This window comes from Malus sylvestris, chromosome 13 (genome assembly GCF_916048215.2).
Source record: "Malus sylvestris chromosome 13, drMalSylv7.2, whole genome shotgun sequence".
NCBI classification, from domain to species: domain Eukaryota; kingdom Viridiplantae; phylum Streptophyta; class Magnoliopsida; order Rosales; family Rosaceae; genus Malus; species Malus sylvestris.
In genome coordinates this window covers 23398391-23470479 of record NC_062272.1, presented here as the reverse complement: position 1 = coordinate 23470479, position 72089 = coordinate 23398391, and the positions used below count along the sequence as shown (strand labels likewise).

General features: G+C 38.2%; 3 protein-coding genes and 2 pseudogenes across 3 annotated transcripts; 3 read left to right on the top strand and 2 right to left on the bottom strand.

Annotated features, from left to right (window-relative positions):
• The first annotated feature begins 11340 nt into the window (after positions 1 to 11340).
• LOC126595379 (sugar transport protein 10-like) lies at positions 11341 to 13542 on the top strand (annotated as a pseudogene).
• Positions 13543 to 13919: 377 nt separating this feature from the next.
• On the bottom strand, positions 13920 to 15703 carry LOC126597522 (thioredoxin X, chloroplastic-like). The gene is made up of 2 exons (XM_050264320.1): positions 15208 to 15703; positions 13920 to 14315 (listed from the first exon to the last, which is right to left on the bottom strand). Exons 1-2 carry the CDS (start codon positions 15565 to 15567, stop codon positions 14109 to 14111), a joined length of 567 nt encoding a protein of 188 aa, XP_050120277.1. The 5' UTR covers positions 15568 to 15703; the 3' UTR covers positions 13920 to 14108.
• A 22209-nt stretch (positions 15704 to 37912) lies between these two features.
• Positions 37913 to 40273, top strand: LOC126596765 (transcription factor TCP7-like). The gene is made up of 2 exons (XM_050263430.1): positions 37913 to 39056; positions 39994 to 40273. The coding sequence occupies exon 1, from the start codon at positions 38116 to 38118 to the stop codon at positions 38980 to 38982; it is 867 nt and encodes a 288-aa protein (XP_050119387.1). The 5' UTR covers positions 37913 to 38115; the 3' UTR covers positions 38983 to 39056; positions 39994 to 40273.
• Positions 40274 to 53481: 13208 nt separating this feature from the next.
• LOC126597223 (probable RNA helicase SDE3) lies at positions 53482 to 56282 on the bottom strand (annotated as a pseudogene).
• Positions 56283 to 58473: 2191 nt separating this feature from the next.
• On the top strand, positions 58474 to 58854 carry LOC126595378 (uncharacterized). The gene has a single exon (XM_050261696.1). It carries the CDS (start codon positions 58474 to 58476, stop codon positions 58852 to 58854), a length of 381 nt encoding a protein of 126 aa, XP_050117653.1.
• The last annotated feature ends 13235 nt before the right edge of the window (positions 58855 to 72089 follow it).

The window sequence follows — 72089 nt, the reverse complement described above, 5'->3', positions numbered from 1 at the left end:
TGCCCCCTTTCCCATTGGTGAACTTGTGGAAGATATGGTTGCTGCCTGGAGAGGCGTTCTTCGCAATCTTTATAGCAAGGAGCCTTGACCGAGTAGCTGAATAATTTTCTGAGGAAGAAGAGATCGCGCGTGGTCGATCTTTGTGTCGAAATTTCCTCATCTTCAACATTTTCACATCGCTTTGGAGGTTGGCGAAAGCTACTTTGCCCTATTTCCGATTGGTGCACTTGTGGAGAAGACATATGCTTCTTATGCAGTTTCTTTGGAGTGACATGAGTCCATCCTTCAACTTCACTTGGCTTGACTGGCATGGTTTTGGAGCATGCCCCCCAGCGATTGAGATGAAGATTTTAAGTTGACAAAGCCGGAAGTGACGTCTTCTTCCGGGATTTCGTCTTCTTTGTCTTCTTGGGCCTCCTCTTCAGTGCGGTCCTATTGGGTTTGTTGCCGTGAAGATTGGCCGGTGTAGATGATGGTGCGCCTCCTTACCTTCAGTGGTCATTTTGTGTCAACTTCCAAAGTTGCTTGGCGCTTCATCCTTGAAGGAATCAAGCTTTGAACATCGTCTTTTCCTGCTAGACTGTCGAGCTTTTCTTCCTTTGGCGTTGTCTTCCTGTTTCTAGAAGGCTTCTTAGTTTCTTCAAGTATGTCCAAAGCCGACCGCTGCGGATGAGATCTAGTTGTGCCGCTTTGTTTCTTGGGTTTTGATAACCTTTCAAAGACAAATCTTTGCGGTGTTGGCGTCTTAAGCCTTTTGAATACGGAAGTTCGGTCTTGACCACTGATGCGATCAAGTGCCGAAATTCTAGGTTTTGAATGATTCAGCTTGTCGAAGACTGAAGTTCGAAGGGCGAGTTTAGGCTCATCTTTTGGCCTTGTGGCTTATGGTTTTGGCTTCCTCATTTTTTTGTAGGTCGTCGATGTCCACCCTTCCTTATTACCGGTAGATGCATCTTGGTTGCTTGCCCCCGGTGATGGTTGTGTAGAAGGTGCTGTGTGACTTAAACATTGACGGGAATGGTCACGCATGCTTCGGAGAGGCACATGATCGAGTAATCCAAACACGATAGTAGTAGTGTGTGCCGCAACCGTGTCTTCGAGGTCAAGCTCGATTTTCCCTTGTTGTGCTAGCTTCAAGATGAGATCTTTCAGTACAAAGCATTTTTCCGTTGGATGACTGATGAAATGGTGGAATTTACAGTACCTTGGACTGTCAGTACGATTCATCTCTTCCGGCCATCTGCACTCAGGTAAGTCGATCACCTTTTTGTCCAACAAGTCTTCTAACATGGCAGCCACATCAGAGTCGGAGAATGGATAAGTTTTCTCTTCAAGCTCCTTCAAAGTGCGTCTACGCATCTCTTGATCACGAAAAGCTTCGGTTTGAATCACCTTGCCTCGTGTAGAGACTTTAACGGGAGCTGTGTTGACCGTCATTGCTTCCTTGGTGGATTTCCACGCAGCCTTCTCCACCTTTGTCCCAAGAACTTTGTCGTTCTTGTAGTCGGCTATCGGTTCTTTCTTCCCATGATGGGCGATGCTCAACTCCATGTCATGGGCGCGGGTGGCTAACTCCTCAAAGGTCCATGGTTTGATGCCTTGAAGGATGTAGTGTAATCCCCACTACATGCCTTGAACACACATCTCGATCGAGGAGGTCTCCGAAAGTCTATCTTTGCAGTCAAGACTTAGAGTGCGCCATCGGTTGATGTAGTCCACGACTAGCTCATCTTTCCATTGCTTCGTACTTGTCTGCTCTAGCATGCTTCCAATGCGGCGGGTGCTGTAGAAGCGGTTAAGGAATTCTCTTTCCAATTGCTCCCAGTTGTTGATAAACTTAGGCTCTAGGTCTGTGTACTACTCAAAGGCGTTTCCTTTCAGCGAGCGCACAAACTGCTTGGCAAGGTAGTTTCCCTCCGTCCCCGCGTTGTTGCAAGTTTCGACGAAATGTGCAACATGCTGCTTTGGGTTTCCTTTTCCATCAAACTGCATGAACTTTGGTGGTTGATAACCTCTTAGCATCTTCAGGGCATCAATCTTCTTTGAATAAGGCTTCGAGTACAACCCGAAGGTATTTGAGCTCCCTTCGTACTGCGCCTTGATGGTGTTGGTGATCATCTCTTGCAGCTGCTGGATAGAAAGAGATCCCATGAGTGCCGCTACTTGGTCTGGCTCCGGCTTCACATCGACTTTATCCACCGGAGGCTCCTCTTCTTCGCCAGCTCCTCTCTTTAGTGGATCATCCTCTGGGTCAGGGTTCTCGCCGTCCTATGGCTCTAGTCGGCTGACGAGTGCAGCGATTTGCAAGTCTTTTTCTTCCACAATCTGTGTTAGCCTTGCGATAGCTTCATTCATTTGAGCCAGTTGTTCTTCAACAGAGGTAACGCCGATGGTCATGACTTGTGCAACCAATATACGTGACTTTCCTTTAGACATCCAGGATGCTGACGAAGAACATCGTTGGCTACTTTGGGATGTCATCTTGTGTGCCTCAGCAGCATGCTTCGGTGCACCCAGCGAGGTCAAGTTGATGACGGACTCACGCCTTTGATGCTCCTCTTGCTCATTTAGCAGCACCAACTTTGAAGTGGCATGTTAATGAGCAATTATGGCGCCAATGGATTGTCCGTTTGCGGCAGAAGTGCTCAGGATCCTTCCCTTGGTGGTTGCGAGAACAACTTGTCCCTTGCTTGATGCCATTGACTTTGAGGTGTGTTTGGATTCCTTGAACGGACAAAGAGATGAGAGGTAGAGATTGTCCCACCAGGCGTGCCAAATTTGTAAACACGAAATTTTCCTGAAACAAACGAGACAAGAACAATGTGTACAAAATAATATTTGTATTTGATGATTTTGGGTTACAATCTCTCTCAAATTTGATCCTCTGATTCGATCTCCATAAGGTGTGTATTTTTGGATGTGCAATTGATCCAAGGGTCGTCGAGGCTTGATCTTGGATGAACAGTTAAAAGTTTCTTCAAGGGCCGTTGAGGCTTGATCTTGAATGACGGTGATGAATGGATCTTCAAGGGCTTTTGGGCTTGATCTTGAAAGGTGATAAACAGATCTTCAAGGGCTTTTGGGCTTGATCTTGAAGAACTGTTGATGAACGGATCTTCAAGGGCCTTTGGGGCTTGATCTTGATGAACAGTTGATGAATGGATCTTCAAGGGCTTTTGGGCTTTATCTTGAAGAACGGTTGGATGTGTGGATTTGTTGATGTTGTTGATCCAAAGGGTCGTTGGGGCTTGATCTTATGATGAACGGATGATGAATGATGAACGCTTTCTTCAAGGGTTGTCGGGGCTTGATCTTGAATTGGTGGAAGTTCCTTCAAAGGGTCGTTGGGGCTTGATCTTGAAGGTGTATAATTGTTGATCCAAGGGCCGTCGGGGCTTGATCTTGGAGGTTGAGTTGACGAAGAACGAATAGAGCTTTCTTGATCCTTCGGAATTTGCTTGAGAGCTTTAGAGTTTCAAAGCGTTAAGGTTTTGGTGTAATATCAATTGGTTATGAATTTTTTTGTCCCATCAAAATGAATGAAATGGCTTCTATTTATAGAATTTTCCAAGGCCTAATTTTGAATATGATATTCAGATGAAATAAATCGTTTCTGCCAGGTGTTGACACGTGTCCTGCTTGATGACTTTTCCGTTTTATTTTGATTTTTCATTTAGTCACACGCTACGTGTAAATTTTATATGACACGTGAGCGTTGAAATTGTAACTATTGGTCAACATTTATTTCACCCAAATTTCGATGTCTACAATTACACAAAATGACATTTGAGGTTCTTATAATTACAATTGAACATTAATTATATTTAACACTGCCCCTTAATGTGAAGTTGTTGAACTCCCAATAGTGTCCTTAAGCATTGAAACATGATCTTTGGCAATGCTTTGGTGAAGATATCAACAACTTGCTCCTCTGTTCTGCAATAGACTAGGTTAACTTCTTTTTCTTCAACAACATCTATGATGTGCCTAGTAGCATCATGATTGACAAGATTCTTAGACATTGATATTGCAGAGTTGTTGTCACAAAGGAGAGGAGTTGACTCTTCTTGCTTCTCACCAATATCATTCATGATCTTCCTTAGCCACATAGCTTGAGTGCTTGCCAAAGTAGTTGATACATATTCAATTTTCGCAGTCGATAGAGCAACATTGTCTTGCTTCTTTGAAGTCCATGAGAACACACCAGTCCCTAATAAAAAAGCATATCCCGATGTACTCTTTATGTCATCCATGCTACCTACCCAATCACTATCACAAAATCCAACTACTTTTGGCTCAACATTTCTCATACAGAATGCCAAAATCCAGTGAACCTTAAATGCTGAACAGTCCCAAGATGAATCTGAGTTTGTTTACTATGAAACCTAGACAACAATGAACTTACATACATAATATCTAGTCTTGTAACAATTAAATACATCAAGTTTCCAACAATGCTCCTAAAATATAAGACATCTACCTCCCCACTTCTATCTTCTTTTTGTAGCTTCTCATTAGCAACAAGAGGTGTAGATATAAACTTACACCCACTCATTCAACTTTCAAGGATAAAGATGCTATCATAGGTTTGGCACACACTAATTCCTAAAAAATGATGCAACAAGCCTAAATCACTCATTTCATACTTGTTCATCATATCTCTGTTGAAATCAGAAATCATTTTTGCACAACTTCCAGTAAACACCAAATCATCAACGTAGATGGAGATAATAAGGATGTTTTATTTACCTTCATTTTTTGTGTGTACAAAGTAGTCTCTCTTGCTTTTTTCAAAGTTATTCTTGATGAAGTAAGCATCAATCTCCCAGTACCATGCACGAGGTGCTTGCTTCAACCCATAGAGAGCTTTCCTTAACTTGTACACTTTCATTTCTTCATTTTTCACAACAAAACCATTTGGTTGATCAACATAGACTACTTGTTTCAGAACATATTCAAGAATGCTAACTTGACATCTAGTTGGTGCAAATACCAACTCTTCTGAGCCGTCAATGCAATTAGGATCCAAATAGTCTCTCACGTCTTGCGACCGGTGCAAAAGTATCATGGAAATCTACTCCAAGTTTTTGTGAGTAGCCCTTTGCAACTAGCCTTACCTTATTCTTTTGGATTGAACCATCCAAATTCAACTTTATCTTGTGAATCCACTTGACATCTATGACATTTTTGTCACAAAGCCTATCCACCAATTCCCATGTAGAATTCTTCTCAATCACTAAGATTTCTTCCTCCATAGCTTTTTGCCAAGCTATATCTTGCATAGCCTCTTCAAAACCTTCTAGCTCAATGACACATAAATTACAACTTGCATACATGTCACTGAGCCATTTCATCCTAGTATGAGTTGAGCTAGGTGTAAACGCTTGTGATTGTGATGATGAAGAGCTTGCTTGTGATTGTGGTGATGAAAAGCTTGCTTCTTGAGGATGAGATTGTGGTGGATCTTCATTTTCAATTTCAACTTCATTCTCTTCATTTTTCGTTGCTATCATTAACTTGAGTCAAGAATTTTGGGTGGATTTGTTCTTCCAATCCCAAAATACTTTTTTATTGAAAACATCTCTTGAAATGATAATTTTCTTTTTTCTCCAAATCACATAGCATATAACCCTTTGTATGACCACTGTACCCCAAAAATATACACTTCTCATTGTTTTCTTCAAGTTTGTACTTGAGGTTCTTAAGAACGTGAACATAGCAAATCCACTTAAACACTCTCAAATGATTTACATATGGTTTTCGGCCATGTATGCTTTAAATGGTGTCTTGTCCTTCAAAGCTTTATTTGGAGACTTGTTAATTTGGTAAACAACAGTATATACGACTTCCCCCCAAAGTTCATAAGGCATCCCCTTCTCATGTAACATAGACTTTGTCATTTTGTTGTGGTGAATAAGTTGCAGTAAGTTGTCTTTCAAGTCTCATATCATAACAGAATCTTCCAAACTCATTTGAGGTATACTCACCACCTTTATCACTTCTAAGAACTTTAATTGTCAAACCCTTTTGATTTTCCATCATCGATTTGAACTTATTAAACACAAAGAATACTTATGATTTATTACTCAATAAATAAAGCCATGTCATTCTTGAAGAATCATCTACAAAAATCAAAAAGTATTTGTTACCTTCATTAGTGACGGTTTTCATTGGTCTGCAAACATCCGACTGAATGAGCTTCAAAGGTTTTGATGCTTTCCATGATCCATCTCTTGAAAATGAGTCTCGATGTTGTTTTCCCATAGCACAACCCTCACATGCTTCTTGTGCTTCATGTATTGTAGGGAGCCCATATACCATGACAAGTTAAAAATGTTTCAAAATTTGGAAATTGAGATGTCTCAACCTCCTATACCATAACCTTGACGAATCAACTATATCCACCTTCATTGCCACCTAGTTAGAATACTTCAATGTCAATGAAAAAATTGCATTCTCAATCATTCTAACCCTTGTAATAACTTTTCGTTTGTTTTCCTTATTAAATATCTCACAAAAGTCATCACCAAAGTGAACATGGTAACCACTCTTCATCAGTTGCCCCACACTAAGCAAATTCTAATCAAGCTTAGGTACAAGCATCACATCCTGGATAAATCATGTACTCTTCTTTGTTTTGATTGCCACAATGCCCTCTGAGTACAGCTGCACAATAAGAAACACTCACCTTGACCTTTGTCTTCTTTATATCATTAAACTCAACAAAGAGATTCTTGCTGCTAATCATGTGATTACTACATCCATTGTCAACAAACCAAATATCATTTCCTTTGTCTTCAGTCATAGCTGGATGACACTCATAAAAAAGACTAGCATCTTTGTCTTCTTTTTCTACATAGTTTGCAACTTGGTTGAGTTTCACATTATAATCTTTTTTGTATATAGCCAAAAGGACCACATCTAGGACACTTTGGTTTCCTTTTAAACAAATAAGTATCATCAGAATGATTAAAATGCTTGAAATGCACTGTTCTATTCCTTTCACATCCATTGTAAGTGCTTGAAATGAACTCTTTGGTTTCCTTTTAATCTACTATCTTCCTTTCACATCCACTGTAAGTGCTTGAAATGCACTCTCAACTAAGTATTTAGCATGCCTATCTAATCTATGATCAAGGGATTGAAGTGAACTCTTTAACTCTCGAATAGACAAGGAACTCAAATCTTTAGTTTCCTCAATGACATTCACAATAGAATTATATTATTGAGGTAAAATAATCAATATTTTCTCAACAATTCGTCTATCACTTAACTTCTCACCATATGATTTCATTTTATTTATAACATCAGTGAGTTTAGTCAAGTAATCTTTCAACAATTCATTTTCCTTCATCCTAGCATGTTCAAAGTCTCTTCTAAGACTGTGCAATTTTACAGACCTTACCTTTTCTGCACCTCTTTTTTTTTTTTCTCCAAGACATCCCACGCATCCTTCAATTTCATCTCGTTCGAGACCCTCGGAAAGATTTCATCTGAGAAGCATTTCTAAATGAAGTAGAGAGCTTTAGCATCCTTCTTGAGATTTTCTTCTAAAAGTGCATTCTCTGCTGTAGATAGCTCCACACCTTCCTTCGGTTCAACAACCCTAACACTGACAAATGACCATAGCCCAAAAGTTGTGAATAAGGTCCTCATCTTTACTCTCCAATATCATAATTTTCACCATCAAAGATTGGAGATGAGAGATTGTTATCTTTGTTGCTGCTATTTTCCATTGATTCCTTCGAATTTGAAAGTTAGGGTTTCTAAGAAATAGAACCCCAAATTGAAGAACACAAGGTAACTCCCATAACTTAGTTAATCCAACAAAGCTCTGATACCATGTTGGATCTTTTGTATCAAGCTAGAATATTTGCTCATGTAACAACCCGTCTCCAATTATTACAAGTTTTTTAATTTTAAAATGTGAATTTATGAAAATGCCCTTCGAGGCAAAAATGTTTACTTTTGTTGACCGCATCGTCGTGTCAAGTAAGATTTATTCCCTTGGCGTAGCCCCGTAGTACTTGTCGTTATGAACACATAGGCGCAAGCGAAATTGAATTTGAAACTGAAACGAAGATTTTAAGGGATTCCAAATGTAAGGGCATTTTGGTAATTTTTCAAGTAGAGATATTTTCCACCTTAGACCACCTCTGAGCTAACACGTGGAAGTTCCTTCCCCAATCTTCTGGAACTTTCTCCCTCTCATTTCTCTCCCAGACTTCTCTCCCTATCTCTGGAGCTCCCTCTCTTTCTCTCTCATCCTTTATCTTGGCAACCCTCTCCCCAAGTCACCTACTCTGGCCACTATCACAGCTTTGCTCGGTGACACCCTATCATTTCTCTCAACTTTTGCTCTCTAATACACCCATATCTCCTTTCTCCTTTCTCCTCTCTCTCTGCAATCACTGGCGCCAAACCACGCTTATGTCACCACGCAACTTCGATGACGGCGTCAAGATTCCCTCTTCCCCATGAACTAACACCATATATGTTTCCTCTCCCTTTCTCGTCACGGTCAACTCTATAGCAATGCTAACGTGGCAGAGTCGCCACTTTCTCCGTCGAGTTAACTTAGAACCCAAAAACCAAGGTGAGCTTGACTAAATAAGAATTTCCTCAGCTTTTGGTGATATTCTCTTGCTATATGGGTGGATTTTGGGTTGAAGATCAAGGGTTTTAACCTTGTTAGTATATGTCCTTCGTTTTCTAGTTTTTCGGCGAGGGTCCGTTGACTTTCGAGCAATTTTACCATTAAGTCCAGCCACAACGTGAGACCAAGAGGTATAATCTCATTCCTTATCTCCCTACCTTCATTTTGGCTTTTAAATTGTTGAAAATAATGTAGATTTAACCCCAATCGAAGCAGAGGAAGTTTCCCGACCACCTTCCTTATGTTTCCTAACCAAAAGTCCAGTTTTCTTCTTCGATGGGTCTGGTGACCCGCGAGCTAATTCGGGTCAACCAGACCCGCAACTTTAAATCAGGCCCAAATCTAATTTGTATCCGGCCTAATCCACAAACTCATTTACCCAGGCCCAATTCGTTAACCTTTAGCTTAACCTGGTCCATTCCTTTATGCCCATATCCAAACTGGATCCAACTCAGCCCAAACCAGCATCTTGGCCCAACCCGACGACCCTAACCGGATCCTACCCGTTGACCTGACCCGTTGACCGTTGATCATCAACGTTGACTTTTGGGTTAACTTTTTCGAATTTCGACTAGGACCCCTCCTAGGCTACTTTTGACGTTCTGATTCCAAATTCGCCGTCTGTTTTCCCAAATTCTAATGTTTTTGTAAAATTTTACTAAATGGTCCCTAATTGTGGTTAGGTGCATCGGTGGAAAGTGACTTCATCCTCGCTAGCTTGAGCGGTTCCTGGGCAACAAAATATCATGAGTGGACCCCTTCTAAACTTACATATTTTTATAAAAATATTAGCCTAGCATGCATTTCACACTTCATGGTTTGAATATGTTTTATATATTGTTTTCCAAATTTCTATATTTACAATTTACGAGATAGATATGATTTATCTCACTTACGTTTTGCAAAAGGTTATGAATTTTGGAATTTTCATATATGGAATTCTATGGATTTACAAATCTGAATTATCATGGATATATGTGTTGAGGTTTTGAGCTCCGGATTTGATGTGAGATTTTGAGATATGTTTTCGGTGCTATCTAGTGGGCTATCATACAACACATCCACCCAACACAGGTATTATGACGTTTATGGCCATAGGACACAGTTGATGAGGAATGAGATGAGATATTATGATATACCCCCAGCTTCACTGCCGAAAGCAGTGTCGAACAGCTTCACTAGCCACAGCTAGTGTCGATGTGTGATGTATATATTTTCTTCTCCAACGTTACCCGGAGTCGTATAGTTTCACCTTCGAGTGATGAGGCCTACCATGTTTCTTCACTGGTGTAACCCAGTGTCGTACAGCTTCACCTTTGGTGATGGACAGGTACTGCCTTCGAGCGACTATGATACCCCTAGAGAGTACAGTATTGACAAGATTTATGGATTTTCCTTCGGGTGATGATAGCACAATTATTGAGCATGGTTTTACTCATACTTGTTTTACGAATGGTTTCATAGCATGCTAGGGTTTTCAGAAAAAAAGACCCGTATGTAGTATATATATACGTTTTCAAAATAGGGGGTTAGTATGTTCATAAAGAAAATGATTTTCCTATTATTAGTATTATTATAAACTTAGGCATCTTCGAGTCTCCTCTGGGTAGGATCCATTCATCGGTTCGTACCTTTCTCTTATAATTCCTTCACATTATTTTTAAGTAGTTAAATGCTCTGAACACGGTTCTGCATTAGTGTATCTCTTTCTAAATACCTATTTTTAGTGGTATGCATGTTTTAAATGGCTTCGTCATCCTCAAGTGTCGGCAAGCACGTGTCTACCCTGATATTTAAGGATATCGGGATTGAGGCGTGTCAGCTCAAGATTTCATAAGAGATGTGTAAGGTTTGGATAAAAATGGAGAAGAGAATAACAAACTAAGTTTATGTGGAAAATAGTCCTTGAGCCAACGAGCCAACAAAACCAGAAGGTTGGCCTTTGTCTTCTTTGTTGATTTCAATGGAGAGATTTTTTTAGAGAGAGATTTTCTCTTCTATCAATACATTACCACATTCCTTAGCACACTTTCACCTACTTGTCTCCAACCGTGTTAGCTTTTCAAGACAAAGGAAAACACCAACGTGGGCCTTCACGAAGCCACACAAGTCATAATGTAATATCACACAAAATGACATTTGATGTTCTTATAATTACAACTGAATATTAATTACATTTAACAGGACTCTCATGCGCACAAGAAAATTGTACTGATATGTGTACACAATAACATAAGACGAGTTGAAGCAAAAAATTAAATCAAATAATTTTTATAACAAATATCATAGTTTAATAACTTGTTTGGGATACAAACTATCTGAAAACAACATGATATCCCACTCCACTTTATACAAGTATAAACATGAGAAGTAACACTGGGAAGAAATTAAGAGGCGAGCAGGAGCACACACCAGGACTCGACATCACGGAACATCAGAATTATGAGTAATTATATCGTCAAGATATATTATTATGGCGTTTCATAAACTACATGCCTGTTAAACGGTTTGAGTTTTGACCATATCCGTTCATATATATCAATCATCACACTTTGCCAAATTTAGAGCTCCTGACAGCAAGATTAATGGTGTAATATCAACAACTACATATCATAATCTAGTCGAAACAAGAACTTCGGTACTATCCTCATATCCTAACATGTCCAACTATTTATACATAAATATGGCAAAATTAACAAGGAGGTATAGAGTTTCAGAAACTAGAAAAATGAAGATTAGGTCAAGTTGTTGAAACTGCAGCCTGGCTTTGTTGCAGCTTGGAGCCTTTATAAACTTGGGACATTTTCGGATTTGAGATAACAAAGATATTCAAGGGATTTAAATCTTTCTGTAGTCATTCTTTTTGTTGTAGTGGATTTATAAAAGATTTGTGAGAATTGGTTTAATATTCTCTAACTACAAAGAGCTTTAAGCCGTCAAAACTTTGTAGAGTGATGGCTGGAGGAGCGTATGTTTGCGGCGGAGGAGGGTGCAGCTATGAAGGAGGTGTCACCATCTTTGTGATATTCACTTGTGTGGTGGCTGCCATGGGTGGTCTCCTCTTCGGATATGATCCCGGAATCTCAGGTAATTAGTTCTGTAATTTTCTCTTTGTTTAAGAGAATTGAGAGCATTAAGAGAAACAACTACTAATCGGGTTTTGAATATCATGCATATATGCAGGTGGAGTGACTTCAATGGAGTCGTTCTTGAGCAAGTTCTTCCCATTTGTGTTCCATAAAATGAAGAATGAGACTGCTAATCAAAACCAGTACTGCAAATTTGACAGCCAACTCCTCACATTGTTCACGTCTTGCCTCTACATTGCAGCCTTGGTTGCTTCCTTCTTTGCTTCATTAGTGACTAGGAAATTTGGCCGGAAAATCTCCATGTTTGTGGCAGGCCTTGTGTTTCTTCTTGGCTCTATCCTAAATGGTATTGCCAATAACATTATAGTTCTAATCATCGGTCGTCTCTTGCTTGGTATTGGTGTTGGATTTGCTAATCAGGTAATTATATCTTCTATCTTTAATTACACGTTTATTAAAACACACGAACCTTATAGTAATAACGCATTTGAAACAGCATTATGTAAGAGGTTATGTACCAACATATACCTCATAATGTGGTCTGTGTCAATTTTGCGTGAAAATATGACCTCTCTAGCATTCTTGAAACTTAGAGCTAGATTGGTAGCTAACTAATTCGAAATTGTCATGGTGATTTGCAGTCCGTACCAGTTTATCTAGCGGAAATGGCTCCAACAAAGATTAGAGGAGCATTGAACATGGGGCCCATCACCATTGGTATTCTAGTGGCAGGCCTTGTCAACTTTGGCACAGCCAAGGTCAGGGGCGGATATGGCTGGCGGGTCTATCTTGCTCTAGCAGCCGTCCCTTCCTCGACGATGACTCTCGCCGCAATCTTTCTTCCCGACACTCCAAATTCCATCCTAGAAAGAGGTAACCCCGAGAAGGCTAAGAAAATGTTGAAAAAAATCCGCGGCACCGACAACGTTGATAATGAGTTCCAAGACCTTCTTGCTGCTACTGACGATGCCCAAAAAGTGGAAAACCAATGGACCAACATTACACAGCCGCGCTATAGGCCTCAACTCGTCATTTGCATTCTCGTTCCATTCTTCCAGCAGCTCACCGGGATCAATGTAATCATATGCACCTGTCCTTTTCATGACTTTGGGTTTTGGAGACGAAGCTTCCCTAATGTCCGCAGTCATCACCGGCGGTGTTAACATGGTTGCCACCTTGGTGTCCATTCTCGCAGTCGATAAGTTCGGAAGAAGGGTGTTGTTCCTTCAAGGTGGTGTGCAGATGATCCTGTGCCACGTACTTAAACGCATGATCAATTTCAGGAACACATGCCTGCTTTAATTTGTGAAGGACATTTTCTTACTAAACTTACATTCTAGATTGCTGTCGGGAGTGATGATAGGCATGAAGTTTGGTCTCAGCGGAGTCGGATTCTTTACAAAAACTGAAGCCAATTGGATCTTGTTCTCGATCTGTGCATATGTAGCAGCGTTTGCATGGTCCTGGGGTCCGTTAGGGTGGTTGGTACCGAGCGAGATCTGCCCTCTGGAGATCCGATCAGCCGGACGAACCATCAACGTCTCGGTGAACATGTTGTTCACTTTTATCATTGGCCAAGTCTTCCTCAGCATGCTTTGCCACTTAAAGTTTGGTCTCTTCTTTTTCTTTGCCGGTTTTGTGATCATTGTGACCATCTTCATCGCTTTCTTCCTGCCCAAGACGAAGAATGTTCAGATTGAAGAGATGAATAGAGTTTGGAAAGCTCACTGGTTCTGGGGCAAGTACATCCCTGATGAGGCTGTCAATTTTGGTAGGCAAGACAAAGTTGTAGTTTGATTGAGTAAATCACAGTGGGGGATTTGTAAAAAATCCAAGCATCTGGGTTCTGATATAACAACAAAAAGTTGACTAGGGAAAGAAACCAATCCCGATAGACAGACAATTAGGGGATATGGGGATGATATTTGTGAATCCCTTTGTTTTGTCCTACTCATTTTCGAGTTGTAAATCAATAAGAATACACAACTATTTTTTTTCAAACACAAATTATATGAGCATGTAGATCATATACAGTCGATAATCATCAACTTCGCAACTAATATACCGCCCTTTTTACATTCATGTGCGAACAGTCTAGATTCGGAGTAATCTTCCATATAATCACCCATCTAGGTGGAGAAGAAAAGAAGCCAAAATTGGAGGAGACAGAGTACTAATTCAACAAAATAAGGCAACATGTACTCAGAGGATAGTTTTCGAAAATTTACAGCTCAAATTATACAATCGAATGCAAGTATAATACACTATAAGAAACTGAAAAGAAAAAGAGGAAGGGATTACTCATATTACACAGATTGAACCTGATGGAATTTGGAATATCTTCAAATTTAGTGGAACTGGAACTATGCAACTGACATTGACTCCAACAAAGCATCTACATACTCTTGAAGCTTCGCTTTTGTAATTGCGCCTTCTCTCCGACTTTCTGGAACTTCCTTTCCATTTTTGAAGAGAATCAAAGCCGGCAACCCATAAACTTTGTATTCTTCAATCAGTTTTGGGTTTGCATCATGATCTATCTTAACAACGGTTAACCTGTCTTTGTATTCCTGAGTGCAACAAATAAGCTTATATTTCAGAGAACTTCTTTAGTTTGGACAACAATAAAAGGCAAATTGATACCACATCTTGAAGGTGCTACTTGTCCTCCCTATCTCTTTACAACGTTTCCAAGTTCCAAAATGATCTTACATATTAAAAGACTATGATATCGCTTCTGTGTTTCTTGACCAACAAGAATTCAAAAATCGTATCTGGAAGAGAGACTACTAGAGTCGTTTTTGCGAATGCTTTGGAAAAGACTCAATGGGCTTCCAATTAACCAAAACCACTTCTACCAGTGTTTGACATAAATAACTGAAAACGCTTCTAGATTCTAAACGCACTAGTTGGAGCTTTATGGGGTCTTAACGAATCACTTCCAATTGCTTTGTCAGGCAACACTTCGATTTTTAATAAAAGTTTTGGTGTGCTTCTAGTAGGAAGCTCGTATGAGCAGAAGTGCTTATTATAGAAGGAATCCCAAATTGGTTAAACAGAAATTACCTACGGCCTATCACTTGCACATTATTACATTAGTTCAACTCCAAAGCATACAATATTAAACAGAAAAGGAAAGGCTCACACATAAATAAATAAACAAAATTTTACCCAACTCCAAGTCTCCAACCAAACTATTCTCTTGTGTGTTACTTGCGTAGATTCCATCAACCAATACCCCTTTGCATTTCTTCATTACATTTTGATCGTACCCAATCAACTTCTTGAGCTAAATTTGTATTCCTACTAATTAATACAATTTAAGTTGGAAATTAAGCATTGTATTTCTTGTATTCTTTCTCTAAAAATATGTAATTTCCCTTCAAAATTTACTACATACAAACAATGACTATGCTCCAAAAAGTCGGAGAGAGAGAGAGAGAGAGGGAAAGAGACAGGAACCTGAGCGAGCCATTCCATAGCAGGGGAGATTAAGCGGCAAGGACCGCACCAACTGGCGACGAACTCGACGAGAACCGGACGGTCCGAGTTAAGAACCGAATCCTGGAACTGGGTCTCGTCAATTTCCTGAATCCCAGCACTCGAAGCAATTGAAAACTTGGGAACTGTGCGAACTGTGCGAACTGCACGAGCGGAAGAAGAATAGTTTCGAAAACCCACTTGTCTTATTCGGCTTCCAGAACCGTAGAAGAAGCCGGAGAAGAGCTTGTTAGAGTAAGAGCTTGAAGTAATTGTACGAACCGGTGGGAGTGAAGCTACTGGGATGGATAGTAATGCCGATGTGGAGACGACGGTGTCCATGTTCTGTCGAATGAGGAGATAGAGTCGAGGGAGGGCAGGGACGAAAAGAGTCTGGGTTTTGAGTGAAGGGGAAAAGCCGTGTCTGTGTCACTTGGCGTGGGAGGTTATTGGCCACGAAACGAGATACAAAATGTTGTGCCATCCACTGTGGATGGGTCGGAAAAAGCATTTTTGTGCTAAATTTTATCATCTAGCTCCCATTTCACTTTCCTCTTTTTTCAATGAAAAACGGATTTAACATCTCTTTTTTGGTGAGGAAAATTTTAAAGTCGCTCTTCAGATCACGTGGTTGTGCAGTCACACGCATCTAATTGAAACCTTTATATTGAAATATATTCAACTGGCTTTATTTTGTGACAAAATGGTCTCATAAGACCACCTGTACAAAAGAACTTGCCGTTTGATGAAGATCAAACTAGCCAAGGCAAACTGTAGTTGTTGGTTTGATTTTTATCATTAAAAACTCAAATGGTTTAGAAATCGAACCAAACTTTTAGTTGACACCAAAACTATTACCACACTAATTATCATTTAATAGTTTGGTTTGGTTCTTTACCAATAATACCATTGAAACCAAACTAAATCATTGATAATCGGTTTGATTTGGTTGGTTTAAGCCTAGTCCAACACAAATAAAAAAAGTTCAACATTCAAGAGTTTTAATCTTTTAAACATTCACACATCTTTCACATTCCAATTCAATCAAAAGATAAAGTTTTCCAAAACATAATTATTTATCAAGTCAAATAAAACTATGTTTCAATTTAAAAATTCACATACTACCAAACGATTAATTAATCATAACCTTACATAAGCATAAAATAATAATTATTAAGCTTATATTATGTTGAGACGTAAACTACATATAAATCTCCAAAATGTTTAAAATAAATAAATTAAGAATTGAATACACTTTTTGTTCAGTTCGGTTTTAACCAAAAGTAAATCAGTTTGGTTTTGTTTGATTTTTAAATTGTTCTCTTAGTCAAAAGCAAATCCAATGGATGAACATGATTCAGACCGATCTGTTTGATCAGTTCGATCGGTTTGATGACCACTCCTCGTTTTGATCTTCTTTTATTTGAATGGAGAATTTCAAAGTGTATTTAGCCAATATGACCACGCCCACGATTGCTAAGAATGTTAAAAATTTATAAAATGATATGGTTTTTCCTATAAAATTATTTGGAAAGTGACTTCTAAAAACCATTTTTCTCTCCTAAATCCTGGTAGTATTCCTCTTCACTTGAAAATGAGAGGTCTTATGTTCGAATCTCATGGATGGAGAATTCGATACCAAATTAGGTTGCATATTATGTGGCTTAGCTGAACTCATCCTCCTCTTAGTGTAAGAATATTGATGTATTCAAAACAAAACAAAAATTCAAATAAGAGACGAATCTAGTGGAAGACGAAAACAATCCAAAATAGAAGGATTACATTAATGGGCCAAGATAACCAAAAACGAGACAACTCCTTCCAGAATCCAGACCAGCCCAGATAATGCTGGGCTCATCAAAATATCATCAACCCAAATACCACAGCCGTAAATGAAACAAAACAAATTAATACGAGCGAAGCATTATACCCAGCAGATTAGTACACATGGATGCTAACTGATAGCACAACCTTATTACCAACCTAAGAAGACTCATGTGTATGCAGTGGTGATGGGGATGGTTGTTTGAGGTGGAGTAGCTGTGATCGTGGCCTGGAAATCTCTGATTTCTATATGTTTGTTAATTTTCTTGCATAGTTGATGAAGAAACTCACATTGACGGGAGGAGAGACTATCAAGGTCGCTTATGGTGAGCTCGTTGAAGGATGCAGTGATTAGATTGCCTTGGTGGTTTTGCCTGTATTTTTGAGGTGGCTAATCTGAGCGCGATTTCTTGCAGGCATGAAAAGTATTTGACCCAATACAGAGCAATTTTTGTTGAGATCTGCAAGATTGGAAGTGATGAAGTACTGCATGAAAAAGAAGCAAGACCTAGAAAGGGCAAAAGAGGGACAGAATCTTCTGAGAATGAGGCAGCTCCTGCAGGCAACGAGACTGTCAAGCAAGTTTGCTGCTTAGTTTGCTCAACTGAAGTAGGTGTAATCGATGAAGACGAAGTTTATCATTTCTTCAATGTTCTTCCGAGCGAGTCTTGACCTGCTAGCACTTGAGCTAACCCGTGAGCTTATGCACACAAATAGAAACAAATAGAGCTGCTACTATTTACACGGTCTGCTCTTATTCGGATTCAACTTGCTAAGGTCGAAAGGTGAGTGCAGAAACCACTACTCCATGCATTTTTTCGCAACAAAATAAGAAGAAATAAAAATCACAGGATGAAGCAAATTTAGGAAACTCGGTTAACATTCTCTTGATATATACGCGACATGTTAAAACTCTGGTCAAAATATTAATAGATTGATAATTTAATAGTTTTTGCTAGATTTTTTTTTTTTTTTTGGAACAAAATCTTTATAAGTGGTTTTTTACACTCAAGTTTCATCTCTGGACAAGCATCACTTTTGTTAAAATGAAAAATGCTTTTATACCCATATATTAAACTGTCCCAAAGTGCTTATACCTACTCCAACTCTTGGAGTGAAACTTAAACTTTAGGATTTAAACCTACCCCAACTTGCTCCAACCCTTGGGGCAAATATAAGTTTTAACAAAACTTTTTTGGGGCAAATTTAGCACAGGATTCCTCTTGAGTTAGTAGGGCTGACCCACCATATATATGTATTTTTTTGTAGTTTAATATATATAAACTCATTAAATCCAACAGTTAAGATCTAATATGATCAAATCTAATGGTAAAAAAAAATTCTAACGGTCCAAATTTAAATGCAACGGCTAAAGTAATTAAAAAAATTTCTTTTATGTGTGGCATATTCTTTCATGGTGTTCCTCGAGTTTCATGGTGTCGGTTTAGTGATTTTTTAATATTTTTTGGAATCTAAATATTTTTAAGTTAAAATGTTCATAAAATTAATTTAGGATAGTCTACACTATTTTTTTTTAAAGTTACTTTAAGAAAAAAAAAACCTAAATTCATTCTTTAATAATTTTGGGCTAAAAATTTAACCCAGAAGGGTTGGAGGAAAAAAAATTGTTTATAGGTTAAAACCTAAATTTTTTGGGTTAAAAATTTTAGGTTTTAACTCAAGGGTTAGAGATGGTCCTAGTGATTTAAAAAAAAAAAACACAATTATTTTTTTAGACACCGGTAAAATTTTGAAATGGCAACGTGCTAACCAATGGTTGTATGGTGTCCTAGGTTGGATAATCTGAGTTTCCTAGGGTGGTAACAAGGCTTAGATGGTTAGGGTATTTAGAGGAAGGTCATGGAAAACACTCAGGCTGCAGAGGTGATGTTTCTTGAGGTTTCAAGGATATTTGCACTTAGAGAAAGATTTCCCTAGCTTGGTGCAGCACAATCTTCTCACGTTCTCTCTTTGGGTTTGAACCTTTGTGTTATCATGCCTCTCTCTAATGGCTTATGATATCTCTTTTTGTAGGTGAATGATTCTCTTTTAGGGTTCCTAAGGAATCTTTATTTGTGGCTTGGTCTTCCCTTTTCTTTCTCCCTAGTTCTTTTTCCATTTCCTTTTTGGTGCAAGACAGTTAGGTGTCCTGGGTCTGGTGAAGCCTATTCTGGACCTTCTTCCAAAAGGGTTGTTTTCCTGAGTCAGACTTCCATAGGCACTTCTAGTAACGTGTCTCCTAGCTTTCAAGCGTTCGTCTTCTGCATGAGCTAGGAAGGGAAAGTCATCCTTTCTCTTCATTAAATGTAGTACTGGAAATTTTTCCCAAAAATCCTAAACCAAACTAAAAAAATTCCAATCCCATATCGAAAAATTCCCAAACCAATAATACCGAAATTTTTGGGATCCATACCGAACTGAAAATATATATGTATATTTATTTTGGTTGCACGCATATTGAATGTTGAATTTAAGTAATTTGAGAGTAAACTATATTAGAAATAAATATGAAATTAAGTAGTTTGGAACGTCAATTTGACTTAGAATGATTTGATATTTCAATTGGTAAGAAATTTCAAATTGGTAATAGGTAAAAAAACTTAAATTTCAATAGATATGAAATTGGGCAACAAAATTTTAAGCCAAGGGCCCAAATTTTATCCCACAACCCGAAAATCTCAAATTTATGCCCAAAAGCCCAAAACCCAAAACCCAATTCCGATACATCCTGAAATATGGAAAACATTTTGAGAATCCCGAAAATTGGGAATACCGAAATTTTGGTTTGAAATTGGTCTTCAAATTCCAGTCCCCAATATTTTTGGTTTGGGATCCCATATCGAACCACCCCTAATTAAAAGCATACTATGTTGGACCTTCACGTAACTTTATAGCTTAGAGTTCAGTTCATTCCTAAATAAGTTGGTTAGCTTGCTAGGGAAAGGAGGAAACTAAGCTGGTTCTCTCTCAAACTTTTCCCATGTAGATGGGCTTGGCTCTTTGGGCTCCCAAGCAACCTAAAGTCTTTTATAATCTTGACTCTATATAGGCCAAATGCATTTTTATAACCATCTACACCACAAGTCACTTGACAAGCCCGGGCATGTGACTTGGGCTTATTTTAGTATCAATAGTGATTAGTATGATAAAACTTGGCGTGACGAATATGCATGCGTTTGCATGAGCGTGTTGTGATTTACACAAATGCATGGTTTAACGTAGCATGACATGATTACAAATATAACCCCTTCTCGATTCCTAATTGTGGCATGTATTTTGGGCTTGGCTTAAGGCTTGTATGATAATTGAGCATTGAGATTTGATTGGGCTTGCATGTGATATTTTTGGACCTCAACAAAGAGCATGGCCCTTATTTGGATCTAATTATGGCAATTAAGTCGAGATATCTGCGATATGATGGGAAGGGAGAATGGGTATCTAAAGAAAATGAAAATTGGGTGTTGAGAGGAAAACAAATTAATAAAAAGTGAAAAAAGGGTATTTTTTAGAAGTTTAGAAAATTATTTTGGGCGTCTAAAAAATTTTGCAGAAGTAAATTAGGTGTCTAAATAAACAAGAGTGTTTAAAGATGAACCACTCAATCCTTAATGTTTTGTGCAACTAGGAGTCACAGGACAGGAATGCTGGGCCGCAGGAATATTTCAAAGCATCCCAACAAAAGACAAGTTTTATCGAGCTAACAAATTGTATTAAACAATAAACATGTCATTGATTAGTGCATAAACTTTCCGCAAATGACATCATTGAATTCAGAACCATCACACTTTTAAAAAGCCTTTTTATTCCTAACTATGAAAAGTTGTTTAAATAAAACAATTAATTACATTTTGCTAAACTATGGAGCTTAAATAAAACAATTATTTAAAGACCCTATGTGTGGACCTAACTTGTGAACTCGACACACAGACTCAATATGCGAACCTGACAAGCAAAATCAACTCATGTCAAGAATCAACTCATATTGAGTGCACACTCACATCAATGACATACTTGCAACGAGGAACGCCACTAACCTAGTTGCTTTGCAACAAGCATAGCCTCTAGCCGATCAATCGCCTCTGTGCGAGCACCGTCTTTAGTCGAGCAACCTCGCAACGTGCACGGCCTCTAGCCAAGTATTGTTTCACGTTGAGCACCGCCTCATGTTGAAGTATCGATTCTAGACGACATCTGGTCAATTCAGCCCACGCATGGACTGCATTTGAAGTCTTCAACCAAAATACTCTCTTGACTGAAGACTTGGGGGACTCATGTTGTACCATAGATGGTCCTTACTACTTAGCCCATGAAGTATGTAAGATGGGAGGGAAACACTTGTTCTATAAAAGGGATCCCTCACCCTCACCCTCACCCTCATTAGGAGGATGGCAAGCCCTAACCGCCCTAGCAACAATCCTCTATTTACAATGTAACTCCTATTTTACATAGTGAAACCGGATCTACACCAACGTGAATGTTTTCCCAACTTGGGGTGAACCAAAATATATCGATGTATTCTTGTATATGTGATTTATGGTCGATCTAATTTGGTCCAAGATCGAACAGATTTTGTGCATCAACATAAAACAATTGTTCTTCTAGATTATAGAATTAGAATTTTTCATCTAAAATGACTAATTGTTTTACATTTTGACAAGTTACCTAAAATTTGTGACTAATTGTTTTATGAAAGTTCCAACAGAGATACCTAAAATAACTAATTGTTCTACAAGTCAGGGATTGATATTGATGGATGTTTAGTTGAAAGATTAAAGTTCCAATTCAATTAAAGTTTGGAGATGTATCGTATAACAATAAAATTTGTATTGATTATTGAATACTTAACCGCAGATCAAACTCTTCACATAAGTCCGGTGTATGCTATGTTATAGAGCTTAGTATATGTTCTCCTTCTATGATACAATATCAGTAAAGTCTCCAATATTACGGAGATGCAACATAAAACTCGGAACTAGTCAGTGATATGTACGTTGTCGACCAACTCCATAACACGAATAATAATGAGGAGTAGGATTCTATTTGGAATCCCGATGATCAGCTCATCGTGTCCGTTCATCTGTTATTTTGTGATCATAAATTATTTTGAATTTTTTTCATTTAAAATTGAAGACAAATAATACATGACGAAAACTGACTACATAATATACAATTAACAAACACAATAAAATAATTTTCTAATCCTCACAAAAAAAATCAGGAGAGAATTCCCATCCTAATAATGGTATTATCCTCCCCTTCTAGAAGGAAAGGGATCCTCTCCAAATATACTTTGTAAGGATTTTAGAGATTGTCACATCTTAGTCGTTCATCATATATTATACAATTAATTTTTGTTAGATACTATTTATATTTAATTTTAAATAAAAAAATTAAATAATTTATAATCACACAACATGATAAAATAATACACAATTCCCTTCCCGAAGTCATTTTCCATGAAATTAATCACTACAAAAATGGTTGAGATGGGCTCCAGCTGTATGATTTGGTGGACAATTTGGAACCTCATGTCATGTGTGGCCCCTTGTTTTCAAAAGGAAAAAAATATTAAATTATTAAATCAGGTCTTGTTTCAGAGTCTGCCGACTCCTGAATCCCGATAAGGTCAGGTATAGTCTGCTCATATGATGCATGACCTTTTTTCAGATGACTTTCACAGCTCCTGCTTGAGTTGATTCCGCTTTTGTGGGAAACAGAATTAGGGCAAACTTGATTCATTTCATCCCTTTCAAATGAATAACTTTACTTAAATGTTATGGAAATTAAGATTAATCATCTGTTAATTAAATTAAGAGTCAAGCATATGAGGATCCTAGCATTTTATCTTTTTATTGTACATTGTGCAATTAGAAATCATTGTGATTTTTTATCCTCACAAAGAAAATCCAAAGAGTATCCTCATCCTTATAACCCACAAAATATCCTGTTGGGTGATCCATGTCCATGCAGAGTCCATGCGTAGTGAGTGTTTGGTTGGAGTTATTCGAGCAATAAAAAGGTTTGGTTGGAGTTAATTTTAAAAGGCGTACAAAAATATAAGATTCAAAATGTTGTGAGTAGATGGATGTAGACCCATCACTAAGTTTCACATGCATGATGAGTTGTTCTTGGAAGGTAATTCTTGTGTCATTTGGTTTGGACCCATATAATTATTATTCATCATCTTCCTTTTCTACTTAAGTATGAAATTTTAAGCAGCTTCACGTGTACAAACATATATACATGCGCTAATTGAGTTCATGACACACCCTGACCAGGAATGTTCATTATGACTCTGAATCGAGCTGTGCTGGTCGACACCTAGAAGGTGACGAAACCATAAAGTATAATGATGTGGAAAATGTGAATAAATTTAAATCTAAAACTGTCTAAAGACCAGAGTGCGTTGTGAGCGGGAATGAACCCATTCACACACGATGTCAGAGCATAAGTAAAGTACAGTAGTGTGGGTAAAGATCATACCCTCAGAGGTAGCCACATATACTAAGATTCACCATGAATCATCGTCGGTACGAACTTTCAGCATCTAAAACATGGAGGGGCGTAAAACAGAAAACATGAGTGGGAAAAAACAAAGCTTTTTGAAAACCATTTCTCTTTTCCAAAAATAATAACCCCTCACCGTAAAACCCGTATAATTTTCCAGAAAATAATACTACGTATATACATAAAAACAATGCACAAAGGCAGTAAAAACCAAGTATGCCATGTCATAGCATTTCAACAATGAAATATGTAAGCCAGGTGAAATAAATCAACGTAAAATGATATGTCAGCCGAAGTCACCTAACGTGACCTGTACGGCTGAACCTATAACTTATTAACCAATTCCTGCACACAAGTCAAAACCACCTAATGTGGTATGTACGACAGGCTGGGTGTAAATAGATACGCTCAAGTGCTACGATCACGTGAAGGTTGTGCGATAAATCGCAAGTCACCTACGAGTCAGAACCACCTAATGTGGTCTGTACGATAGGCTGGCACCTGCCTTGGATCCAAGGTGAGCGTACGGTGTGAGAGGTGAACGATCACGTGAAGGCTGGCCCTGGCCCGAGGCGGAGCACTAACACCGGGGTGCAGGATAATGAGCACTAATTGCCTCTAAACAATACCATACACATTGCAATCACTACCATCAATATATACTCACCTGAAGCTTACATGGGCGTCCAAAGCGTCATGCAATAATATGCATAGCTATAGTAATGCACATACTAAAATGTAATGCAATTGTCATGGCATTTAAAACGTAAATCCAACAATTTCTGGGAAAATGGAAAACATATATACGTATATATAGAAAATAAAAAGCCCACTCACCTGAAGTCTGCACTACAACTCCATAGCATAAACGTCAAGGCGTCACGAATGATCGACGCTTGTGACTAAGGCCAATTTGGCTTGGAAAAGCCTTTATTTCATCCAAACCCTCATAGCAGTTCCGATGCCCCCAAACTTTGTTCCTGGACTCCAGATGAGTGTTTTGGTGGTCATAATTGAAGGATTTAGCTTCAGGGTTTGAGGAATGGCCGCCATGAGTCTGTAGCCCTGCTGTCGGTTTTTCACAAATTCACACCCAAATTTCTCTAATTTTTTGTGGAATTGGAAGATAAGAGGTAGGGGATTCATGTAGGGGAGATGGGAGGTTTTATTTCGCTGAAAAACCGACGAAAAAAATGTGTCGGCAAACTGCCTGACGGGTTAGGTCGCACAGGTTGATGGGCGAAGGATCCTAATCACATGCCTCCTTCTTCTCTCTTTTCTCCTCCTTTCTCTCCTCACCCATTGGTTACCCCTTCTCACTGGTTGGTTCCTCCCTCATTTCTCTCCTTTATACAGCATTTGTACAGCCAATTACTTCTTTCTTTTAATCTGGGCCACACATGTGGCATTCCAAAAAATTTCTCCAAAAATCTGGATTTTTCTTGAAATTATTAATTTACTAAAATGTCTCCAACTTTAAACGTTAATATCTCATTCGTTATAACTCCAAATTGTGCTTCGTTTGCGCCCACACGCCCGTATCGATGGGTACTACGAGAATACACCAAGAAAATGAATTTTACATGACACGACACGGCAGTCAACCAGAGTCAACACTTTGCCTCGAAGGGCATTTTCGTAAATTCACTTTTTAAAATTATAAAAATCATAATAATTGGGGATGGGTCATTACAGTTCACTTCTAAATTCTAATTGGTAGGCTTCTTGTTTATTGGGACCATAATGAATTTTTTTTTTTTACAAAAGCGATACGTTGTTTCATTAACAAGAATAACTAAATATAAGAGGTGTCAGATGGGTACATTTTCTCTAGTGTAATGGGCTGAAAATGGAAAAGATTTTATACCCTTATATGCCCACCACAATAAACCACTAGAACCAAGAGTCTAGAAGTAAATCTATCACAAATATGAAAGATGTGACAAACCTAGCACCGATTTCCTCATCCAAAACCATTGCAAATAGCGAGGCTACATAGATCACCGAAGTAATTCAAACAAATTGTCGAAGCAACACACATATAACTAATTGAAAATTACACTAATGCGGATGATGTGTCCACAGAAGAGACGTTGGTACAAAATTGGCATGAGCGTAGATAGCAGAAACAAGTGGGTCACCCATCGTTCGTAAGGACAACACATAGAGGAGGTTGGCATAGGACATCTCAAGCCAAAGTCAACGACAAGAGAAGAGTGAGTAGAGAATAAAGAAAAAGATGGGTTGAAGGGGTAGGAAGAGGATAGAGGGGAGGAAGGCTAGGATGGAGGCGAGAAGGCTGCCAATGGCCTCAAGCCGGAGCAATGGGACGACATCTGTTAAGTTGTATATCTAGGTTTTTTGGAGGACGGATTAAGGGCGCTTCCTGTTGAAAGTTTCAGATCTAGGGTATTTTAGAGGAATGAGAGAGGGTTGAAGGAGGCGTTAATTTCGATTACGCAACAAGGCTCTTTGGTTTTTTTTTTTTTTTTTTTACCATTGAATATAGGAATAGTTAGCAAAATTGTGAATTTTAATGATAATCTTGAAATTTTGAGCCAAAAAGCATTGTCAAGGAGGAAATTTGGGTAACTTTGGCAGGGATTTGTTTTTTTTATTTTTTGTGCCATAGGGAATTTTGTAGTTTCAGATGTCTCAAATGTAACACGAGCTGAAAAGACCAAAGAGTACGTCTTATAATGTCAATGAAACTAACGCCTCGGTTAACTTAGTTGATGAAATGAGATAAAACACAACACAAATGATGAATATAGGGATAAGGTGAAACAAAATAAAATTTAGAGGTAAAGTAAAATTTTGAGTGCAATTTTTTCATTCTTTATCCCATCCGTTTTGAATTCTTAATGAAAACAATTTTCTCTCAAAATTTAAATACGTGATGGACAATTTTTATTTTTCTTTTGGAAAAGACGGACAAGTTTATGTAAGATGAAAGTTGGTGACTTGGAGGTGGTTAGTTAATTACCTTATTAACCTCATCTTAATGAAAAAAAAAAATGGAGGAACAACAACCAGAAAAAAGGGCGGGGAAAAATCATTTTCGCTTAAATAAACATGGAATCTTGATCCTTATTATGTCATTATGAGAATTCCATTATTTGTTTACAATTTCCATTGTATTCTTATGCATTATCCAACAAGCAAAGCAAATCAAAAGGTAAAAAGAAAAATTATTGTTTGCCCCCACCTACCTACGATTTGTTTTTTATTTGTAATAGATATGTTTTACGTTATACTTCTATATATGACGGGTTTAATACTATTTATTATGATTAGCCAATATGTGGTTTGTCCCAATCGCACTATGTTTAAGATTTCACGTTTGATACTCTGAGTTGATGAATTTATTTGACAGTGTCCATTGGCAAGGTGAAATTTTCCTTAGCCTCTTCAAGCTCGAAAATGATGAATAATCGTGACTTACCACAAAATGTCATTTTATTTAAGAAAATAAAAATTAAAGGCAAATATAATGAACGCATGCATGAAGAGAAAGACTCACATAAAATTGGTTCACAACTACTGAGGCGTTTCGATTCAATAATTTCTTGTCATATGTTAATTTTTTTTTTTCACTTAGCATATTATTAAACCGTTCACCATGTAATAATGAACTTGTTCTAAACAAATTGCTGTCATGCTTGAAGATCTTGTTGAATCAGGTTTGTTGCGTATTGGAGGTGGGAGGGCCAGCCCATACCAAATATAAACAAACACAAAACCCGAATTCCAGGAACATGTACTGATCAGACTTTAATTATAATTTAAAAATTGTCAATTCTTTGAATAAAAATTAAGAAGATCATGATATGATCAACTATACAACTACTATTTAAGGGCTGACAGAGGAATGTTCCATCATTCATACGTCAATATTGAATACTTCTAAATTAGCAAACCCACAACTGGGGGATTATGTAATCACCAAAATAACATAATTATAATGTAGTGGTTGGCAAAATATATAATTAAAACATAATTAAATGAAATAATTGAGAATTATTAATCCAAGGAGGAAGGAGGCGTTATTAGCGTACAATATCCCCTCGTGTGTGTAATATAGTGTCATTTTTTAATATTTACATGCACTCTGCTTTCCAATTAGGAAAGATAAAAAGCGTGTTACATGGACCAATGCGGGGCAAATTAAACCAAGGTTTTTACATTAGTCAAGAGTCTCAAGACATATTAGTAAAATACCACAACACAACTTATTCGAGGGCACAACTACATACAATAATGTTTAGTGGTAAAGGTGCGGATTGAGACTCTCCAATAAACAAAAAAATATAGAAGATTCGGGTTTAATGCTTCAAGTTGGTGAGTTTACTTCATTGATACGGACATGGTGAAATTTTCTATAATCTCTTTATCTTTAGACTTGAAATGAGTGAATAATCGTAATTTATTACTAGTTATCCTCGTTTTCAGCGGAAAAAAAAAATCTTATTTGAAAGCACATGGACCTATGTAACAATAATTTCTGAGATTTGATATGTAGCCAACTGTTGGTCTGCTGCCAAGCTAGCCGCCAGCTGCCAGCAGCCAGCCTGCCATTCAACGACCAACTTATTTTGGTTTTTCTTTAGGGGGTTGAAAAATGGAAGAATCAATTAGGCTTGATTTTCTAGCTGCTTGTCATATGCAGAGAATAAATTACAATTGATTTGCAATTTGTTTCTTTGTTTTTGCAATTAAAGTTGTAGTTGCGAGTTGCGACGATCACCGCGTCCTACATTGGCCAATTGCCTTCGACTCTATAACTTGATATAATACGCAAGGAATGAATTACAATTACTAGTGATTTGATTTTTTGTTTTATTTTTTCTAGACATAAATTAACCACATTCAACAAAGGGACACGTAAACTTCCAATTCAATATCATTGCTTTACTTGACGTTGTGAGCAAACTAGAGGGTACCACAAAGGGCCTAATATCTACATGCCTTATAGGTACTAGGTCTTTGAGTCAGTTACATATCAAGGTGCCCTTGATATCCCAATCCTGCCATCGTGCCATTCTTGGTCCAAGATGGCAAGAAATCGACTCTTCAGGGTCTCCCTTGGGAGTCCAACACTATTGCACAGTTATTTCCAAAGGCCTTCAACATGACTTCTCGTAGCAACTTACGAAGATTAGTCTGCATCACACTAGCATAACATAGCGGTCTGCCTAGTATGGCCTATGGTCTCTCTTCCCAACTGCCTATGAGGGTTCGCTCGTATAAATAGTCAAGTTGAACGGTGGAATAAGTAATCACCATTTGCTACTCAAAGTCCTCTCTGTTATAGTTTTTTCTCAAACTATTCCCTGACTTAGGCATTAAAGATATTTTGACAGACACCCTTCCCCTTTTTCTCAATCTTCGACAATTAGGTTAACAGTGGTTCTTCAAAAGAATTAATCCCAAACTAGTCACACCAGCAAAGGTCATTGTCCGCTTAATTAATCTTCATAATGCAGACAAGAAACTTTTCTCTAATTCAAAATTAATGACCTTGACTTTTTGCAGCGTAGGGTTTGAATCTGGGAGAAATTTTTTAATGTAACTGTCATATGAGATGGTACACCATGTTTTCTTGTATAAATGGTGGGTTTTGTATGTTAAAAAGTTAATAACTTAAAAATTAAAAATTTTCACAACTTACATAAAAACACGTGGTATACCATCAGTGTTTATGTCACAACTAAATATTTCTCGAGACTTCCAGCTCATAACAATTCAAAAGAGACTTGAATTATCAACCGTTTGATCTTTAGGGTTTGGAATCCAATGACCAAGGACATGAATTGGTCCACGTCATCACTGTCGCAATAGAGGGGGAGGGAAGGGGGTAAATGCTAAATTTTGAAGTCGAAAATTCACAGCCACAAAAGTGGCATATTACGTAAATAAAAACACACCGCATCATGTGTTATTTTTGTACCACTCGACTCTCTCACTCACTCTCTCTCTCTTTCTCACTCACTCACTGACCTCATTAAAGCCAAGACAGCTCACGCGCCCTCTTTCGACCGTGCGGTCACGTCCACCCGCGTAACACGTTTTTCATGCTTAAGATTTTTTTGTTTAGATTTTAGGAGACGTAAATCACAAGGATAACAAAAGTGCTAAATATTTCTTTTACCAAAACAAACCTCTAAATTAAAGTAAATATACTCCCTTGGCACCTACATGAAATACTCTCATGTAACTAAACGCCACATGAAAATCATTCATTGATCAATGGTTTACCTTTTTAGCACATACTAACGTTATTAGAACTACACATTAATTATAAGAAAGAATCTCTCCATATATAAGTTACACTGTTCTTAACAAAGTTCGATAAATCTTATGATCTCTTGTTCTATTTACGGAAGTCTCATGTGGAGACTATTGTAAGGATGTGAAGTAGGGCTCCACATTGAAAAGTTAAGAAATTTTGCAAGGATTTATAAGTAGTTGAGTCACTTTCTTTATTACCACTCTTTCATGGTATTAGAGTACATTGACTTTTGTTTAAAGTACATCCGTGTCACACGTGCTCTATGTCACCAAGTGTACGTTGTTCACATGTTTTGACTTGAGTGTAGCTACACATAAGCGAGTGTGTGAGAACGAGTTTAAGCTGTCAATAAAAGGGGCATGAAAATGCAAATCAAGCTGGGATGTCTACAAACATAGCCATCACAATGATTAGAGAGAATGTTAATCCCCTCAAAGGTGTTTGGAAGGAAAATTATGGTCCCAAGAACATGTGTTAAGCGAGGTTATGACATAGTACTTACTGGTTGTTACTGATATATGTTGGTTAGTAGGGTAGGAAGCCTATTAGTAATCATTGTTTTATAAGCCAAATCCAGCCGGAATTTAGATTTGAACCCAATCATTAAGAAAGTTGGTTGACTAATGGAACAATGTTATGTTGAATAAAACTGAAACAAGAAGCTGTCTCTGATTTGGCCTTTCAGCTTTAGTCTGGTTTTCTTCAAGGAAACGGAGTCTTGGAACCAAATTCTTGAGCATTTCGACGGCTTGAATATTATGAATTTGGGTTTTGCATATATCTAACCAAACAATATTTGCTTCTACAAAATTGGGAACGAATTTCTATTGAAAATACTTTATGACCTATTTACAAAACTTCATGTTTATGATCTGAAACGTTTGTATTATAAATTACTCTATAAAGATTGTATTTGCAAAAAAAAAAAAAAAAAAAAAATTAAAATTAAAATTAAAGTCGTTTAGTCAACCAGCTGTAGCAAGCAATACTTTTACTGATTCTGACCATCCATTTTTATATAGTTCAATGACTAAACGATCTCATATTTTATTGAATTTTTAGAGAGATGATTTTTATAGGCTGATTTATATTAAGAATGGTTTTAATCGTAAGCATAGAGTTCCCTAAATTGGTCATAAATTGTTTTGAAAAAAAGTTCCTTCACAAATTTTGTGTAGGCAAATATTATTCTAATTCAACACTCGTATCTAAGTTAATTAAGAGTATTTATCTCTACACTCAAAGTCTTGAATTAGATTTTTCTTCTTCTGATATTGCTTGTTTTAAAAAACAAATGTATAATTCAGCATTGATGTTGTGCATGGAATGTGAGCTATTTTAAAAAAAAGGCATATAATTTCTTACAAATTAAATTCAAGAATTAGAATCTGATTAAAAATAAAAAATAAAAAATAAAAAATTGAGAGGTTAGAAAAGAAATTAAAAAAAAAAGAAAAGAAAAGAAAAGAAAAAGGGATGGTTTGAAACTTTGAATACATATTGATTAGTAGGTGGGATTAGTTAGAAAATGGACTATAAAGTGGAAAGCAATGGTGGGACATATTTCCTTTGATTTATTGAAGGAGGCAGTGCTATGTTTGTATCTTATCGGCCAGAACACATGACATTTTACTTTCCCAAAATTGCACTAATTTAATTACACGAGTTTTCATTTTTGTCTTTGTAGTTTGTAGATTTTTTTTTCTCCGTTACGTTGATCTTGTAGTGTTTGCACCGTTTGTTCATTCTATCCAGTGAACCAATGACTTCCAAATTGTGAACTCTATGCTTTTTATTCCATACTCATGGCGTTCAAGTTTGACTTTCACTAGTGAAATTATGTATCAACTCACGAATTTGTAGGAGTTACAAACATCATCATCTACATAATTTAACTTAAAATTTCTCACTTACGTCTTTCACAGTAAAACAGAAAATTGAGTTTGATTCAAATGTTATAAGAATCAAGCTCATAAACCCTCAACCAATAAAACATGATGGGTGGTGCTATTCTCACACTCTTTTTTATTTTCTACAGACCCCTTGTTAATCTTTGTCTATTGGTCATTTTGAATTTATTATTTAATTCGACGACCGGAAATTGAATAAGATATGTAAAAAGTAAAATAAGAGTATGAATAGCACTATCCAAGATAATTCCTATATATATAGAAATCAAACTCACTTTAATTACCATTGAAGCCCTAAGTGAAGGGGAGGCAGATTCTCTGCCCTCCCACTTCCCGTGCCCTCCTGTTTGTGTGGTCACGGTTAAGCCACGTCAACATTTTAATTACTATTTATTTTTGTCTTATTATCTCTATAAAAAATAATATAAAATATTGACGTGGCTTAACAGTGAGCACACAAAATATAAGGACACGAGAAGTGAGAGGGCAGAGAACCGACCTCTAAGTGAAGGACCTAAACCAAACGAGAGTACTAGTGACTTTTAAACTTTTTTTGTTTTTTTTTGTTTTTTTTTTTTTTGTTTTTGTTCAAAACCGTTGTCCCTTTTGGCTTGGGAAAAGAGAGAATCAAACCTTTTGCATTAATAACAATAAGGTTGCATGGATTGTGTATAACAGTAAGTAAGTACATTACATTTGACTCACCGTAATTTTGACAGTAATTTTTGCTGTTTTTATCCCCTCCTTTTGACCGTAATTTTGAATGAACCGAGAGAAAATTACTAGTAGCAGTCAACAGAGAAGACCACTGTTGATGAATTTTATTTTTATTTTAAACAAATGATATTTTTACATTGAGAGATGAGAGAGCGGGTTAAGTTTTACAATGAGTTAGCAATAATTTAGTATAAATTTGTTTTTAGCGAGAATCGAACCTAAAACCTCTTACTTACAAGTAAAGAGGAATACCACTAGACCGTAATACTAAGTGACACTGTTGATGAATTTGAATGAGGCAGTTTTAATTAGGTTACTCATATTTACACTCATTTTCAGGTTTATACCGTTTTCTTGGTTAGTGTGGAACCAATTGAAAAATTTTCAATTTAAAGAACATACGACTAAAAGTTGTTCCCTTTCTCTCTCTGTGAGAGACCTTCCCTCTGTGTGAGGGTTAATCTCACCGATCTGTGTGAGTAGTTCCCAATCGAGTTCATTTCCAGTGTTGCCGATCCTAGTTTCGGCTGGGATTAGTGGGTTTTCTTTTGTTTCTTTCTCCCTCTCTTTCTCCTCTTCTATCCGCTGTTTTCTTCCTTGGGTCTTTTGGCCGATCTGTCATATTCTCTCCCCTTTGTTGTCTCTCATCCATTTTCATCCAATTTCCCAACTTCTATCACCCTTTACCGAGATTTGTTGCGGTGTTTTGAGTTGGTGTGCTTTGATTTGGTGCTGGCACTAGGTCAGGTGTTCCTTGCACCCCCACCTTTTCTTTGTTGTCTGCCCTTCTTAGCAGTGTTGCTTGTGGACTGCCATGAGCTTCTTTCACTTGGCTGCATGTTCTCTGGGGTCTGTAGTTGTGCTGGGCGTGAAGCTTGGAATTGGCTGCTGGTGTTGGTGAGGTGTGGCTTTGTGTGGGGATTGAATTTGACTGGATCTACATGCACGACTACTATTTTGGTGGTTGCAACGGCGGTTTTGGCGGAGGTTGCACCGACTTTGGTTGTTTTTGTGTGTTCTTTGTTTTGGGCTCAACTTTTGGTTGGGCATCTGTTGGCTGTTTGTGTTTTTCATTCTTAGGCCTTTGTGTTGTAATTTTTGGACCTCTGTGTTGGAGTGTTTATACTGTTTGTTGTTGGTAATGTATGTTACCCTTGCTCCAAAAAAAAAAAAAAAAAAAAAAGAACATACGACTAAAAGTATGAAAATCGTTACCCATTAATTTCGTTACGTTCATTTTTCCACTTTTATCTAACTAGTTATTTATTTCTTTTGCAATTAACCACATGAAACTACATGTGTGAAAATGCAACACTTCCGCCTATTTGTTTCGTTATAAAAAGGTCACCAGACAAGTACAAGGGTCATTTGTCAAGGGTTTCTCGTCATTCCATACAACAAGCGTATCCAATTTCGATTAACAATCAGGTAAGTATGATTATAGGGTTTTCCTTTTAATTTTTTTTATTTTGGAAACTATGATTATAGGGTATTTGGATCAAAAGAATGCTTTTGAAAAATATCCTTTAAACTTGTCACATGACCATTATTTGAAGAAAATTTTGGCTAAGGTGGACGAGGGCGCCAAAGTTTCAAACAACTTGAAACTGAGCTAGTTCTTAGAGCAACTCCATCCCTAAAAAATGTGTCAGTACCCAACCTATTTAATCCACTCAGTGAACAGTGATAGATTTCAATGAATAGTAATAAGCCAAATGCATCTCCACCCCTAAAAAATGCACTGACACAAAGTCTAAAAAATGCGCTAGCACAAACGATCTCCATCCCTACAAAATGCGCTCACACCTAGCCCATTTAAAATATTATTAATTTTTTTAAATAATAAATAAAAAATAGTTTTAATTTTGGATAGGATTTTTAACCAATCTTGTCACGTCACGTGTCATTATTCGAACGTACTATTTTGTGAATAGATTTCCGCTAAGATTTTCAACCAATTCTAACACGCCTCGTGTCACTATCTTATTTGATATGTTTAAATAAAGTTCCAAAAATAAATTTGAAATTACATAAAGTTTTAAAAATAAATAAGAAATTACACAAAGTACTAATAATAAATAAGAAATTACATCTATTAATAAAAATAAATAATAAATTACATAAAGTACTAAAAATAAAGACAAAATTACATAAAGTGCTAAAAATAAATAGGAAATTATACAAAGTCTGTGGAGCTAGGATATGTGGTGCTAGGATCTTCGTTGCTAGGATCTGTGTAGCTAGAACCCCTTCGATTTGTTTCCGCATCTCTTGCACGCCTCTTTCGCACCACATCTCTTTTTTCCGAAGTCCAAAAATATTTTGAATTTGGAGATAGTCCTACTAGAGGCTTGTTCATAGTATCACAATCTGCTTGAGCCATCATTTATTTTCTAAGCATCTAATTTTCTCGATTAAGTGCTTCTTTAATCATCTCGTTCTCTCGATTAACTATTTCTCTTTGTCTCTTAGACGCTGCATCACGTCTCTCAATAGCTGCTAATACTAGAACCCCCTCGATTTGTTTCCGCATCTCTTGCATGCCTCTTTCGCACCACATCTCTTTTTTCCGAAGTCCAAAAATATTTTGAATTTGGAGATAGTCCTACTAGAGGCTTGTTCATAGTATCACAATCTGCTTGAGCCATCATTTATTTTCTAAGCATCTCATTTTCTCGATTAAGTGCTTCTTAATCATCTCGTTCTCTCGATTAACTATATCTCTTTGTCTCTTAGACGCTGCATCACGTCTCTCAATAGCTGCTAATATTGCTACCATAGCAGCAGCTTTTTCCTCATCTCTAGCCGCTTCCCGCGCCATGTTCAGTTCACTTTGGCGAGCAAGTTCGTCCATATATTTAAAGTAGTCATTTTTGGAAGAACTACCTCTTTTCTTTGATGCCTTTTTACCTTGAGGCCTGAGGGACTGACGAGTCGGTTGGGTCTCTGGCACTTCTTCAGGCGTCCATTCCATCTCTTCAAATGTGTCGCCTTCTTGTTCGGTTGTGTCTGCCTCTGGTGAACTGTGTAGACCCATGCCGTGCATGACAACTTCTGGATCGGTTGCCACAATTTTGTATTTGGGGCAATCTTTGACAATTTGCCAACATTCTCATCTGCTGAATGATTTGTTCTGGTTCTTTGCATTGTAAAATGCTTGTGCTTTTAGAATGTGGGATAAGACAATATTATAAAATGCGCGTGTAACACAAATAAGTAACTTAAAATATTGATGCGGGTGAAATGCATATAAATAAATAAAAATATTGTCACCTGATCCGCTAAACTTGTCCCATTACGCAGATTACTAGAAGCATGAGAGATGACTTTTTTTCAACAAGTAAAGGATGCGTTGAGTTTTTTTTTTTCCAACAAGCTTGAAGACCTTGACTACTTCTAGCGTCTTTTCCAAGTACATCGCAAAACGCTTTCGTAATTTTACTCCACATTTCTCGCTTATCCATCTCATTACTTGTAATTGGGTCATGAGTAGTGTGAACCCAGCATTCACACAAAGTAAGATCTTTGATGAGCTTCCACGCAGTCATTTTTTTCTCTAAAAAATTATATGAAAGCTTTGGTAAAAATTGTTGATAATATTGAAATGTAGTGTAAGGTGGAATATGAGGGGTTAGGTATTTATAGGATTTTTTTAAAAAAAATTTATGTATTTTTTTAACAATTTTTAATTAATTTTTTTATCAATTTTAATTTAGGTAATTAATTTGGACCGTTAGATTTGAAAAGATTCAAATCCAACAGCTTATACCTTGACACGTGGCCAACGATCATAATTCTAACCGTTGTGCTTTTTTTTTTTTCAATTTCTAGTGGAAAAATGTGGACCGTTGATATCTAGATCGGACGGTCCATATCAATTTCAAATTGAAATTTTTTTGACCGTTGGAAATCCAACGGTCCAGAAATTTAGCAGTTGGAAATCCAACGGCCGAGGACTGGCCACGTGGCCTCCCATCAGAAAGGTTTAATGCGCCTACACAAGCGGGCCCACCTCTGTTTTGTTGTCGGAGACCCGCGCCCAGTAGGGCGTCATTCCCACGCGCCAAGCGCAAAGGAAATATAAAAGGCTATCTGACGTCAGATAGGCTGTCTCTTCCCTCTGTCGATTTTGGGCTGGCCTGTGGCCTGGCTTGGGTTGGGTGCTAGCCTAAAGGGCTGGGGTGGAGCAAATCAACGGGATGCCGGTCCATTTTTTGGATTGGGTGCCAGCCTAAAGGGCTGGGGTGAAGTTGCTCTTACATAAGAGCAAGTCCACCCCTAAGGACTTTGCGCCAGCACCCAGTACATTTATCCACTCAAGTGAACAGTAATAGACTGAAGTGAATAGTAATGGGCCAAGGCATCTCCACCCTTAAAAAAATGCACTGGCGCCCAGCGCATTGATTTGGTGTGTTTTTTTTTTAAGTTTATTTCGGATAAGATTTTTAATCAATTTCGGATAAAATTTCAAATAAACTTAAAAAAAAAATACACAATAAAATAAAATTACATACTCATCAAATAAACTTATAGAAAAATACACACTAAAAAATAACTTTAATGTGTAAGGTGGAAGATGAGGGTTAGGTATTTATAGAAAAAAAAAAAACTTTTTTTAAAATTTTACTGTATTTTTAAAAAAAAATTATGTATTTTTTTTATTTATTTTTAATTAATTTGAATGTAGTTAATTAATCTGGACCGTTGGATTTGAAAAATATTCAAATCCTAGAGCCCAGGATCGGCCACATGGCCATGCGCCAGCAAATGGCCCAGCTTCTTGGTCAGCCTGTTTTGTGCTGGCCCAGAGACCAGCATGGGCTGGGTGCCAGGTTGTTGCGTGGGCTGGAGGACATGGACAGGGTGCTGGGCTGCTATTTGGACTAAGTGCTGGGCAAAGTCCACTCCGGTGGACTTGCTCTAAAGGAAGTGAATTTTACGCATAATACTTGACGTTATACACTCACCTCTTTCTTTGTAGACATGAGATTGAATAAATTAAATAAAAATAATGGCCAAAATTAAACTTACAATGTAAAATGCTAAAAATGATGTGTGAAATTTTTTTTCTTTTGATTTATATAATTGTTTTTAGTAGAGCAATAACATCAGTGAATTAATCGTTACATGGGAAGGAAATCCATGAATATTGAACATGTATCAAAGGGTATGGGCATAATTATTTTTTGCCAATGCAACAAACTGCCACATGTAATTTTATAAATTTAGTTAAAAAAAAAAAGACAATAAAGAGAATTTCATTTTAATTAATTATGGGATTGGGAATGCGCGTGTTTCACACAGTGAAGGAAGAGGTGTGAAGGGGAAGAGTGTTTGTATAAAAGTGGGGGCCACCACCCCATGTGCCCTCCTCTGTCTCCACCAGCTCCTGTCTGGAAGCTCAATCATTTGAGAGAGCTGTGTTTCCTTCAGCCCAGCCCACCTCCCTCCTCTCCTCACTCTCCCTCTCCACCTGAACCGCCCCCCCCCCCCCAAAACCCCCCCGAAAACCACCACCACTCAACCCTCTCTTATCTCCCTGTAGAAATTGAACAGCTCGTACACGCACTGTGTGTGTGGGTGTGTAAACCCAGCTTTACACCCAGCTGAGCAGGAGCAGCTCACTTTCAATTTCTTCACATGTCAAATTCCGAGGCGCCTAATAACGAGCTCACTAACGGCGGCGGCGGCGCAGGAGCTATGGTGGAGCAGACCTCGCAGAGGCCGTCAAGTAACGGCGTCTTAGCCGTCAAGAAGCCACCCTCTAAGGACCGACACAGCAAGGTCGACGGACGGGGCCGCCGCATCCGCATGCCCATCATCTGCGCCGCACGTGTCTTCCAGCTCACACGTGAGCTCGGCCACAAGTCCGACGGCCAGACCATCGAGTGGCTCCTCCGCCAGGCCGAGCCCTCCATCATCGCCGCCACCGGCACGGGCACCACCCCAGCCTCCTTCTCCACCGTCTCCGTCTCCCTCCGCGGTGGCAACACCTCCTCTTCCGCCCCCTCCACCACCTCCTCCGATCACAAACCGCAGCTACTGGGCCCCACCCCCTTCATCCTCGGCAAGCGCGTCCGCGGTTCCCTCGACGACCCCGAAAACAACCACAGCCACAACCACAACCACAACCACGACGCCTCCGCCGCCAAGGACCCCTCCGACAACCACGCCAACAACGACGGAGCCGTCTCAGTCGTCGGGCACTCCATGGCCTCCATGCTAGGCCCCAACGCAGGGGGACCCGGCGGGTTCTGGGCCCCGCACTTCGGGCAGGTGTGGAGCTTCGCCGCCACACCGCCCCCGGAGCTGATGGCCCAGTCAGCGCTGTCCCACCAGCAGCAGCAACAGCACCATCAGCAGCATTCGTTGTTCTTGCAGCAGCAGCCGATGGGCGAGGCCTCGGCTGCCAGAGTGGGAAATTACCTTCCTGGACATCTCAATTTGTTGGCTTCTTTGTCGGGCGGGCACGGAAATTCGGGTCGGAGAGAAGACGACCAGCGTTGAAAAACCCGATTGGGTTGGAGTTCCGTCCGTTGGCGGTGGCTGGTGGTGTGTTTTGTTGGTATATATAAATATGTGTATGTCTCTGTTTTGCTATTTTTGTTGTTGTTGGTTGTGTGGTTTTAGCCTTTAGGGGAGAGGTGAGAGAGTTGGATTTCCTTTATTTGAAGAAATTTCTTTGTAGTAGGATTCATAAGGTTAGAATTAAACTAGCTTTGGGTGGCTGGAACAAGAAGAAGACGAAGAAGACGAAGAGGAAGAATAAGGGTTTGTGCAAATTTGTGAATTTTAAGCAATGTATCAATGCAATTTAAATTAGGGTTTTTCTTAGGGGTTCAAATTGTTTGTAGGATTTGGGAGGGTTTTGCTGGGGGAGGAGAGAGAATGAAGGAGAAGAAGAAGAAGAAGAAGAAGAAGAAGAATTAGGGTTTTAGCTGGAGGTTTTGCTGTTGTAACTGGAAAGGGCTTTCCAGAATTTCAATTTTATGATGAAAATATTTATTCCAATCGTCTTTCTATCTCCGACTAATCGATCCTCGTGCTTCATATCCAATTATACGACATTTTGTTAGTCTTCTTCCTACATTACATTGCTAGGTTTCGTGATTGTTCGGGTTATGAATTTTCTACTTATGCATAACATTTTTTCTGGTATTGGTAAATCATCTTTCGACTACTTTGCTAGTCGTGTTTCGACCTGAGCAGCAGGGGTTCGACTGCTCTGCCTTCACAGTGCGACATACATCTCTGCTGCATTTGAAGGCACGTTCCAACCGTTGGATCAAATGTAATGGCCAATACCGCCCCCAACTGGGGAGCAGCACGCTAAACTGGAAACTGAATCAGTTTTCCGATGCTTGGTGTGTGTGTGGCAACTGTAAATTAATTCAATGTTATATTCAGTGTTGGGAACTTGGGATCATTGATCAAGAAGATGGTTTTCGTGATACTTGGTTTGTTCTTCCTACTGTTTCTGTTCTTCTTCAGTAACGAAACTGTGAATTTAACGTGCAGGTTGCCTGTAAAGTCTAGAAAGTAAATAATATCAGGTGAAGCTGGGACGAGCAAGCAAGATCCAAGCAGTTGGTCTCCTAAAACATGGGGTAGGTGGTTTTTGTCATGTTTGTTAATATTGAATTCAAAGTTCATGTTCAAGTACCGGTTTTCAAGTGTGAAGACGTGCAGATCCGTCTGATTGTATGCATTGAGAATGATCTTCCTGAATGTTGAAACACTAATGCTGTGATGTAGCATGCGTCCTGTGATCTTTCTGAATCGAGTAATCGTTTTGTTATGTTTGTATCATTTCGCTATTAGCTTTATTTATTTATTTATTTTTTTCTCTCTCTGAGAGGAACGCTTGTGGTTTTGAATTAGTTGTTAAATTGACAACTGAACTTCTGCAGATCAAAATCTTTGCAGAAGTACTTAGTTGAAACGAAGATCTTCCGAAACTCGGTCTGGAAATTTGCCGCCTTTTTTACTTGCTGTGGGAACAATAGAAAGTTTGTGCATGAGGAATTGGGGATGCCCGATTTGTGGGGGTGCTGATTATTATAAATAGTTCCATAAACCTTTTTCTTTCCCCATTCAGGTTTAAAGTACACCATTTTCTTTTCTGAGAGCAGCTTCTATTACTGCACTTTCTTCCCCCAAAAGCTCATACGGCATAGGATACTCGGGCGTTTTAACGGTTGAATTTATATGGTTTGAGTTTTCAACCAAATGAGTTAGGGGTGCAAGTTCAGGTTCATGAGTTAGAGGTGAAGATTGGAGATCAAGGAGTACTAAAGAGCAATCGTTTTCGTTACCTAGGTTTTATCTTGCAAAAGAACAGAGTTGGTTGGAGATTTTAACCATAGAATACAAGCTAGATGGATGAAGTAGAAGAGTGTATTGGGTGTGTTGTGCGACCATCGTATGCCACTCAAGTTTAAGCGAAAATTTTATAGGACAACAATAAGGCCATCAATGCTTTATGACACGGAATGTTGGGTGGTGAAGCAGCAACACGTACATAAACTAAGGGGTAAATGACAAAAAATTGTCTTAATTATTGGTCTGACGATACATTCATACCTCATCTTTTAAAAATGACAATGTTATACCTCATTTTACCGCCTTGTGCCAATGTTAGACCACCTTGTGCCAATGTTAGACCGCCGTCAGTTTTTCTGGTAAATGCTGACGTGTCACTTGTGGATGCAAATTTTCTCCTCCTCGATCTTGGACGATTTTGCACCTACAAAACAACTAGCACCTTAGGTTAAGGCCAAAAGCCTCAAGAGCACACGATGAATGGGGGGGGCTTTGGCCGAAGAACCTCCGATGCCAAAGTTAGAATTTTAGAGAGAAATAGTGTTTAGAGTATTTGAGATTTTTTGCAAGAGGTTTGGAATGAGTGTTTGATGAAAATGGGTCCCTATTTATAGGACTAGGTTGGTCCACTTTTCAAAGGAAGTGGCGGGCCACTTTGTCCATTTTTTGGTGAATTTGTGGTTTAATTAGCCACTTTATTGGCTAATAAAATATGATAGAAATAAATGGGGGGTTATCAAATTGAATGATTAGCTTTATTTGGGTAATAAAGTGGGAAAAATAGGGAAGGTAGAAAGCTAAAGGGATGGCCGGCCATGTAGTGTTTTAGGGTTGAATTGGATGTATTTTGTGGTCATTTGGATATAATGGATGGTTTAATTGACAATTAATGGGTTAATTAGGCAATAAACCCATTAATTAGCCAATTAACATAATTTTAAAAGGAATGTGTTTGGGAATTACCTTATAGAAAGGATTTGATGAGATGGACTTTGAATTGTTACCTATTTTGGGCACTTCTGTCTTGGTTGAAAGAGGGTTGCCCGCTGCTTGTGCGTAGGAACCTCGTTGTACTGCAAGGGTATTTTTGTCCTTTTTGTCTAAAAATCCACGTGTCGCCTTGTGAATATTTTTGGCTACACAAATGCCCCCACACCTGTTGGGCTGCTCGCAGAAAAGGGCAGCAGGTGTAGAGATCTTCTTGCTTTAGGAAACTTAGGACTGCTTCCTATTTTGATGTAGATTCTCTCTTTAATTGGAAATTAGATCCTTATAGGAAGGGAAAATAAACTTCTCTCAAAGCCTATTTAAGTCCACCTTAAGTGGGTTATTAAATCAACTTTGGAGAGCAATTTAGTCTACCCCACAAGAGAGAGAAAGTTAGAGGATATTTGTTCCCCCTCCTCTAGCAATCTTCTACATCTTGCCCGTGCAAAGGACCGTCTTTCGTTGATTTCTTCGTCTTCTCCGTGCCGCACCGATGTAAGAAAAATTTAATTTTTCTTGCCTTCTTCTCGGATAGTGCTATTGCGGGGCAACCGTCGGGGTGGTGCGGCACGTCGGCTGGCAAGGGCCAGGAGTTGGCTCGGCATAGGCCGAGGAGATGTCGTGGCAGGGACCACTGCTTGGACAACTTGGCTTGGCTTGAGCTAAGGGCAGTTTGTGCGGCTGGGGTCGCAGATTGTGGCGCTGGGGCGCAGTGCTAGGCGAGCCGCATAACTCATGTCATTTGGGCTTTTGGACCTGACTCGGGCCAGGCTGGCGATTGAGAGAAATGAAGAGATTGTGGGTCTCATGGGCTGCTGAAATGTTGGGCATGCAGGCATCCTGCCTGCTGGAATGCTGGGTTGAGCTCCCCTGCTGAGTACCATGAATGTCGTTGGCTGTTCCCGAAAGAGGAGGTAAAGAGGATCAAGGCAGATGCATTGGCTCGTCTGATCGCTGTCATGAAGCTTACTATGAATGAAGATGGAAAGAAGAGATCTTTCCCGCCTGCTCATGAGATGCCAGTTAAGAAAAAACTGAAGACTTCTTCCGCTGCTCATGAGGGTCCGCCTGCTATCGAGAGGTATGTGATTGACATGACTTCTTCCAATGGGAAGAAAAATAAGGTTGCTAGATCTGAGCATGTGGCGTCTTCCATGTTGAGAATGGCTAGTACAATTGTTGATAAAATTATTCAGCGTAAAGGTTTTATCATGCCCCGAGTGCCGAAGTTTGTACCAGGACGTTCGTTGGGAGCCATGTCTGGTTCACCTTTGTAAAAACTTGCTATTATGAAGAGTGGTAAAGTGGACTCTGCTGCTAAAGTGGCGCCAAAGCCTAATCTCTTTGCTGCTGAGATTGATTCGCCTGCTAGGAAATAAGATATTGCTCGCGTGGGCAGCTATGAGAAATCCACTAAGCCTGCTTCTAGGGATGCTGTTGCGATCTATGTGCTTTTAAAACTAGATCTGCTTGAAGTCATGAACGTTTGTGCCAAGTTTGTTGATAGCGGTAAAAAGGTTGTTTGCCCAAGTTCCTTTACGAAACATACGACCCAATATAGAACTGCTTTGCTTGCTATGATGCATATATAGCAAGGCCGTCAAAGAGGTGGCGAAGATTATGGCAGCTGAAGCTTATTCCTCAGTCGAGGAGATTAAGAGGTTGGATTCTAAGCTTGTTGCTTTGAAGTGGTCTAATATTTATGCCCCTGCTTCTCTGCAGCTTGAGACCGCTCGCCATGAGATTGTTGACTTGAAGACTAGGCTTGATGCGATCCAAGTTAAGTATGAAAGTACAGAGAAGGAGATTGAATGTTACAATACCTCAGATTTAAGATCTTGAGTTTGCAGTTTCTGAGCTTCGTTTTGCTGCTTATGCAAAGGATGAAAAGTTGAATGCTGCTTATGCTGAGAAGGGAGTAGATGAGCTTCTCTATTTCTCTGAAAAACTTGTTTGCTTTTACTTTTAAGGCTTCCATTGGTGAAGTAGTTGGAGAAGTTAGTGCCCAGGCTGGGGCAGCAGGGGGTGAAGCGTCGGATGATGCCGCTGCTAAGAGCGTTACGGCTGTTGAAGGTGTGGCGACTGAGTAGTCGTGGGATGTCCAAGCTGCTGTAGTGTAGTATTCTAGGTAACCTTTAGGATTTTCTTTGTTTTTCCTTGTAGCTCTTGTTTTGCTTGAACTCCTTCGGCCTTTGCTATTTGTTTATAAATATGTTTTCCTTCGTTTGTCTTCATCTTTGCTTATTTTGCTCATGCCCTAACCTTTAGACTTGATAGACCAGTGGCAGGCATGCTACTTTTTATAAGCAGACAAGCTCGCGTAGCCTATACAGCCGTAGGTGTTGGTGTAGAACTTTGCAAAGTTGTTAGCCATAGGGTTGGCAGCCGGATGCCTTACTTACAGAAGTAGACAAGTCCGCGTAACCACTAGGCTGTTAACCTTGACTTTCTTCAATTCTGTAGGTTGCGTAGCAAGTATCACAACACTTTAGGACTTGGTGTAGGTTGTTCCGCGCTTGGCAGAGGTGAAGCTTATCGACTACGTAGCATGTATGCAGTGGATAAAACTTCGTATATGCGCGCTAGCTTGTTTAACCTTTTCACAAAAATGTGCGGTTGTATAAGTCTAGCGCGGCTTTACTGCTCGAAGGGCAAGCCATAGGCAGTCTTTCGGAATCCGTAGGCTACCTTAGTGCACTCGGTAGTAGCTTTAGGGTTCCAGGGTAGCTGTCTATGGGGCGTACTGCGTAATGTGCCCCCTCCGTCTCTAGGGCCCGGTTCCCCACGGATTAAGCCAAGAGACCCAAAATCCTTCAGTTAGCTAAGCCTTGAAAAAGACCATTGTGGCTACTTCTAGGAATCCCAGCGCAAGCCATCGTGCATCTAGTTATACTAGGGCAACTAGGCTCATACACGTCTGGATATTCGGAGTGTAAAGTTTATCCTCCCGTCTTAGAGAGCTGACCCATATGGGTGTCGGGGAATTGGTTTACCCTCTCGTACTGGAGAGCATGGTTGGTCCCTCGGGGGGCGCAATTCCTGCGATGAGTCCTTAAGAAGGGCGCAGTCTTCTTTTGAAGTGCAGGAATGATCAGTTGTTGTAAGCATGCAGCCGAGCCAAGTTGTGATTACTTCTGAATTTCTCATTGAAAAATGAGTGAAACGAACGAGAACTTAACTGTAAGGTAGGAACTGCATAACAACTGGATAGTCCTCAGCTTGTGAGGTGGTGCCCGTCAAGCTGTTTGAGTCTTCAGGCTTTGATGTAGCGGGAGGTCACACATGGTACTTCCTCAGATTGTAGGCGTTCCACTGCTTTTCGATCTTTTTGTCGTTTCATGGTGGCGAATGTGTAATTACTCTTGCCGCCTACTCTGTTGATCTTGTACTTGCCTTCCCAGATGGGATCCATCTTTTTGGAGTCCTCTCCGCGGGCAGTGATGAAGGCTTTTCTTAGGACTAGATCTCCGGGCTAGAACTGCCGAATCTTAGCTCTTTTGTTGTAGCTGGAGAAAAGCTGCTGCTGGTAGGCTGCAATGCGGGTATTTGTATGCTCGCGTTTCTCCTCTGCCAGATCTTGTGGCTATCTTCTCACTGTTCTGCTCAATGCTTGGTAGTAGAGCGGTGATACTTGGCTTGATGACATTGGGATGAATGATTGCTTCTTACTTGGCTTGATGACATTGGGATGAATGATTGCTTCTTAGCCGAATGCCAAAGAGAAATGAGTCTCATCGGTTGCTCGTCTTTTGGTGGTGCGATTTGCCCATAGACATCCGGGGAGTTTGTCTGGCCATTTTCCCTTCTTGTTGGTGAATGATTTCTTGAGGCAGTTGAGGATTATCTTTTTGGATGTTTCGGCCCGCCTATTGCCTTGAGGATATCTCGGCGTAGACATATGCTGCTTTATGCCATATTTTTGGAAGAACTTCACCAAATCTTTGCCCACGAATTGCGGGCCGTCGTTGGTGACGATGGATTAAGGGATGCCAAATCAGTAAATGATGTTCCTCCATATGAAGCGCTCTATGTCCGTCTGAATCGTGGTCGTCATGGGCTCTACTTCTACCTATTTGGTGAAGTAGTCAGTTGCCACGATCATCATGCCTTTGCCCCTAGTAGTCTGGCTGGTGATTAGTTGGGAATCAGAATGAATTGAAAGCTTTTTCACCGCCAAGTCTTTTTTCATTCGAAGGCCTGCTAGTGGAGCTTCGTACTCTGCTTCGTTGTTAGATGCTTTGAAACTTAGAGTGATCGCCTGCTCGAGCATTGAACCGTTTGGGGTGATAAGAACCACGGCTGCTCGCGAGCCTTTGTAGTTGGATGCGCCGTTGACATGCAAATGCCAGAAATCTCCATTGAGGGAGTAGGTGCGGCTAAAGTGTGCTCGACTGCCTTCGGGGCGTCATTAGGCTGCTCTGTTGCGTTATCAAGGCTAGGCGTGAAGGCTCGGCAGGGAGCCGTGGAGCTAGGGCCATGTTACATGTAGCAGGAGATGCTTAACTTTCGATATTGGGCCACTCTAGAGCTGAATAATGGAGTAAGGGTCGGCTAGGGCCGTGTGACGCACGGCAGAAGGTAGTGCTCAACTGCCGGTACATGTTGCTCTTATGTAGAATCTTCTGGGACGACGAGGATAAAACTTGCTTCTGAGTGTTCCTTACAATGTTCTTCTGCCCTTGGCGTGTCTTTTAAGCTGAGTTGTTGTGTTCGTCAGAAAGCTTTGCATCCACTAAGGTCTACTCATTTATCGTCGCACGTCTGGATTCAGCAGAATGGTGCATCATGATGATGACTGCGTGCGTTTGAAGGTAAAACTTGAGCTTTTAGGTTACAACAACTATTGCCAAAGTTAGCTTTTGAATTTCTGATAACATCAATAAGAGCTTTTAAACTGTGGAATACAACTAATAGCATCGATGAGAGCTTTTAAATTGTGGAATATAGGTAGTCGGGCCCCCAGCTTTTCTTGTATGATGGTAGAGCTTATTTCTGCTTCAGATGTGACTACTCGTCCAGTCAGATTTTGAATCTCCTTCAGAGTAGTGGGGAACTTCATATTCAAGATCGTCGAACTTCGTCCCAAAGTGCATACTTTTCTGCCAGAGCGAAAGAGTCTGCCAGAGTTAGATATTCTTTCATTATCAGTTTTCCAAATAGTGGGTGGTCCGCTGGAAGTCCTTTTTGGAAGGCTTCTCTAGCTATCGAGTCGTTACATCCGACTATTTTTGCCTTCTCTGTTTTGAACCTCCTCACATAGTCTCGAAGCGACTCATTTGGGTTTTTCTTGACGTCGAACAAATGGTCGGACTTCTTTTTGATCGAGCGATAGGATGAATATTCTTTGGTGAAAACCAAAGAAAGTTCGTCAAAATTCCGGATAGATTGTGGCGGCAGGGTGTAGAACCAATCTTGTGCCTCGCCTTGTAGAGTGGTGGTGAATATCTTGCACATGAGACCGTCGTTGTTTTGATAGAGGATCATTGTGCTTCGGTAGTGCTTTAAGTGTCTCTCCAGGTCTTCATCCTCTTTGAAAGATGTGAAATGTGGCATGCTAAACTCGCGTGGAGGCTCTGCCTGCTCGATCTTGTCCGTGAAGGGTGACTTGCTTATGTTGGTCATGTTCCGTCGTAGTGCCTCGTCGATGACCTCATTGCGTTGGAAATTGCGTAATCGCTTGGTCAAGAGTCTCTCTACTTCTTCCTGAATTTGTTTTTGTTGAGGTAGCGGAGCTCTCGGCTACCCCCAACCGTGACTTGCTGGTCTAGGCTGCTCTTCCATGTGTTTGGCTTGTCTATACCCCGGATGCAGTGCATGTAGCGCGTTCTTAGCAGGCGAGCGAGTTCTTCGCAGGCTGTCGGTTGCACTTAAGCCGTATTGAGTGACTGTTTCTCTCCATCCGTCGGGCTGCCTACTCCGATGTGAGGTGGATGATGCTCCTTGAGGGCTTAACCGTAAATGAACACTTCGCCTGGAAGGCTGCTCATGTTGACTATCGGAGTGTGACCCTAACCGTGAATGTATGCTCGTCTGTGGGCCTAGTCGAGAGTGCACGCTCCTCCACGCTCTAAGACGGGAGTATACGCTATCTCGGGGGCCCAATCGGGAGTGCACACTGCCTGAATGCTCAGTTCGTGGCTGATCGAGTGGCTGCTTACCGAGACGCTGCTGGAGAGGTTCTTTGTCTGCCCTTGTCCTACTTCGGGACACCACGTCTGGGGCACGTTGCATCTCGGTGCGCTGCAAGAGCCGATTCACCAAGGTCGTCTGCTGTGCGAGGACGCTTGTCAACTCTATGACTTGTCGAGACAAGTGTTGTTCTCCATTTGGGTTGGAAGAGCTTGGAAGGAATGTGCCTTCTTAAGCAATGGAAGAGTGGTAGACTCCGGGCACGAGATTTGAGTTGGGAAATGTCAAATTCGCGAAAAAATGTGGTGAGAATGCCCCCGACTCGATGGTAGGTCTGGATGGTTGAGATAGTCTTGGGCCGACTTGGGCTGCTTGGAAAGCCATGGGAGTAGACTGGGCCGTATGAGCAGGCTGGGCCTCGAGAGCAAGCTGGGCTGCGAGAGTAGGCTGCTCGGCAGGAGCAGGCTGGGCCACGGGAGTGGGCTACTCGGCTAGAACAAGCTGGACCACGGGAGTAGGCTGCTCGTCGAGAGCAGGCTGGGCCACGAGAGCAGGCTGCTAGGCGGGAGCAGGATGGGCTGTGAGAGCAGGTTGGGCCACGAGAGTGGGCTGCTCGATTGGAGCAGGCTGCTCGGAGTGTGATGCACATGGGTGCGAGGTTTGGGCTTGGCTTGGCAACGCGTTAAATTCACGTTGGGCTTGGAGTGACATGGCTTGGGTCGTGGCCTTGGTGCCGTGAGCCTTGGATGGCACGGCTCGGGCCGTGGTGAAAGCACCATGGACCTCGCCACGGGTGACTACCGAGGTAGCCACCGCGGTGGTTCTCGTGGTGGAAACTCGTGGTGGTGGTGCCGCTCCACTTATTGTCGCATTTAGCCTCACGGATCTCCGCAATCCCATTTCTTGAATATTAGAATTTTCACTTGTGGAATTTTCTAAATTTCTAGCCATTATATTTTTCTTATATGTTTTATCAAAGAAACTTTGCAAGTAAAAAATTCTAATAATAAGAACGTATGAAAAATATTCAAATGGACTAGAAAATAAAGAAAAAACCTTTTTGTGCGATAGTCTTCTACGAGTATGGATTTCAACTCTCAATGAAAGCACCAATTTGTGGATGCAAATTTTCTCCTCCTCGATCTTGGACGATTTTGCACCTACAAAACAACTAGCACCTTAGGTTAAGGCTAAAAGCCTCACGCGCCCACGATGAATGGGGGCTTTGGCCGAAGAACCTCCGATGCCAAAGTTAGAATTTTAGAGAGAAATAGTGTTTAGAGTATTTGGGATTTTTTGCAAGATGTTTGGAATGAGTGTTTGGTGAAAATAGGTCCCTATTTATAGGACTAGGTTGATCCACTTTTCAAAGGAAGTGGCCGGCCACTTTGTCCATTTTTTGGTGAATTTGTGGTTTAATTAGCCACTTTATTGACTAATAAAATATGATAGAAATAAATGGGGGGTTATCAAATTGAATGATTAGGTTTATTTGGGTAATAAAGTAGGAAAAGATAGGGAAGGTAGAAAGCTAAGGGGATGGCCGGCCATGTAGTGTTTTAGGGTTGAATTGGATGTATTTTGTGGTTATTTGGATATAATGGATGGTTTAATTGACAATTAATGGGTTAATTAGGCAATAAACCCATTAATTAGCCAATTAACATAATTTTAAAATGAATGTGTTTGGGAATTACCTTGTAGAAAGGATTTGATGAGATGGACTTTGAATTGTTACCTATTTTGGGCACTTCTGTCTTGGTTGAAAGAGGGTTGCCCGCTGCTTGCGCGTAGGAACCTCGTTGTACTGCAAGGGTATTTTTGTCCTTTTTGTCCAAAAATTTACGTGTCGCCTTGTGAATATTTTTGGCTCCACATCACTCACTCACTAATCCAACTAGATTAAAAATAATAAAATATTCAATTCATGTAGGAGTCGCCCGATCAGTGCGTTTTCCGGAAATGAGAAGCAAGGGGAGGGAAAGAAAAGGACTAGGGAAGGAGGGCGGGCGGTGCAGAAGGTGATGTCGTAGTACTTAATGAAGAAGGGACAACAGATTAATCTCTTGAGCAAAACAATGAAGACAAAACATGATTACTAGAATGATGTCTGAATTGAAGCATTGGATCTGTTATATGAAATTCAGATCTATCCCAATATCATCATTGTAAGGGACATAACAAACTTACCAATTCTGCCAAAAAAATAAGGGAACCCAACCAGGAAGCAATTAATAACACTAATTAAATTTTAAACGAGTCTGTCATCATCATTAATCTCTACTTTAAAGATACTAACTAAACAATTAAAAAAATACAGCAATGATGCATTAATTACAAAAACCCAGAAAAAGCTAAAAAATCCACCATCACTCATCAAATTCAAAACCCACCAAACCCCACATCCAGATTACAAAAACAATCCAAAATCCCAAATCTTTGAGCAAATTTAAGGGGGAAGAAAGCTACCCACTTCACCAAACCAATCATTTTCTCTGGGATTTCAAAGAAAAATTGAAGCTTTAAATATGTGGAAATTTAAATTATTTATCTATCAGAGAAGAACATCCCAGCACAAAAGCAACCAATGCAAAACAAAAGGGTCAATTTCCGAGACACAAAAGCACTCTTTGATGCCTCTCCTTCTCTGCTCTTCCAGGACATTCATCTCTCAAATCCGACCAATCAAGCTAAATCATTTACCAATCCCAAGTCAATGAAGTCAACGCACTCGTTTGACCCAAAATTCAGATCCAGAAATCCACGTTCCTCTAAAAAAAGGAACACCCAAGTGGCTCCTCCGAGTGCTCAAACAATGGAGGTTCTGGTTTTGTCGGTGGGTTTCTGGGTGTTGTGTTTGTAAATTGCAGTTATAGAGAAGGTGGAGGTGCGTGGAGGTGAGAAAAGGACCCAACAACCATGGCGCTTACTGACCCAAAAAAATTAAAAATTAAAAAACTAAATAAATAAAAAAGGACCCAACAACCACCCGCACCAACCCTTCTCTCTCTCTTCTCTATCTTCTCCCGCATCTCTCTCTCACTCTAACTCCCTCTTCTCTCTGCAACACCGGCGCCGAGGAGGAGAGCAGCGGAGAGAGGGAGGAGAAGAAGGGTCTGAAGACGAAGAGAGCGGAGGTGGGAAGGAGAGGAGGGTTTTGACGGCCGAGAGGAGGAGGAAATCGAGAGGTCGAGAGGAAGAGAGAGGTCGGAGGAGGTGTGGGGACGACGGCGAATCAGACGGAGGAGAGATATCAGAGGAGGGACTGGGTGGAGAGAAGGTAGGAGGGTGATGGGTGTGTAGGAGGGGAAGGGATTTGGATCCTCTCCTCCGCTAATGGAGAAGATCCTCCTGACCCATAATCGTGGGCCGTTGGATTTTTATCCCACGGCTATAATTATTATAACTTTAAAGGAACTCCTCTGTTTGTAGCCGTTGGATAAAAATCCAACGGTCCAAGATGATGGGTCAGGAGGATCCTCTCCATTAGCTCAGGAGAGGATCCAAATCCGAGGGGAAGGGGATCTGGGGTGTGGGTTGGTATTTTTGTTTTTTTGTGTTTTTTTTTTGGTGTGGGATCTGGATGTGGGCTTGGTTTTTTTGATTTCTTCAGTGGGGTGTTGAAGATTAGGGATGAGTAACGGTTATAGCGGGCAGGTAATCGCGGTTATTTACCCATAACCGTTTAAGCTTTTACCTGCACAACCTGTATTTACGTAAACTAGTATACCCATACCCATAACCGTTTATAAACGGTTAACCATAACCGTATACCCATTTAACTATAGCCGCGTACCCGTTTATCCATTTTTAACCTATTTACTTTTTTTTTCACCGTCTACCTATTTTTTTTTAACAACTTGAAAATTAAAAAGAAATTTGTCATAATTTTCTTTTTCTAACAATTAAATACCGTTACAAATACATTTAACATGAATTTTTGTATTAACGGCAATATGATTTATGAATGTATGTGATGTCTACCAATTATTTGACGGTCAATCTATTACAAGAATCATGCATGGTTGTAGGTTAATTAATATTCTTGTATACATACACACACACACACACACACACACACATATATATATATATATTATGACCAAAACTCCAAAAGACTAAAGGTAATCATTATCTTGAATTGGCCAAATATTGACGATATAACATTTAAAGACTCAAAAACAAAACTGTCGAACACTCTAATGTTTTAGTACATTCAATCACATATATTAAACATTGGGCCGTTCTATCAACTATATTTTTCTCTCAAGTGAGGCACATATATATATATATATATTATGAACCTTTTTTTTTATAGTTTTATATATATTAAAATAAATGGTTAAATGGGTACCCGTTTGTAACAGCGAGTAATACCCATAACTGCCCATTTAAATTTCACGGGTAAATGGTTATACCCATAACCGTTTATTTATCTAAATGGTTACCTGTAACTGTAACCGTCAAATTTAAATGGGCAGATAACCACGGTTACCTATAACAAATGAGTATTTGCCCATCCCTAGTGAAGATGGGGGAAGAGAGGCGGCGGTGGGATGGTGAAGGAAGGTTGGGTATGGAGGTATTAGGGGAGGGATGGGAGGTGGTGGTGAGGAAAGGATGGGTGTGAGTGGGGAGAGGGACGGAGGAGGGAGATCGCATCCCAGAGAGAGGAGAGAGAGAAGAGAGAGAGAAAGGGTGGTGGAGGAAGGTTAGGGGGGACGGGGAAGGGTTTGGTGGCTGTCGAAGAGAAGAAGAAAAAGGGTTGGTGCAGGTGGAAGGGAAGGCCAGATCCCTTAGGCAATTTCTTATATTTTTCAAATTTTTAATTTTTAATTATTTTAATTTTTGAATACTTAATTATTAAAAATATATTTTATTATTTTTTAATCCAGTTGGATTAGTGAGTGGGTCCCGTCTTTGGCCACATTAGCATTTAACAGAAAAAGTAACAGAAAAACTGACAGAGGTCTGACATTGGCACAAATTCGTAAGATGATGTATGACATTGTCATTTTTAAAAGATGAGGTATAAAAGTGTCGTCAGACCAATAGTTAAGATAGTTTTTTGTAATTTACCCTAAACTAAGTGTACCAAAGATGAGAATGCTTCGTTGGATGTGTAGGCACACGAAAAAGGATATGATTATGAATGAGGATATCCGAGATAAAATAGGAGTAGCTGAGATTGAAGGAAATATGAGAGAAAATCGGTTAATGTGGTTTGGACATGTGAAACTAAGGCCTACAAACGCTCCGTTAGAAGATGTGATTACGAGACAAAAGTTTAGAGACGAAGGGGTAGATGAAGACCTAGGAAGACTTGGAAAGTGATAAGAAAAGATTTGGAGTACTTGGATCTAACGGAAGACGTGACACAAAATCGAGCACAATGACGTTCTAGGATTCATACAGCCGATACCACTCAGAGGGATAAAACTTTGTTGTTGTTATTGTTGTTGTTGAGTTTTCAACCAAATATCAGAGGTTAAAAGATTTGGAGTGGCGAATACTCCATAGTACCATAAAAAATCTCCATCTCATAAACCGCATACATAAACCAAGACATCTACGAAAATGGTTTGAACTTTTAAGCTTAATACACAAGAAATCATCTGCAGAACACCAAGACGTGTCAGTACAATAACTTATACGTACACATCCAAAAGATAACATATACCGTACACATTCGAATAATTACGTACACATTCGATGGCGCTTGACAAACAAACCCATAAAGTTCAGGCCGTAGCCTGTAGGTGTTCAATGAGTCAGACTCTTGAATCCTTGATAATGCTCCAATTGTGTGGTGAACATTGGACTGAGTCTTCTATATTATATGGCACTGACTTGGAAAGTCTTTCAAAGAATGAAATCTTCAGCCCCTTATTCCTTCCAATGTCAGCTCGAATCCAAGACGAACGGTTTCCTGGTTCACCGGTAACTATAACAGTAGTATTCTTGTCAGCGAAAGTAGTCAGGGCCACCATTGTTTCTGGCTCAATAGCAGACGAAGCATCCACCAGAAAAATATGACTAAAATGTCCAGCAGTTAGGCCCTTATCATGTAGCCGAAAGCTACTCATGTAAGTGGAGAAGATCACTCTGAATTTACAAAGTTCCTCCGTCGGAGGACAAGAGAAGTAGGGCTCTTTGTAAAGGCATGACGGGAGGATGTCTTCGGGTACCTCATCTTTCTCGCGGAATGCAGCATTCGCTCGAAACATGTCCGACTCAGGAATCCATTTCAACAAGCTTCTCATAAGCCCATCACAACAGCGGTTACTAGGAGCACATATGAGCATCCTATTTCCGTGTGAAGTTTGACATAACTGGTGCACTGCTTCACTAACCACCAGTCCAGTTCTAGATAGCCCAAAATCGCTCCTTTCAACACAGAGCTGGCCAGCCAATAGGTAAGGTGGTGAGCCACGAATGCTTACAATACGACAAACTGCAGATAATTGATTGGGATCAAGTTTATGACCGGTGCACAGCAGCCGCGATGCAGTGGGAATACTCGCACGCGAAACAGACTCAGGGAAGAGGAAGTTCCTAAACAAAGCCTCTGATGCATTTTGTACAGCTTGGTGAGCTCTTTTCAAACAGACCCTATTGAATGAGAAGCTGACATCATATTTTTGGGCCGAATAGTGATTGACATAAAAGTTATCTTCAAATTCCACTAAAACAACACTGCTTTTGACGACGCGATATATAAAGCCCTGTATAACACGTAAAATCATGTTGATGGATAAGTTTAGAAATGAGATACACGTTTAGAATCCAGAGCATGTTGATGGGTCAATGATCGTAGTTTACCTGAAATGGCTCAGCTTTTGTCCCCGATGGTCGCACATAGACCAAGTCCCTCGACAAAAGAAATGGGCGATTCGAAGGAAAATAAGCCATATCAAATGCTACCAAGGTTTTCTCTTCTTTGTCTGGTTTTTTAAAAATTGCTGCTTCCTGCAACTCCACAGGGACATTCTCCAATTTCGAAGTGAGGCCATTTCTGATTCAAAGAAAAGCATGAGTTTTACTTCAATGCAAGGATTCAAAGCATACAAGAAAAACCGAGAAATTAACAACGTTGCATCTATCACAACCCCCTACGATCAACCAATTCATACGACCAACCAATGCCTGCAGTAAGATTACTACGAACACAACTTAACGAGACGTCATATGCAGATACAGTACAGAGAGTATCCCTCTTATCTTTCAAATTTTTTCTAAGTAAAAGATTTTTTTCTTAACTAACAAACTAAGAGGAAAAATGCATTACGAAATTGGCAAGATTCAGGCGTACCTCGTAGTATAATTCTTCAGCATATAAGAGAGCAGCGAAGTAATCCTTATATGTCGCGGGAGACAGAGGCTGGTTTAGAACTTTGGGTGCGATGCCATTCTTGATCAAATCTTGGATATCGTCAGGAATTGCGAATAGAGGTAATGACTCATTCTCAACCCACACATAGCTTTTCTTCCCCTTTTGATCCAATACATTTGAAGAGGCGGGGGATAGAACCGGCTTAAACGTTGGATGGAGCTTAGTGGAAGATACGGCAGGCCCAGTAGGGGAAGATGGAGATGGTTTTGAAGCACATACCGGAGGGGGATTAGGAGAAAATGGAGACGATGCATTGAGAGAAGAAGATTCCGGTGGTTTAAACAATGACGTGGAAGGTTTCGGGGACGATGAAGATGGATTACAGGGAGATGAGAGTGGTTTAGATGGAGGAAATGGGGGTTTGAGGGACGATGAAGATGGATTACAGGGAGATGAGAGTGGTTTAGATGGAGGAAATGGGGGTTTGAGGGACGATGGAGATGGATTACAGGGAGATGAGACTGGTTTAGATGGAGGAAATGGGGGTTGAGATTGCTCATAGGAACGGGTTTGTGTGCGATTTTGAACGTGAGAAGCAGAATTAGAATCATGCTCATCTTTACCGCCAAAAATCCATCTCCAGAAGTCACTAAAAATCGACATGAAAATGGATGATGCAAGAAACAACTTGAAAGCACTCACCAGATTCACCTGCCAACTGACTGAAGAGAGCTTTGATGAACAACTGACTGACTGAAGAAAGCGAAGCTCAAGTCAAGACTACTGCCGCGTACTACATAAGCAACATCTACTGCTACGTACTACATAAGCAACATTACGAATCCACGTCTTATAATATAGGAAAAACTAATGATAAGAACATGAAAATTTTGAATGTTATCCAAAAACCATGTAATTATTAACAGAAAGGAAATCTAGGGTTTCAGTAGAAGAACTTCGATAAAGAACAGAGAGAAATGTAGAGAGAGAGACTCAAATGAATGTTTTCTTATTTCTGTCACACAATCTTACAAGAGAAGAATTTTCTACTATTTATAGTCTACTCTATTTAGTAACTGCCTTGCTTAACTACTAAGCAATTATACATTCATCTTATCCATTACAAACCTGCCACATGGCACCTTAACTACCCTTTGATCTTTTTAATTATTAGTAATAACTTTATGGGGTGTGCTATCCACACATTCCTTTTTACTTCTCACACACCCCTTGTTAATTTATGTCCGTTGATCTTCTTCAATTCATCTTATTCGACAGCCGAAAACTAAAAAGGTGTGAGAGAAGTAAAAAGGGATGTGTGGATATCACACCCCTAACTTTATTTAATAGTTATGACAAAACTCAATATTGAATCAGTCCAATTAAAATGGTCCAAACACGACATTTCCAATTTTACCCTTAAATCCTTCAACACTTGGCACGCCCAGACCCGTTTAACATTTCTCTTTCTTTTGAGATCTCTCTGCTATTCTCTACTTCCATAATCTCAAATCCTTCCATGCTCGGCACACCCACACTTGTACACACGCATGCAGACTTAAAGAGAGCAAAATTACTATGAATATCAATAACCCAAAGAAAAATATCAGACATTTATGTGATCGAAGCTTTGATTGCACATGTTGTGCACAGTCGCCCAAACCTGAACTTGCCGCCGTAGCTATATCTGATAACCCTCACACACAAATCCATAATTTTTCTTAAAAAATTAATATAAAAAAAAAAACAAAATTTTGATGTTTTCGCCACTTGCCCCCATAAACCCATCTCCAGCCATTGGGCTAAAAACCAATTTTTTTAGCCTAGAAAATTTAGCTTTTAGCCCAGAAACAACTTTTTTGCTCCAACCCTTCTGACATAAAATTGTAGCCTGAGATTATTAAGACCAACTCCAATGTTGGGCTAAAAGCCAAATTACCCCCCCAAATTCCCCCCCAAACCCAATCCAACCCAAGAGGAAAATTTGGGCTAAATGCTAAATGCTATACCAAGGCCAGATTCCCCTCAAAATTTAGCCCATAAATCGGAGTGGGCTCCACCGAACCGAGTGAAAAGGGGTGTTTGTGCGCCAAATGCAGCCCACCCACTATCCCAACTCGTGCGACGCGCGACGCCTCAGACAGCGAGGGCCTTGCCCACGTGGGCCTGTCAGCCACATTCCATAGCACCTCCAACGGCTACTTCCATCCAACGGTCACGATCTACAGGCCGTTGGTTAATCCAATGGCCTAGATTCAATTTTTGTTTTTGTTTTTATATTTATATATTATTGAATCCAACGACTAAGATCGAATATAATCAAATCTAACGGTAAAAAAAAAAGATCTAACGGCCCAAATTTAAATTCAACAGCTAAAAAAATTAAAAAAAAAATTTAACTCAAAATTCACCCAAAATCCACCCAGGGTTGAAAGATTGGTGAAAGTTGAAGGCTTGCTTTGTGGAAAATTTAGTGATTTTTCAATATTTATCGGAATTTAAATTTTTTTAGATTAAAATGTTTATAAAATTAATTTACTATAGTCTACATATTTATTTATTTAAAAAAAAATTTAATTAAAAAAAAAAAGCCTAAGTTTATTCTTTAATATTCCCGGGCTAAAATTTTAGGCCAGAATGGTTGGAGCAGAAAAGTTGTTTCTGGGCTAAAAGCTAAATTTTACGGGCTAAAATATTTGACTTTTAGCCCAACCATTGGAGATGATCTAAAGAATGAAATTAGGCTAGTTTTTTTCTTAAATTAAATTTAAAAAAAAAATATGTAGACTATCGTAAATTAATTTTATGAACATTTTAATCTAAAAATATTTAAATTCCGATAAATATTGAAAAATCACTAAATTTTCCACAAAGCAAGCCTTCAACTTTCACCAAACTTTCAACTTTCACCAACTGTTCAACACCAAACTTTCAACTTTCATCAATCATCCTCTATATAAACACATGTCCCATATTAGTTGATCACACAATCTTTTAACCTTCAATCATCTTCTATATTCACCAATCTTTTAACCTTCAATCATCTTCTATATTCACCAATCTTTTAACTTTCAAAGAGTTTTTGTTTCCAAAAAATCCTCAATATCTCATCAATGGGTGATAGAAGAAGGCGTAGCAGGGCAATGCATATGGCACAATATCAAGCAAGGCTTGACATTGAGGATGCATAATTGATAAACACCGAAGCTGAACTTGTAAACTCGCTCATGCAATATGAGCACCATGGCGAATCTAGCCATCGTGGTTCTGTCACGGGACGTTCATTTGTGCAGTGTGATAGAGAAGAGTGTCATAACCGAATGATGAAAGATTATTTCATCGAGTGTCCGAGATTTCCTGCTCATGATTTTCGGAGGCGGTTTCGGATGAGGAGAGAGCTTTTTGAAAGCATCTTGAACGCAGTTGTCAATCATGACCACTACTTTGCAAGGAAGATAGATGCCGTCAGCCGCCAAAGTTTATCACCTCATCAGAAGCTCACATCTGCATTTCGGATGCTAGCTAATGTGTGCTTTGCAGACTCAACTGACGAGTATTGTCGAATTGCGGAGAGTACTGTTATTGAGAACCTGAAGCGCTTCTGTTAGGCAATTCAAGTCATATATGGAGCCATATACCTCCACAAGCCAAATCGTGAAGACTTGAAAAGGCTACTACTCAAGGCAGACAAAAGAGGCTTCCCTGGCATGATAAAAAGTTTCGATTGTATGCATTGGGAGTGGAAGAATTGTCTTACTGGTTGGGTTGGCCAATTCAAATGCCGTTATAACAAACCAACCATCATGCTCGAGGCTGTGGCATCTTACGACACGTGGATTTGACATGCATTCTTCCGTGCTCCTAGATCAAACAACGATATCAACGTTCTTTGGTCTTCTCCTTTGTTTGATAATGTTGTGAATGGATGGGCACCAGAATTTCGGTATAAGGTAAATGGTAATAGGTATGAGCTAGGTTACTACCTAACTGATGATATTTATCCTAGTTGGTCTACCTTTGTCAAAAGTTTTTCTCATCCTGATAGTGCAAAGAAGAAATTATTTTCGTAGAGGCAAGAGTCTTACAAGAAGGATGTGGAGAGAGAGTTCGGGATCCTACAAGCTTGATGGGCGATTGTTAGAGGGCCTGCATGATTTTGGCATATCGAAGACCTCCATTCAATCATGTTGACGTGCATAATTTTGCACAACATGATTGTGGAAGATGAGTACATCGAAATTGAAGAAGATTCAGACGAAGATGTGGATGATGACCAACCAACACATGCGAGAGCTATTGCAAGAGATGTTGAATATCTCGCTCTAACCACATATGAGACCCGACATGATAGGGTTACCTTGAGTGAGTATATGAGACGTTTAAATAGAATTCAAGCTCCTCAAGGTCATGACACATTCCGCAAGGATTTGGTTGAGCATGTATGGCGCTGAGAAGATGAACGTTGATGATGTTGGTTGAGCATTTATGTAATAATTTTAAGTGTACTATGTTGTTATTTTCTAATAATAAATTTAAGTGTCTTCTTGTGCAAAGTATTTTGTCTAGTACATTGGATAAATTATTGAATGGAGGTTGAATTATTGAAGGCATCTATTCTACATCAAAGTGTGGAATAATAAGTACAATAATTATTGAAGGCATCTAGATTAATAGAAACAATAATTAATAAGACATAAATTTAATAAAGTACATAAACCACATAAACTTAATACAAACGACAATTAATAAACTACATAAACTTAATACAAACGACAATTAATAAACTTAATTAATAAAGCACATAATTCATACACTACATAAACTTAATAATCATGTCCACCATCTTGACTTGGTGATGGACTTCGTGGTTGACTTGGGATATAAGGTTTAGAGGATTCATCATCTTGAAATAAACTCCTTGAGGCGTACTTTCACAAAATTTCCTTTTGCTTACCACTTAAGAACTTCTTCCTCTATGGAGTGTATTTGTTGAGGTCTTCCATCATCAAATTAATTTCAAACCTATCTTGCTCCCTATCCTTCATTTGCAAACACATTTGGGCCGCTTCTTCTTGGCGAGAGCTATGAGTTTCGTTCAATTTTGCAATTCCGGTAGCAAAGTGTCCACTCATCGGATTTTGGGACTTCCCTTTTCTTTTTGCTTCCTTTTGCTTATCTCTCCCTGGGGGCCTTGCAAAAGAAGGAGATGGGGTCATTTCATCGACACCTTCATCTTCGGCATTTGTCTGTGCACGTTGAAATAATCTTCCCCATTGTTGGTCCGCATCGGTTCCCCACCTCGGACAATCCTTGAGGATGTCCCAAGCATGTTGCAACTTAAAAACTTGATTTTTTGGTGTTACTCTTGTCTTGTAAATTTCCATTGCTTTGTCACCTTATGCAAAAAATACATAAAAATAATTAGTTGCAAATAATATTATGTACATGACAAATAAAATATCAAGAAAAAAACTCACAATTTCTGTGGCGCTCCTTCTACTAGCCATGCCAACCACGGCTCTCTCCAAGCTTCCCTTTCATAAAGTGCATGCTTTGTTGATAGTCTTCCATTGATCATAAACACCACCACCGTCCCGCCCACCGCCGTTGCAGTTTTCTTGAAACATTGCAATGATTTTATCCCACAAAACCTTTTTATTTTGTTTGTGCCAATTGCACCATCTTCGCTAACAGAAACCCATGCCAAGCATAAAACAACATCTTACTCACATGTCCAATTACGACCTCTAATATGCTCTCTTGCCATGTTGAACAATTTGGAAATGGAAAGAAATGGCAGAAAGATAAATTGGAAGAATTGTAGGAGAAAATTGAGTTTTGTGTGGATGTTTGAACAAATACATAGGTATTTATAGAGTTTTTAGGTGAATTTTGAGTTAAATAATTTTTTTAATTATGTTATCTGTTGGATTTAAATTTGGGCCGTTAGATCTTTTATTTTACCATTAAATTTGATTATATTCGATCTCAGCCGTTGGATTCAATAATATATAAATATAAAAACAAAAAAAAAATGAAATTTGAATCTAGGCCGTTGGATTAACCAACGGCCTGATGATCACGACCGTTGAATGGAATGAGCTGTTAGGGCTCATGCGAAACGTGGCCGACAGGCCCACGTGGGTGGGTCCCTGACGGTCGGAAACCTCGCGCGTTAGGCGTCATCGTGGGATGCATTTGGAGCCCAAATGCTGAAAAGTAATCCATTCGGTGGGGCCCACACCGACTTTTGGGCTAAATTTTGGGCGGAATTAGGCCTCAGTTCCTCATTTAGCATTTAGCCCAAAGTTTTCTCTTGGGTTGGATTAAGTTTGGGGGGAAATTTAGACCATAACCTAGGGTTGGAGGTGGTAAGAAGACCAGCAAGAGTAGTGGTAGAGAAAGTTTTTTTCTTTTCTACCTTCAGCTTTTTCCTCACTTGCTATCAATGGTATGCTTCTGAAATTTTTTCTGGGAATTCAACTTATGCTCCTTTTTTTTGGGGGTCATTTGGGTTGAGTGGCATTAGTAATTTTGTACCTTTAATTGCTTCTTTCCCTGATTTGGGGGCTTTATTTATGATTCATACTTTTGTTGAGCTTTAAGAGGAAGTGAGTGAGTGAGTGAGGAGAGAGATAACTTTGGTATTGGAGAAGGAAGATTATTACTGCTACTAGTTATGATTTTGCTTGAATTGGTGATGAGAAAATGATGGGTTTTGTGGTGGTGGTGGAGGAGAAGAAGGAAGGTGGGCCTTCTTAGTTTCGACTTTGACCATAGAAAAAAAGAGATGAAATGAAGTAGGAAAAATTGGGGGAGAAGGAAGAAAATAAAAGAGATCCCCTTTGGAATTTTATCAATTAATTCCAAATCAGAAAAGGGCTTAACAAGCATGACAAGTAACAAAATAATTCATACTATTTCTGAAATGAACCAAAATAATCCACATTGTTTCTAAAGTGAAAAATAAATACTATTTATGAATCCACAACAAAATTACACATTATTTGTGAAACTGAATCAAAATACAATGCACTATTTTTAGAACTACACCTAAAATATCACACACTATTTCTGGAACTACAACAAAATAATCACACACTATTTCTGAAGCTATAGCAAAATAAGTTACACTATTTCTGAAACTTAACCAAAATAATCCACATTATTTTTGGAACTACATGAAAATAACCCACACTATTTCTAGAACTATAGCAAAATAACCACACTATTTCTGAAACTTAACCAAAATAATCCACACTAATTTTGGAACTATAGGAAAATAACCACACAATTTTTTAAACTTAACAAAAATAATCCACATTGTTTCTGGAACTACATCAAAATAACTCACACTATTTCTGGAACTACATCAAAATAACCTCATTATTTATGAAACTTAAGCAAAATAACCCACATTATTTTTGAAACTGAACCAAAATAATTCACATTATTTCTGAAACTACAACAAAATAACCCACACTACTTATGGTCGGTCGCTAAAATGCTTCGAGGGTCGAATTCCATCTTCCTTGTAAAATTGGGCCCAATTATCTCGAAAGTGGTCCATCCACTCCTCAAGAAATTTTTCTAGGTGACGGGTACATTGACGGAGCTTGAGTTCCCCTCCAGTTAAATGATGCCACATATCTATACAGGAGCTAGCAAGTATAAATATTGTTAAAATATTTAGTTTGGGTGGTTATTGTAACTTTATTAGCCAGGGTGGTAAATGACATAAGTTAAAGAAATATAGGTGTCATTTGTGCAATTTAAAAAAAAAAAATCTAATTAATTAAGACCCTACGCATAGAGGATTTAAAATGGCCCTTGGCCTAACAGTAATTTGAAAGTAAGAAATCAACAAGGATATGAGATTCGTACCTCTATGTTCCAGTTTTGCTTTGAGAATTTTCTGAGTTTCTTCTGCAAATGGCAATTTTGCTTTGAGAAATTCCTAATTTGTTGTGCCAATGTATGGTTTGAAAATGGGAATCCAAGTTCAAAGGGAATTTAATTTGAACTTTTAAGTTTTGTGAAATGGGATTTGTGTTTTTGGAATTGTAGGATTGCAAGTGGTCTAATATCCTAATTGATAAGGTGTTGAATTTTCATGCATGCGTTCAAAAATTCTATTTCTCTAAATTATTATAATAGTAACTCACACCCTTTCTTTAATAATCATAATTTAAAAAAAAAATAATAATAAAATTGCACGACTTGCATGCTCTGTGCCATAATGGTGGTGATGAAAACGGTTGTATGACTTGAATGCTCTGCCTAAATGGCAGTTAAAGAAATTGTCCTACTTCGAAGTTACCGTTTGATGAAAGCGGTTGGTGCTCTGATAATGCTAGTGTTTGTCCATAAAATTGTTGAGCGTAAAACTTCTCATTGCAAGTAAAAAAGATAATGCTAGTGTCACATGATCAACGTAGAGTAATAAGAATAATATTTGCATTCCCTAAAAATTTCATAATCAGAACCGTTCAATTTTTTTCGTGGCAGGCCAAGATTTCATGTGAAGAGGGGCACCACACAAGTATATAAGAAGAATATTATTTATAAAATTACTAAAGAAAAACATATATATATATATATATCCAAAAAATGAAGTAGTCAAAATTAACATATGTATACAATCATTATTATTCTCGATGAGTTTTCATATTTTGGAACCGTTGCATACTATTAAAAAAATTATTAAACTCAATAGAGAACATTACTAAAAAATTACAAACCCTAGTAAGAGGTAGGGTAGAGTAATAGAGAATTGAATAGAGTTTTGCAAACCTTATTGTTATTTATTCAATAATTTTGAAATGGTTGAATATAAAAATTAAAAAAGAAGAGGGGGAATAGCGCTACAGTGCATAAGTGAAAACCAGACTTTTTTTATAATTAAAAGTGAATGAAGGGTTTTAACTTAATGGTTATTGATTTGTGATGGAAAAGAAGAGAGATAATGATTGAATTTGTTGAAGTGTTGAGAAGGGTTGCGAAGCAATAGAAATAGGTGTAATACTAATCTTATTTTTTCTAAGTTAGGATAAACCTATGATCACTCTGGTCCTTCTATGCCTCTGCCAATGAATTTCTTAATCTTCATTTGAACATCATATTTGCAATAATATCTCAAAATAGATATTTTTAGTCATCCAAATATATCAAACAAATAGACGGCTCGTCATTAATATATTACTTGATACCTACATTGTTGATTTATTTGATATATCTGAATTACTAAACAATCTTCGATTGAAATGACTTTTGGTAGGAATGATCTTCAACTGAAGATTAAGAAATTGAACGATTCTGATTATCATATTGTTAGGGAAGACAACGTTATTTGTAAGGGGAGGAAATAATTAGGGTGGGCAAACGAGCCTTAGACCTGTGCGTCAGGGCTGATCCGAAATTTATATCTACAAAATGGGGTAGGACAGGTCCAAAAAATGAGGCAACGGGGTCCTGTCCTAGACCGTTGGAGAATTTATTGCAGTGTGTCCCAAGTCCACCCAGTGCTATGCTTGCTTCTGTGCTTGACTTGTTGTTGTGCAACGACAACTTGTTGTCTCTGTTTATTTGTGTGGGTTTGTAGTCTGCTGGTTTGATACTTTAATTGGTATATTGATATTAAATTATAGGGAAAACTATCCAAAACACCTTAGAAATGTTTCGTTTAACCATAAGGACATTCAATTTTGAAAATACCAAGGTTGCCCTTGAAAGCCTTCAGACACAATTGAATAAGGAGACAAAACATGCAGCAACCAGGACATTATGCAGAAAATTTCACATGAATCCACATGACGTTTATTAAAAAGCAAAAGGAAAAGACAAGTTTGGCAGATGCAGAAACAATATCAGCAATTTCAGAAACAGTGTGGCAGATGCAGAAACAATATCAACAATTTCAGAAACAGTGCACTATTCAAAAAAGTTGTTTGTCGTTTAGGACTTTGGTTTTGTATATAAGGGAGCTTTTCCTCTCATACACAACACACCTCAATATCACAACACATCAGAGACACACCATACACACACTATCCTTCAATCCTCATACACTCAAGCATCCAAAACCTTCCTAGCATCCTTTGTAAACTTTTCTTTGTAAACACTTTTCTTTTGTAAACATTCTATATATCAATAAAAGTTCAAGTGTAAATATTCAATTAATCTCCAAGCCTTAAGTAAGTTTTCTTTTCTTTCTTTAGTTTGTTTGTTTAATTAGACTTCTAGTCCAAAATAGGGAAACACTATTGTCGTTAGATTATTAAACTGCTAAACTGATGATCATACTTTGTTCGAGCACTCTGTTATAGTTGAATGCTTGCCATACAAATAACTGGACATTAACTAGGGTACCTTTGAGTTCTCTGTACCTCTGAGTTCAGCCTTTAAGGCTTTATACTTGTACTGTGACTGACCGTCATGCTGAAACATGTCGAGTTCCATGTGCAAGGTTTTATGTCTAGTTGTTATAATGGCCATCCAACTATTTAACCAGGCATGCGTTGCAAATGTGGTATCAGAGCCAAGTTTAGCATTTTAATAGTATAATTATAATAGTAAAGTACCTTGAGGACGGAAGTCATTGATGCAACTGATATCACACTTGTTTATTTTGTATGAACAACATATATTATTGTCCTTATAGACCTTGTCAACTAAAGCCACCAGGTATTTATTGTCCCAGACATCCAACTATAAGTAGCATAAAGAGAAGATTAGCATATATATCCAAAAGAATTATCAGTACTTTGAAGAAGCAAAAGTTTTATCTTGGTTACCTTGAACATCCTTCATTTATTCGTAGATATAATAACACAAAAGTGGAGCATAAATTTTTAGAAGCAAAAAGAGCAACATATCAAGTTTTAGAGACCTTGAGAGAAGAAAGAGAGTTTCTAAGAAACCAGTTAGTAATAACTTAGAGAAAGGTACACTGTAGTTTATGATAGATTATCTTAATTTAGAAATTAGTGAACTTCAAAAAAGAAAAATAACCTTAGACCAAAATAGTTTAGTTTGTTATTTTCCATTGAGAAAGCATAATCATATTTTGCATAGTGAAGAAAATCCACAAGCCAACAATATTGTAGATCTTATTATTAGTCAAGCAGAAAACATAAAATTAGAAAATAATAAGCACAATCATTTGTTAAACCAGTTGTTAGAGCATTTTCTGAAAAATTCCATAAAAATAATTAGACAAAATTTAGATTATATTGCATCTCAGTTAGAAGATAATAATAAAAATATTCAAAGGTTTCCTAGCAAAAGAGAGATAAAAGAGCTTGTTGATCTCATAGATTATAAGCCAAAGCAAGTAGAACTTAGATCATTAGAAGTAGTTGAGCAATTAAAATTAGAAGTTCAGAAAATTCAATTAGTGCAAAAAGAGTTGAGCGAACAAGTAGATAAGTTGCATAATAAAATAGATAAATTATTAGTTTAATGACCGATTATAGAACTAGCAGAAAATATATTCAAGTTTTAAAAGAAATTAGTAAGTTAGATAAAGAACCAGTAGGTTTAACAGATTTTTCAACATAAGTAGCCAGTAGTAATATTCCCATTAGGCAAAATAATTTAATTATTCAATTAGTTTTAAGTTTGGCTGAAAAATTAGATCAAGTTGAAGAACAAATAGCAGAAATAAACCAAATTTTACATAACACATCTTCATCACTTCCACCATCTTTGCTAGATAAATTAGAAAATTTAACTTTAAGTGCAAATAATCATATTAGAAGACCTAAGCTAAATCCGTTTGATAATAGAAAATGGAACTCTTTAGGAAAAAAAAGGAAAAAAAGTAGTTAGAGCTGAAGATACTTATCCAAATGAAGAAGAAGCACAAGAATTTATTAGAAGATGTTTTGAGAGAACACAAAAAAATAAATATAATTTGTATCAATTAGGTTTATTTGAAAATAAAAACAGAATTGTAAGTAGCACCAGTCAACATGAAGTTAGCTGTATTGATAAAGTAGTCACACGTAATTTAATTAGTAAAGAAGCAGTTACTCATTTGAGAAAATCACATTTTAGTCAGATTCATATATGAACAATGTTAATTGGAATAACAGAATTAACTAGAGCACAAGTAGGCACAAAAGCATTAGGTATACATATATGATGATAGATGAGATAATCACCAACAAGCAGCAATAGCAACAGCTGAAGTAGACTTAAGTTCAAACTTACCAGTCATAGGTTGTATTCCAAATTATGTTATGACGATTAATGAATTTAGTAAATATATTAAAGTGAGCATAAGAACAAAGAATTATAAAGTATAAAAAATTGTGTATTAGCTTAATGTATATAGGTAAAGTGTCTTATAGATATAGCTTAATGTATATAGGTAAAGTGTCTGATAGATATAATCATAAGTTTAATTAGAGTTTCAAAATTTAGTTCAAACATTCGGTAGTAAACATGTAAATATGATAGAAGAAAAACCCATAGATAATAGCTTTTTAGAAGGAACTTAGTGGACATTGCCTAATTTACAAGTAGCAACAAATAGATAACCAGATAAAGTACAAATATATAAAACTAATACAGGTCAAGCAACAATTAGGTTTAGTAATTATAAGCAACTAGAAAAAATAGAAGAGGATGAGAGTGAGATCGAAAATGAGAGTATACATATGACTTTTGATAATATAAATATTAATTTAGTTAAGCAAAATTTTGATCATATTGTAGATAAACTTATAGAAAATATTGATCATTTAGATGACGAACAATATTTGGAAAAATATAAGACATATGATTTAGGACTACATAGAAATTTAGACGAAGAGATGACAAAATTAATCTTAGAAATAGGAGTAGACATATTTTAGGATCAAAAGAATATAATAATTTATTAGAATTGAAAGCAGAATGTAATCCAGTAGAAGAAAGTAGTACATCAGGAGTAGAAAATCCAGGACACGCAAGTAGAACTAATCAACACTTTTTGAGACCAACAAATGAACAATATAATGAAAAAGCAAAAGTAGATTTCATAGAAGAAAGTATGATAAAACCACCTAGAAAAAATAGGATTCCATATTTGAAAGGGTTGGAACAAATAAATATAGCAGGTAACATATTAAATTTAGATAATGTAGATCCCCAAGATTGAGAAAGAACGATTGAAAGATGGGAAAAAGGCTGCGGACATGCAGCATTAATGTTAAATTTTAGTAATTCACAAAATATGTTAGATTACTTTGAGCATACTTTGGATGGTTTAGTTTTTGATTATTTTCAATCATGGAAAGTCCAAAATCTAGAACAACATTAGGCAGCTAAAACCCATTTTAATATTGATGGTTTTGTTACTTTGATTAAACAAGAGTTTTTAGATCATAATAGGTTAGATGACAGAAGCGAAAAAGAACAAATAAGTGCAATTAGAAATTTAGAACAATTACAAATTTGTGATTTACAGTATATAACTGAGTATACTACAGATTTCTTTAAATATTTAGGAAAAACAAGTAGAATTAGTGATATTAATTTGTTAGATACTTATATGACAAAAATAAAAGGACCAATAGGTGAAAAGATTTGGAATGAATGACAAAAGCATCCAAAGAAGAATGATATTGCAATAGGACCTATAATTCAACATGTATATGATATACTTAGACAAGAGTGTAGTCAAATAAAAGCTAAGAGACAAATTAGGAAACAATTTTACAGGAGTTGTAAAAATATAGATTTACCACAACAGTATGGTTGTCATAAGAAAAATAAGCATAAGAAAACATACAAAAAGAAATATAAGTCATATAAACCCTACAAATAGCATAAGAATTTCAGTATAAGACATTCAAGAACATATAGGAAAAGAAAATATATTCCAAAACAATTTAGAAAAAGAAGTGGCAGACCTTGGATTAGAAAATATAAAGCGACAAAAGATAAGAGTAGTTGTAAATGTTATTCATGTGGAGAAGCTGGACATATTAGACCTAAATGTCCAAAATTAGGTAAACAGTCGAAAGAAAAAATACATTTGATGGAGTTGTTTAAGTTAGAAGAAGATGAGGATATTCAGTTTAGATTAGACCTGTAAACGGGTCGGGTTTACTGGGTTTGGGTCGGGTTCAACCCAACCTGTTAATTTAACGGGTCATCCGAACCTGACCCGTTAAGCTAGCGGGTCACTCGAATCCAACCCGTTAAGCTAACGGGTCACCCGTTTCATCCGTTAGTCCTTTTTTTTAATTAACTGATTATTGACTCCAGTAAAAGAACCATGGAAACACCAAGTTTTAAGGGCAATTAAGAATTCGATATCGTATTCTAAAACAATAAAATCGTTTCTTGGACCGATAGCAGGTTTGGGATAGCATTTCCATATACAAATCTCCAGAAACAATAATAGTAGCAAGAGGAAATTGCCAAAAAACATGAAAACAACACTTTCAAATTGCTGAATTTCTACAATGAAATGGTATTTCTACATGAAAACACCGCTTGATGAATAGACACAGACCTTAACCTGGTCTTATTCTGAGCACTCGATTCTTGAAATCTAGATACTACAGCAAGAACTTAAAGTAGGATTAACAACTAATCAGACGTTAATCCCAAGCTAATCCCAAGGACAAACATTTAATCACCTCCAAACACAGATTATGAACCAAATGCACAATTACAGTACTAATACCAACTATGAAATTTGATGGATTAAAAGCAGGATTAACAACAAATGCATGGTAATAATCGAGAATTAAAGAAGAATGGCAGAGAGAGAACTCAAAGTTCAAACCTTTATCCAAACCATTTTCTGCTTTAGTTTCAGAAGAACCCAGAAACAAAAACATAAGAAATCGGATCCAAAACAACAAAAAACCCATATTTGAGAGAGAGAGAGAGAGAGAGAGAGAGAGAGAGAGAGAGAGAGGATTACCAGGAGCAATCTTTGAGGGAAGAAGATAAGGGAGATAACCGAAGCTAGAAGGGAAGGAGCACACGGGTCTCTTAGAGCAACGACGTGAAAGAGTAGAGATGGACTGAGTCACTGAGGTCTAAGGGTTTTACTATTGAAATAACACAAAAGTCCTCAATAAACGGTTGAAATGGGTGATTAATGGGTTTCGCGAGTTCACCCAAAATGACCCGTTATTTAACGGGTTGACCTGTTAACCACTCGACCCGTTTATCACTTACCTGAAAACTAATTTTAACGGGTCATGTCAGGTCGGGTTAACGGGTTGGGTTGAAAATGCCAGGTCTAGTTTAGATGATTTAAGTGATAATGAGAGTGTTTATAGTATAGATATTATTAATATGATAGATTCAGACTCAGAAGATTCAAGTAGCACAAATAGTGATCTAGAAGAGTATATGTGTGCATTCATAGAAGAGCAACATGAAGAATAATATAAATACATGAATTTAGGTTGGCCAGAAAAAATGTCATAAGTGTAGTAAATTAGTTGCAAATAAATACTATAATACATATTCAATATTATATGAAAAGTGTTATAGTAATAGGTTATTAGAAGTTAATTCAGCAGAATCAGCAGAATCACAAGAAAGTACTGAAATATTAGGAAATATTGTTCATAGTATAGAAAAACCAAAAAATAGTTCTTTAATTACCATAAATTGTGAAATAGAATTAGCAAAAGAACATAAGATACAAACAATAGCTATGATAGATACAGGGAGTACAAATAGTGTCATAAGAGAAGAGTTAGTACCAGAAAAATATAGACATAAATTAGCAAAACCAGTGAGAATAACACAATTTGATGAGAGACTAGTTTACTTAACATATTGTATAAATAATGAGTTTATTAAAGTAGAAAACAACAATTTAATTTACCATTAACATTTGTTTCACCAATAGGATCATATCCATTCATTTTAGGTTTAAACTTTTTGAAATGTTTACAAGGTTTTTTTTTATTTATGAACCCTAACATAACATTTTTCAAAAGCGGCATTACAATAACTGACCAAAGTAATATTGTAGAAGCATACAAAAGCATAAGTATAAAAGAGTCTAGTGGCCAAGATAGTTATCATTTAGAAAACTCAAAAGAAAATGATGAGCATAATAACGTAAAAGAGTTTGATGAAGACATATTTGAACATGAATACCCGATTTTAGAAGAAGGAACCCGTATATAAATATTATAGTTAAATAAACCAAAGAGTTTAGAAGAATTATTATAATTAGCAGAACAAACTAGAATTATAAGAGAAGACCCACAGTTACATTGGAGTAAAAATAAAATACTAGCAAAATTATATATAATCAACCCAGATTTAACCATTAAGATGGCTGATATGCCTTGTAGTTTAATAGATAAACAGTTTGAGCAGCCAATAAAAGAGTTGTTAAATTTAAAAATAATTAGACCCTTTAAGTCTAGACATAGATCAGCAGAATTTATTGTGAGAAAACATTCAGAATTAAAGAGAGGTAAGACTAGAATAGTTTATAATTACAAGAGATTAAATGATAATACATATGAAGAAAGTTATAAGTTACCAAATAAGGATGAGTTTATAAATAAAATTCAAGAGAGTAAATATTTTAACAAATTTGATTGTAAATTGGGATTTTGGCAAATACGATTAGCAGAAGAATCAATTGAGTGAACAACTTTTACTAGTCCACAAAGATATTTTGAGTGGCTTGTTATGCTATTTGGACTTAAAAATGCTCATTTGATCTTTCAAAGAAAGATGGATCAAATTTTCAAGAAATATGATATTTTTTTTAGTGTTTATGTAGATGATATTTTAGTATATAGTAAAAATAGAAATGAACATAGGAAGCACTTAGAGATAGTTTTACAAGAATTTATCAATAATG

Bases quoted from the DNA above. Each gene is read 5' to 3' on its own strand.
- LOC126595378 (XM_050261696.1), top strand. From the start codon at position 58,474: ATGCAATATGAGCACCATGGCGAATCTAGCCATCGTGGTTCTGTCACG.
- LOC126596765 (XM_050263430.1), top strand. From the start codon at position 38,116: ATGTCAAATTCCGAGGCGCCTAATAACGAGCTCACTAACGGCGGCGGC.
- LOC126597522 (XM_050264320.1), bottom strand. From the start codon at position 15,567: ATGGACACCGTCGTCTCCACATCGGCATTACTATCCATCCCAGTAGCT. The intron at 14,316-15,207 runs GTTCCTGTCTCT...TGTTGCACTCAG, and splicing joins CTATGGAATGGCTCGCTCAG to GAATACAAAGACAGGTTAAC.